Source organism: Leiobunum rupestre, chromosome 4, assembly GCF_980474605.1.
Source record: "Leiobunum rupestre chromosome 4, qqLeiRupe1.1.hap1, whole genome shotgun sequence".
NCBI lineage: Eukaryota > Metazoa > Arthropoda > Arachnida > Opiliones > Sclerosomatidae > Leiobunum > Leiobunum rupestre.
Window position 1 is genome coordinate 10,469,094 of NC_143387.1, and position 64,441 is coordinate 10,533,534.

Below are 64,441 nucleotides of genomic sequence, written 5' to 3' on the forward strand. Positions count from 1 at the left end.
CCTTCGCTGTCTAATTTACCAGATTAGAAACCTCTATAATTTAGTGGTTTAGATATAATCTACAGAAATAATGTATTTGGACACGATTAGTGATTAGTCTGGTCGAATCGTTTTTTGTTTTTGTTTTTCGTGTGCCCAGCTGTATCATCTTAAGTCTTTATCGTTGCCATTAGCTCAGAAAAGCGATCAAAGATATCCCTAAAATGGCTAGTAATAGCAGCATCACTGACTCCGACTATCCAACATGTTCAGTTGGTGAAATCAAGAAAGAATCCTGTCACAAAACTAAGCAATGTGTTTCTAAGGGAATTTACTTAATGAATGACCTTAATGATAATGATAAAAATTTGCTAGCCATTCGCACAAATTCAAGTCGTGAGTTGTTAAAAACGGTTTGTCATCACCATCGCGCTTTACTTTTGGATAAATACGAATGTTTTCAAAAAACCTGTTGCAATCCTTTTAAATCGCCCAAAAAAGTTGTTTACGGTAAGTGCATTGTTTACATATTTGTTAAATAGACATACGAAGGTTTTATATCGGTATCAATCGTCCTGTAAAATTTCATCAAAATCCGTTGACCCATGGTGGAATTAACCGGGACTCACGTGATTAACTCGTGAATAGGTCATTTGAAAAGGTATTCGGTGATTATATTAGTTTCATCACGTGCACAATTTTTCTTTCAAGGAGCTCTTCTTTATGAAGTAGAGTAGCTATTTCACGTGGTTTTTCATTCCCATTTTAACAAAAACACTTTATAGTTTCGCCAATTTGGTTAAAAAAAATTATTACGACGCTTTAAATAATATATCAACGGTTCCCAAAAAGTTACTTTACTTTTCAATTAAATAATGTACATTGAGCTAAAAAATAAAAAAAATCGGTAACTTATCTTCACAAAAGGTCTTGAGTAATTAGCCCACTGGTTTTCAAATTGAAAACTCGGTCTGAAAATTATATTTACGAATTTCTCGGGTAGTTCTCAAAGAACAGGCGATTTCCGATATCACCTGTATCAGATATCAAGGGTATATTAAAACAAATAATAAAAATATAAATATAATAATAATAATAATATAAATTATAATTTTATAATAAAGCTCCCCATCCTCCCCTTAACGCTTTATACCCTTTTCAGACGAGGCCTATATATATAACCAAGGATTTAATAAACCGAAGTTATAATTTTCATATTGAAGGTCGAGATCACTAGCATAAAGGTCAAAATCGCCCTAATTCTAGTAAGATTTTAGTATACTTTCCAGATAAAGGTTTGGGAACCTTTGGCATTAATGGTAACCGTCCCCTTTTATAAAACATAAGCAGTCGGTCATCATCAACTTAACCCCGACTCTCGATTAACTTTCAAATAAAAATATGTATTTTTACCGGATTCCACTTCCAAAGATGAGAAAAATAGCCTCTACTAACTCTAGCATCATTTTTTTAGTCATGCTGTTATTAATATCAAAGTCTACAAATGAAGCCTGAACTTTGCCGAATTCACTACCAACTGCATCTGGTAAAACATTTCTTGATTGAGTTGTACGTGTATAGCTACAGTAACTGACATGTCATGTGTGGATGCAGCTGTAAGGGCTATAAGTCACCAATTGACTTGGCCTTGTACCCTCAATTGTAAAATAAACAGGATGGTCAATAAACTTGAACTTGAACTAACGGCTTCATTACGATTTTATGTTCTTCATCAGCATTTTTTTATTCCTTTCTAGAGACGATGTCATGTCATATTCGAACACGGAGTTCAGAAAGCTCCGAGTATTCAACTTTGAACGGCGTCTATTTGATATGTACTTCAACGATAGACGGCATTGATTAAATTTAAAAAAGTAAATGAGGGGGCGACGACTGAAGAGTAACTAAGACTTGTGATATTAATCAACGTGTTTCATTTCTTAACCGTAGGTTTATGGGTTACCGATAAAATTTGGAGATAATAAGACTTGGTAATTAAGTATTATTTATCTTTAATTTTAATTGGTGGCTATACATTTCCACAATAACAATCAATAAAATTGGGGATAGCGGGCATCATTGGCACCGGACCACCCTACTTGATACTGCCGGGGTTGAGATCCCTTCAAAGTTTTATGCATATTCACTATCATTATACAATTGCACAATATGGTTAATGAACCACTCCGGTACACCCTTTTCGAAGAGTAAAGAGAAAACTGATTTATCTTAAGGGGTTCGAGTGGCAGGCCCAAAAATCGTTGACTTTCTTTATGATCATATTTGATTGAAATCAAAGACTATATAAATTCTTACATATACTCTCTTGATCTATGGAGTATAAATTGATGGCTTTTTTCAAGTATTGAGGCAAATAAATATTCATTTAAAAATGAAATTGGTTGTCAGTCACTCAGCTTTTCATGATTAAAAAATCTCAGTTTTCTCTTGTGAAGCTCCAAGATAAATTGAAGAGTTTTTTGTTAAGTTTGAAATTAAAACTGAAAAATTTCAATGGCTAAGAACTTTTCAGAACCCTATTCGCATCCAAAAGTTTCCAAAGGTGGCGCGCGCTACACGTCGGATTTTGAAAATGTGGGGGAAACAAACTGAGTGCTCTGTAGAAAGATGCATAATTTTTGAAGTCGGAAAAGCGCGTTTTCGGCCTGTTATTCTAGATTTTAAGAGCTAAATCGTATGTTTAACTAATTTTATGATCGAAAGTTGGTTTTATTCAAAAATGGTTAAATATTGTTGGGTACCCGATTGTTAAAACAACGCGATAATGGAAGGCGAAAAATTTCACTTGTTTCCTAAAATTCCAAAACTTGCCAAGGCCTGGGAAATAAAATTGAAACTTAATTTTGTTTTAAGCCATTACAAGTTATTTCTTCTTTTTCAATGTATTCAGTTTGATTAACTTCTAATAAAACTGCGATGCATTGCTTACAAAACCTGCTATTTCCGGCAGGGCTGGTACAATGAACGGCAAACTCTTTTGAATTTATTTCTAACGTAACTTAATGAGGTTCCTTTAATATACCATTTGTTTGAAGAACCAAAGCTTCTATATAGATGACCATTCTCTAAATTCTTGTAATCATCCGTTACACTGCACGATATAATGTGTTTACGTTTAGGTTTCTTCTCACCCTCCTGTAGACAGTTTATTCGGTTGTCAATGTACTGACTTTTTTGTGGTAAAGTTAGAGTAACTGGTACAAAACCCAAATACAAAATTAGGTAAATATTAGTTCTAATTTGCATACTTCGCTGAGGATTCTGTTTCAACACTCTCCCACTTCTCCTTCTGTAACTAATTTTAAAGTTTCAAGTTTTTTTAACACTTTAATAACTACCCAAAACCTAAAAAATTCAAGCTAATAAGTTACATTTTGCTAAGCCTTCTTCGTTCTAACAAAAATTGAAAAATTCCTTCTCAAACGCAAAAAAAAACGGCCTTGAAGTGTCAGCTGTTTCCGTTCTTCTCCCACGGTTTGTTATCCCTCGATTTTAGTTTAGAGAAATTTCGCTTGGTGACGCTGCTAAAACTTTTGAATACGAATAGTAGAAGCACTTTTATAATTTGTACATACGCCAGGAGTAAAAGGGAGTCTTTGTAATTTTTTAAATTTCCTAAAGATGAACAAAGGTAAGCTGTTATTTGTTGAGATGATAAATTGCTCTATTCAACCAAAAACTAATGTAGTTAATTTATAGATCTAAGTCTTGGGTTGCCAACTCTGGTCGTAATGACTTGAAAGATGAAAGTTACGTCTCGTTAAATAAGTCATATACTGTGTGTGCCAAACATTTTGAAACTACCTGAACTACTCTAAACACATTCTGGTTGGAAAGCTGTTCCAACTTTAGAGGGAAAAGCTATTCCTTGTGTGCCCATTTGGCAGGTATTTCTTTTGAAATAATTGAGTATATAGTATATAGAACTAATTTATTATCTTTTTGTAACTTGGCCATGGTAATGAAGGGAGTTTATCATTGTGTGAAAAAGAGCCTAACCGAAGATTCTGTGACCAATTATTCACCAGCCAGTAAGGTAAAACTGGTCAATGGATTGAGTGGAAGAGATCTTTCCCCAGTTGGTAATGACATGAATATCATATTAATGGAGATTTCATTATTCTTATCATTGAGTATCTTCCTTAGATAACAATTTAAGTTAAGTTAGTAGAAACCACCTATGGACTGTGAGAAGGATGATAAAATACGCGAAAAAGTAGATTAGTCCATAATTAAAAGGGATAATATAGCTAAATCCTAAACAAATTTGAAGAAATTAAAAAAACTTACTAATAACTCGTACCAATAGGTCTAATAATAAAAAACGCGAAACTCGGATCAAATAGATCTTCGAGTAATAAACTAAATTAAAAATAAATAAAATAGCCAGAAATTCCAACGGTAGACCGGTTTCGTTCTATTTGGAACTCGTCAGTACCGTGCGGGAAATCGGGCTGGCGACTGTCAAATCTAAAGGAGAAACTAAGCCTAAACATAAAAAATTTCAAAACGCGTGACCCCCCCTTTTCGGCTTTCCGTTGCTATATGCAACGCATTTTGAAATTTTTAATGTTTAGGCTTAGTTTCTCCTTTAGATTTGACAGTCGCCAGCCAGATTTCCCGCACGGTACTGACGAGTTCCAAATAGAACGAAACCGGTCTACCGTTGGAATTTCTGGCTATTTTATTTATTTTTAATTTAGTTTATTACTCGAAGATCTATTTGATCCGAGTTTCGCGTTGCTCGAAGACCTATCGTTACGAGTTATTAGTAAGTTTTTAAATTTCTTCAAATTTGTTTAGGATTTAGCTATATTATCCCTTTTAATTAAGGACTAATCTACTTTTTCGCGTATTTTAACAATTTAAGTTTCATTGTAAACCGCCCACTACACTCTGTGTGACAGTTTCACAGATTTTTTTAAATAATTGAGTTTGTAGTATATAGAACTAATTAAATATACCTTTGTAATTTTTCAATGATATAGATAACATCCAGGAAATTTCTCACGAAGAAATACCTATGTCTACACCTTTAAAATCATCCATTTATTAAACAAGTAACTTTCTTATTTATAAAAAACTAAATTATATTAATAAATGTTTAAAATATTGTATTTTAGGGCTAGTTAATCATTTACTTAGCAATGATAATGAAGGGAGTTTATCATTCTGTGATGGGAAAAGGAGCCTAACCACAGATTCATTGACCAAGTACTCACCGGTCAGTAAGGTAAAACTGGACAATGAATTAAGTGGAAAGGATCTTCTTCCAATGGGTAATAACATAAATATCATATTAATGAAGATATCATTATTATAATAATTAATTATTTTCCATAGATCATTGTTTAAATATGATTGAGCCATTTTCAAAACCACCCATTGATTGTGAAACACTTAAAACCTGTCTAAAAGTTAAGTTCACGAATTCTTATTTAGTAATGGCATGCGTATAACAGCAAACCTGCTAATGGATGAGGATGAAGTAAAAACATGAGTTTTTTAGAAATTATTGCTATATAACTAACTTATATTTATTTTGTATTAGGAATATAAGTCACGGTTAAATCTAAACGACATGGAGCACCGCCCCCTCCACTGGTAGACATTGCGGCCTACTACTTAAAAAGTAACCAGCCCAATAAAGACCAAGAGAACTGTAATGTCATTAATATTAACAATATAATTAGTATAATATTTAATTAAATTTTTGCTTAAAGTCATATCTCAGAGGTCGCAAAATTTTGACTAGAAATGACAATTCAAGTTTTAATTCAACCCAAATAAGTGGTAAGTCAAACACTGATAGCGATAATTTGAGACCTAAGTGTATTTATTTTAAATATTTTAGATGAGGCCATTTCAACTGAAGTTAATGGAACTTCTTTCCAATCTCCATCTACAACCATGATTCCTACTTTTGGGTATTATTATTATACATTTAGATGCATCATTAATTAATTAATTAATTTAAACATTATTTTTAGATAAAATGGGACAGTATTTGAAACTAATATAAGATGATACTCCTCGCAAAGTGAAATTGAAAAACCGCTTAGGGTGAAATCAACTTTAATCAATAAAAGCTGGGTATGGGTAAAAATTCGTGTTCTTTGAGTAACAAGGAGTAAAACCGTCTTATGAGATAAGTGAATAAACATTTCTTCTACCAAAGGTTTTTTAAGTGTTCATAACTAGAAGTATGCTATCATTACGATTTAAAATAATGACAACGTGATTTAAATTACCAAGAGACTCAGTAAAAATTCATTTCTTTGTTTTATGGTTTCTCAGAGGTTACATGTACTGTCACCTAATAACCTAACATTGATCATAGTATGTACAAAAAATGTTCGAAATGGCCCCCATTGGCGTGTAGGCAAGCTTGGACGCGTTTCGGACTGCGTCGCAGGCGTCAATTGCCCAGTAGCACAGGCCTGTCAGCTAAGTGCCGGGCGCGAGCCGCAGAGTTGGAAAATTGCCGCACATTTACTTAATACCGGCACATGAAAAAATATGCTTGCAACAAACCTACACTTCCCCACCGTTAGCTGGCAAACTGCCGCATATCTGCTTCTAGTCGGCAGGTAAAACAATTTTCGGCTTTTAACCTACATTTACCCGCCGCTAAAGGGCCGCAAATCTACTTGAACTCGTCTTCGTAAATGATTAAATATTTTAAATGAAGCTGTTTAAAAGCTAAGCCCACTTTGGTTATATATTGTGTTATAGACTCAATATTATTATTTTTATTTGTACAAGATAAAACATTTCATAACCAAGGCTGTGAAATGTTGCACTATGAAAACATCTTAACAAGTAAATATTATTATAAAACTACCCTTTCTGAAGAGCATACATCTTTCAAAGTCAATTTATTCATAAAACTACTCTTTCTGAAGAGCATACATCTTCCCAAGCTGATATTATCATAAAACTACCATTTCAAAAAAGGATACATTTTTCAAAGCAAATGCATTACAAAAATTACCCATTCTAAAGGTATAATATAGTTAATTTATAGTTTATCCATTGAAAATTTTCTTTTTAAAGTTCCGTTATGTTTGCGCATCATTTTTTTAAACGATTTAATTTTAAATGCTAGAAATCTTCGTAGTGTTAGAGTGCGGTTAGTACTTGGCAATCCAAAACAAACGTTTCTTTCGTTAGAAAGAATCTTTTGACAACTCCTCCAAGGCAAAAATGACAAAAGTGACCACTCCGGAATACACACCGACGATAAAATGCCTCGTAAGCTCGAAACATTTGCAAGTTCGCATCCTAATATGGCTGTTTCCTTTGCAGATTTTGTACGACAGGTAGAATTTTAAAACACTATTCTTTGCACTCGAGCAATCGTCTCTGCATGAACGCACTCGAAACTTGGTTAGTCGCGACAGAACTGCGTGACACAAGGCATCTTGCTGCTCGTTTAAATTTGAGAGTGAAGCTGACACCATCACGGAGAACACGAAATGATAAATGAAGTGAGGTCCCAGATATAATATGTTGTCCTCTGAAAAAATATTGTTTTAACGAATGCTTCCAACCGCAATGGATTGTCAGTTATTTGGTATGACAACACCAAGTTTTTCAAGTGTATCAAATTTGAATTAAACAATTTTTTAAACCATCTGCAAATAGCAGTTAGCTGTTTTACAGTTATCTTATTAAACTGAATTTATTAGCTGCTGCTCATTGGAGATTGCAGATAATATAGTAAACCTTTAAAAACATTTACACGAGGTAATTTCTTTTAAAAAACCCTTTAGACTAAAATAATAAAAACAATTTATCTCAAGGTTTTAAATATTTACTAATAAGATAATATAATACTGCTTTAAATACGGTACTGGTTAGCTGTTTCATTAAGTTACTTGTCACATAACTGAATTTCTTCACTGGTCTTATTTTAAGAGATTTTATATGATCAAATAAAAGAGAGAAATGCGGTTTACAAGCATAAATATTAACCCTAGGTTAGGACTCAGGCAACAGATTTATTTTACTTTATCATTAGTTCTAACAATAATAAATGAACGTTAACTGACAATATAAATGACCACCATGTTCACCTAGTGATTTACGGGGAAAAAACCACGCCTCTTTCGTTTTACCAGCTAAAAAGGAAGAGCACTAAGTTGGGAAAACACCACACTCGCTTCGTAGTCGCACACTCACAATGCATTACGTTCGCTGGTATTAAAGTTGTACCTGCGTATTCACAGCTTACGCAAATTCATTCTTGGTTTTAACTTTTTCATATGCATCAGTTACGATTTTTACGTTGCTTTGTCATCTCAAATATTTCATCTCAACATACTAATTTTTTTTTTAAATTATCACGAGTGCATTAAATCAATTTAATTATCTCGTGTGTCACAAGTCACAAATCAAAATGCTAACACGGTTTATGTTTGGTCCTATTTATGTACCAAATCGATGAAGGTATCAAATACCTCAGGTCACATATGAAATATTAAAAATAAAGATTCGTAACAAATCGTAAAATAATAAATTCTACGCATCGGCTGTTTCTTTTCTTAATTCAATTTACAATAGTACGATGAGTCTGGGCAAGATTGGAGTTTGTGTCACTTAGGAGCAACAAACACAAGGAGAACGCAGCTAGCCTTTAAACACGCTAACGCAGTGTTGTGTACAAATTTCATTGGACGAACCTTTACGCTGAACATTTTACGGGAAGGGGGAACACAATTTCCGAATTTTCCCCTTCCGACGCCAGCAGGCGCTAAAGCGTCTTATCAATGAAAAATGTACATAAGAAAATGCATGACTTTTTGACGGGTTACTTTCTCCTTATGTGGGGTGCTGTGTGTGTTGCTCCTAGGTGCCACCATGAGTGGACGTACGGGCATGATTTTATTGAGGCGCCTATGGCAACTTCTGTTTCAGAAAATTTCGAATAGTATTCAATTCAATTCTGCCTTCCACTGTCACGTTTCTGGTTGGTATTAAAATCTTCACTGGTGCAATACACGCAATAGTTCTTTTTATAAAGTAACGTGGCCTTCTTGTTTAAATGTTGCTCTTACGTCACAGTCTCTTGCTTTGACAAGTCTACGAGCGCGCGCTACAGTCGCGATAAATATAGCTTTTTCTAGCGCGTGAGGAAATCGCTCGTGCGAAGAATATACTAATAAAGCTGGGTCCTGTGACGTAAGAGCAACATTTTAACAAGTTGGGCAAGACCACTTTTTATTTAATAAAATCAACTATTCTACATTGAAAATTGCTTTATTTCATGTCTCAATAAAATATTCAGATAGTTAATTTTAAATTTTTGCGTAAGTTATGTTTGTTAGAAAATTACCAAATTGTTATCATTTTCAGTGAACAAAAATGCAGTAAACCTTTTGGAAAAGTCAACAAATCAAAAACATTTCTTGTTTGAAAAAGGGTTCAGGAGGGTTGTGGGCACTCGCGCCGAGCGGATGTTTTTACAAGTAAGCTGATCATTTTTGGGACCCTTATCTACAAACAAAAAAAAACGCGTTATCATATGGATCAGTTGCGAATTTGGAAGAAAGCACTCACAATTGTCAGTGAGAAGTTACAAGAATGTTTCTTTTAACAGAAAAATATTTTAAAAATTCAAGTTTTCAAAATATTTCATTATTTGAACTTGAAAACTAAATGATATACCTAACAATCAGGCATTTTCGCTTTTAAAATTCCATATTTACGAAACGCATTGGCCCCAATTTTCGAAAATTCTGGGCCCTTTGAAATGAACTCTGTAATGTACTCACAGGCGGTGAAACAGCGATCTGGACGCTGTCTTACCTGTTTCCACGAGAGACTGTTGAGTATAGAGAGGCTAAAGGTTTGGCCTGATTTTTCAAGAACCAGGGAGGCTCATTATTATCTTTTATGGAAAACATGCAACAATGGTTGGCTGATCGATATAAAATATAACTAAATAAATGTAATGTCTAACCCGAATAAGGACGGAACATTAGCTAAATTCTTAAAACCGAAGAATAATTAGTGCTGGCAGTCTTACAGCAAACGTTTTAAAGTCTTTGCCAAGAGCTTGGCCGACTTAGCTCGGATTCCATAGAATGGTCTCTTTGTCTTGGGTCCCGGTTTTGGAGAAGCAAAGCTTTCAGGTTTCTCCCCCAAATTTACTCTTAACACCAGCGATAACCTCTCTCACGGGGCCCGGAATTATTTTTATTTTTTATAAAGGGCAAAATCAACTTACTCAATCTTATACAGTTGAAAATTCTGGGAACCTCTACGAAAAACGCCACCATCCAATCGAAAACCCAAAACAAGAACAATATACTGAACAAGTTTTCGGCTTTTCTGATCAAGATCAAGAAATGGGTATGTTTGCGAGCCATGTTAAATAATTGTTCGTCATTGTCGAGCCGCATGTCCAATAGCATGGTTTTAAACAAGTTCATTTTGTCGTAGAATATGTCGCAGATCATGATGACGAAAATGTAAACCATGACTAGGACATTCGTTAGGAAGGCGAAATAGTTGGTTTCGATCATGGCGATTATATATCCCAGCCACTCGATACGCTGAATAAACTCGGCACCGAAAAAGTAGATCTCGGAGTACTCCTGCATCGTGATCCCTTCTAAAATTCTCTGCGAGTGGTTCACAATGCGAAATATTAAGAATGCGAACATTGTCAACACCAATATCACACATTTGGTGAATGTCCCTGAAAATGATTGAACAATTATGTTATTAATACCGTGTAAAGCTAATACTAATTATTATTATGTAATTAAATTTAAAAAACACGAAACCAAATAGTTCATTAATAAATAAATAAGGTGTTAATTATCAATTAATTAATGATAATGTTTTAGTTAATAGTGTATTTATGAAAAATGCCTTGATTAATGTTTAATTCGTAGCCTCCTCCTACGCCTCAGAGCCATGGCCGTCATCTTCTTGAAATTTTCGTGAATGACTCCATTTAAGTTAATTCCAATTAGAATTGTTCAATATTATAAATGTTCAACGTAACCACTAAAAACATGTTTTCCAAGAGTTCATCAAGATGAGAGTATTCAACTTTGAGCTTCGTCTATGTGTACGTCGTAGCTAAGAATTAAAATTATGTAACTAAGGGGCGATTAAATTAAATATGGTGGGTCATTCCATGACAAAACGACCTAGTTTTTTTTAATTTTAACACCCGACCCCTTTCGATTTCGCCAAAATTTTGTATACAAGGTTTTTTGGGCCTAGGAAAACGATTTTGACAGTTTCATAACGATCGGTTCAGCCGTTTACGAGATACAGCATACGCGTTTTTTCAAAAGTTCGCCTTGACCCCCTAAATGTTTTCTAGTATATCTTATGACATAATTATCGCAAAATCACATGTAATACCTCATTTTAAAGACAATGCGCACCCTAATATGAATATTTAATCAGAGTTGTCATTTGACGTAAATGTCATTAAAATCTGGGCCTTTAAATAATTTGACCTTTGACCTTGCCCAGACACCTCAGTCGTAGGTCAACGATTTTAGCATTTTTAAAATTCCCACTATCGAATACATAATAATCACTCAAAATCTCAAAGTAATATTTGTAGTTTTCGAGATATTAATTTTTGAAATTTACCCCACCACACACAAAATGAAATACCAAAACCATTTATTTTTATAGTTTACACACCAATTAATTTTTTATTTACACAAAACAGCTTAAACTTCTTTATACATGGAAAAGGCTTTGGTAATTTTATTTTTATCGTGTTCTTTGATTTGATAGCCTTTCGAATTTGGTAAACCTACAAGAATTTCAATTGCACATAGAACATTTTCACTTGACACCCAACTGCTATCGATCCTTCTGGGCCATGTGTATTTGTCCGAAATACCAGGGGGACGCAAAAAGTTTACAAAGAAGTCTCCAAACTCTTCTGATACTTCCTCAATTAATCCAACGTAAAGTTGGCCTTTGTAGACGCTGGCTACCAAATTTCCCACTTTAAAGTTTTCAGCCTCTTGATTTCGAGTATCTGACAATTCTAAAGTCGAAACCTTAACTGTGGTTAGCGAATCGTCATTAGATAACGGAGAAACCATGATTTCATTTAACGATTTCGGAACGAATTTATGAAACCCTCGAGTTCCTTTTACTGTTATGGCTTTAGAAAACCTTTCTTTTAAAAGTTCCTTTTGTCGCTCAATTTCTTCGTTTTTAACATAGATGAACTTGATATTTTCGAAGTTTGATAGGCAGAAATTAAACATATCTGTTGGAGTCAAAATCTGTCCAGTCACTGGTCGCTGAAGACTGACTCTTGCTGTTTTACGCTTCACTGTTCCGCCAATTCCGTCACAAGGTCCCTTGCCATGAGATGTGGCAAAAAAATGCCATTCAGCGTCCAAACCAAAATCTTGTTTGTGGCAACAGAGATTAGAAAAGTTGTATTTGTTTTTATACTGTCCAGCACATCCATCCGTAAAATAAATTAGCTTTCTAACATTAGGAACATGTGTTTTTATATTTGGAATTAGATAAGTTAAAAAACTGTGAACAGTATTGGTTGTATGTGTTCTGGTATCACTGATAATACAAAAATTTAAGTGGTTAAGTTCTCCGTTTTCGACTACCCTGAAGTAGATTACGAAGGGATGCACTGTCGCTTGAGAATTGTCCCAATGGAACCCTTGTGCTTCGTCTTGAATTACGAAGGAATAGTTCTCCGCAAAATCACCGAGAACAATTACGTCACCAGGTTTTAGAGTTTTTTTGAGGTTTTTAAGATAATTAGATTGCGACTTAGATGTGTAATGATGACGCGTTAGTTCAAGTAGTTTAATGGCCAAAGAGTCGAAAAAGTTTTCAACACTCTCGCTCAAGGTCATGAGCTTTGTGCTGTCAGTTGTCACCCATTGCATGAACTTTATATTTTCAAAATCTTCTAAAAGGTTCGTTAAATATTCATTTTCAAGTAGACCATTTTTCCCAGGACAGTCCTTGCACACCCTCATCATACAATTCCTGTTTTGAGTGTCACACACGGTGAGCGCCATGAAATCGATATCACATTTTAAAGGACAAGGAGACGGTAGAGCTGATATCATTAGCTTGACATTTTGGTGATAGGTGCAGACACACACTGAATGTGTACCTGACGAACCTGCTAATACACACCAAGGTGGTCGTAGATAACAAAATGACGAAAATCCTAACGTCAAATCATGCTCTTCCTTGAATTTGTTATAGAGCTCTCTCAGGTTCAGCAGTACAAGCCTCTTTTGATGATGTTCTTTTTGACCTGTCTCGTGGTTTCTAACTGACACAAACTCCTTTTGTCCAGGTGTCATACGACTGTTATCGTCATTTTCGTAAAATTCAACGACCTTTGATTTAACGTCTTCGGTCAATATTAATCCCTTCGATTGTTTCTCTGGTAGCGAAAGAATTCCTTGACTAGATTTAAGATTCCTGCTTCGTTTGACCATGTATTCTGGTGCTCCAAATTCCTCCATTGTGCGTTGTATTCCAAATGGTGACAAGGTCAGGATCTGAAGCTTTTCGCCGTATGATGTCTTGGGAGTTATTGAATTTCTCTCTCAGTTCGTTCAAAATATTCTCATATAATCGATGTTCTTCGAGCTTTCTAAAAACATCGTCCGTAACCATATTATCGTCTGTTTCATCAAGAGAAATTTCCATTGACTCTTCTAATTTGCGTTTCAATGAATTGTTCACAGCGTTTAACTTAGTCCTGCTTAGAATTGTTTTTTGGCGAGATGACAAACCTTCTGTACAAAAGTTAAAAAATATATGTATTTATATATGTATACATATATAAATTCTTTCAAATTGAATATATTTCTTACTTCTTTTAACAGGAGATTCTCCCAAGTTTATTAGAGTTTCGTTAACTGCCACTAAAGCTATAGCTTTGTCGTCTTGCGTCGCATCTCCCGATGAACAAGGTTGACTAAATGAAAAAGAATCGCTTTCTTGTGATTCTTGTGCAGTGTGAACTTCTGAAACGTCCAACTGTATTTGGAGTTCATCCTTTACTTTTTTTCCAGCAGACATAAAACACTGGATGCACAACTTATTTCCAGCGATAACTTCAATTCCTCGTAACTTTAATTTTTGGAACAAATCCAATGAAATAGTTTTTAGTCCACTCTTTCTTTGAGCGTCGTGAGTCCCAAAAGGATTCATACACTTCTTTTGACTCGTTGAATACCTTTTCATAAAAAGTTCTTCATGGTGACGACATATGTTTCTTATTTTGGACATAGGTATAGCTGTTCGGCTGCTAAGAACTAATTTGTCATCCTCGGACAGATGGTTGTTGATACAAACTGTTTTCGAAAGTGTTTGCAAATGACATTTACTACTGTCTTTCCAAAACGAACAATTTCGATCCATTTCAGGGCTTTGTTCGAGAATATACAGTTAAATAAATTCTATTTCGCTACTCAATTATCGCTGTTAATATATTTAACTACTCAATTATAACTATTATATATTAAAAAGATATTAAAACATTTTTACCGTATTAAAAACGTAATCGATATGACTAAGAGCAATATTGGGTTTTCTTGAGATATCTAGCACATTTCCATTTTAGGGTGCAGTAAGATACGCTACAATAATATTGAACGCCAGACTATACTAAGGACAAGCAATTTAGTGATGGCTTCTGTCTACAGATAACATGCAAAACTAAAAATAATATGTAAATAACTCAACTTAATTTAAGAATTAGTGTATTTGATATTCTAAACTCAAAATTACCAAAATAATAATATTTTTAATTTATTTAGTAGGTCAACTAGTTTCGTGTATAAAATAGCATTTTCATTAATTTGAGGGGTAAATTTCAAAAATTAATATCTCGAAAACTACAAATATTACTTTGAGATTTTGAGTGATTATTATGTATTCGATAGTGGGAATTTTAAAAATGCTAAAATCGTTGACCTACGACTGAGGTGTCTGGGCAAGGTCAAAGGTCAAATTATTTAAAGGCCCAGATTTTAATGACATTTACGTCAAATGACACCTCTGATTAAATATTCATATTAGGGTGCGCATTGTCTTTAAAATGAGGTATTACATGTGATTTTGCGATAATTATGTCTTAAGATATAGTAGAAAACATTTAGGGGGTCAAGGCGTACTTTTGAAAAAACGCGTATGCTGTATCTCGTAAACGGCTGAACCGATCGTTATGAAAGTGTCAAAATCGTTTTCCTAGGCCCAAAAAACCCTGTATACAAAATTTGGGCAAAATCGAATGGGGTCGGGTGTTCTGTGGCAGGCGTTTTGTCATGGAATGACCCTGGTGAGACTTGTGGTTGTGACCGACTTGTTTCGTTTCTGTCCCGTTGAATTCTGAGTAAAATTTAAATGTCAGTGATAAAATGTTTTGAGCGTCTCTGACTTTATATTTCTTATCTTAATTTTCCACACACAGCCGCCTAGGATTTTCAGTTCGAATTTCTAGAATTTAATTTTTTTATCCTGTTTTAAGAAAACGCAGTTACAACAAGAGGCCAAAAATTCTAAAAACCCTCCCTCTACTCTATACTTTTGAAACTCAAATGTAAAAAATCACAAATGCTTTTTGTTGGTATTATTTATACTTTTCGCATTAAGCGCGTTTTAATGCCATCCCAGTCACCAAATATTTCCGCTGAATTCAAAACTAACTTTCTTTAGAAAACAAATGGTTTTTTTTAATCGTTAATTTTGTAATTTATTCAGTAATTTATCATTATTTTCAATAATTGTTTAAAAAGGGTTTTGGTTCTTATATTACTCGTGGTCAGTTCGATGACATTTTTAGCCAATCAACGACCGATAGAACATTAGGAAGTACTGCGCCTGGTTTATCTTCATTATATTTAAGACAATCAAGTATGTATAATAAATATGTTGAGATGGTAGGGGGTTATCGTGGTCGTTTTTCTACCAGCGCGAGTGACAGGGAAGGAACACCGTCACCGGCGTTGGATCGAGGGGCTACCCACTTCCTGTAATCGGTGTACAAAATTTCTAAAATGATAACGTAATCAATCACTTTGTAAGCGTAATCATTACGTAGTCGCTGTAATCGCTTTGTACTCGCTCTGTAATCATCAAGTTCTCGCTGTAATCGGCCAGAAATTGCTTTATACTAGCTGTCCAGCTCTGTAGTCGCTATGTAATCGCTATAACCGTTGTAATCACTGCAATCGCTTTTACCGTTGTAATCGCTGAAACCATTGAAATCGTTATGTAATCACATAATACCCCCTGTAATCACTGTGTAATCACATTGTGTTCGTTGGAATACTTTCGTATTAGCCGTATCCAGATTTTCAGAATAACTGACCTCTTCCCCGTGAAAGAGATTCCTCTTTCGGGTGAAGATTTTAAACGTCGGCAGGCCTAGTTTGACGGAGAAAAATGCTGTATGGCTAATTACGCGGATATCCGTCCATCGTGCTTGTTTACTCTCAAGCGCTCATACATGCACCAAAATTCCAGGTAAACTCGCAGCGAGACACGTCGCAAAATTATCCACATATAGTCGTTTGTCAATTGTTTTAATTTGCTTAAATGTAAGAGCGAGTCTAAGAACTACCTCCAGTTATACAAAAGATTTTTTTCTGCAACTGGTACATGTAAGTCTTTTATGAACGTTATCGCGTATATTTTGGTACTGACCAAGTCGGATGTGCAAAGGCAGAACGAACCGATAAATTCAAATATGCATCGTAGGTTTCCAGCCCCTTTAATCATTATAGATCTAAGTTTTTTATACTCAAGTTTGTTCAGAAAAATAAAACGAAAGCCGTAACTTTGCAATCATAGCGAAATCGGCGAAATCTTTTTGTGATGACTGTGATATTAATGTAGTCGTTTTATCCGTTCCGTAATCGCTTTAAACGTTGAAATCACTGTACTCACTGTAATATATCTAAAACAGCTGTACTCGCTCTGTATTCGCTTGTACTCGCTGTAATCGCACTGTAATCGCACTGTAATTGCACTGTAATCGCACTGTAATCGCACTGTAATCGCACTGTAATAGCTCTGTACTCGCTGTAATCACCGAAATCGACCCAACTGCTGTAATAACTTTCGTAATTATCGTATGCCCTGTAATTCTTTATGTTATCACTGATTACATAATCGGTGTACAAAAAAAATTAGAAGTGGTTAGCCCTTCGCGTTGGATTCAATCGGGTCGGAAGATTTAAGGCCACCGACGAGATACCGGGACTATTTGATATATTGATTGAAAGTGATCATACTTCTCGCTCATGAGGAATATTTGGGGAAGCGCTCAAAATCTCTGAACGTAGTAATTCTTCTTAAACACGTACCTTTAAAATATGTTAACTTTTTCGATACGAATCTATTCCTTAATTTGTAATTCAAGTTACTGATAATTTTAGCACATTCCACAATGGATGATTCGTTGAAAACCATTAAGTTGATGGTAATCAAAGCCACGGAGACTCTGGTTATTTCGGATATATTTAAAAAGAAATCGGATATCTTGCCCGTCAGAGCGCTGTACCACACAGAGTAGGCCCAAATGTAGATCAGATATAGATAGGACGAGGCCAGAAGCAAAATGGTTCTGTAGGGCTGGCCAGCGAGGTACGTGCAGAGAACCTTCAGTGAAAAAGGCCTTGAGAAAGGATTGCCCTGGACCGAAATGACTGGTTCCGACAGAAGACCAATGATGTCGAAAGAGAATGTTATCGGCGAGAGTATTTTGAATTTTTTGTAATCTTTCATAACCTGCATTAATATAAATTCAGAAGTTAAATTTTCCGATACGTGCACTTTTCCAACTTTAAACGAATCTGGCGTTCAGATATAAGTATACACATTTTGATTAAAATAAAAAAATGTGTTTATTCTTTTAAATAGTACTGCTATCATGGGACATAATTAAAAATTATTACTCGAGACACACTTTACAAAGCAACAATCTCAATTAAACAATAAGATTTTTTGTTTATTTATCTGAGTATTTATGTGAAATTTTGATATATTATACTAGCCAAGAAAATTCCACATAAATGTAAGTAAAATAAAAAGTATTGAAATATTGCAAAATTGATGTCTAAGATTCGCATGATAACTTAGGCCTAAGGTGGTGCCTTGGGTATTATTAGCCTAGCTGATGATAATTTTATTATTATTATTATAAACCCAACAGTCTTTAAAAGCAAGAACTAGAAGTTCCTTTGGTTAAATTATTATTCCTTAAAAATGTACTCTTAAACTATTTTAAAACTAAACGTAGTCAGGAAATAAATACTATTCTTATAACCAGAGCAAATACTGAAAAAAAAATTAAAAGTGTAAAAAAGCTAAATCTCAAATAAATATGGATTTCCTAGGGCCAAATCTGGATGATAATTTAGATAATGAACAGAGAAACTTAAATGCATATGAAAAATATCATACCAGAATCAATTCGATGTTTACATCTCCTAAATAGGCTAATTAATATAATTACAAACTCAACATTGCATATATAATAGATATGTTTAAACTTAAAATTGTTTATCGCGAGCTGCTGCTGTTTTAATTTTAAATTAATTACTAACATTTTAACAAACCCGCTCCTAAATACAGGCATTGTATATAGTTAGTAGGGGTAACACGTCAATAATCAATAACATATTCTATTAATTATAATTAATAGAATATGTGTGGGCGAAAAATAAATTCTGGCATAAAAATAGTCCATCTTGCTTTCTCTCAATTTTATATTTCTCAGTTGGATTTACTAGCGCCTTTCTTGGTTTATACAACGTTATTTATCCTCGAACTATTTCCAATTCCATCACATTTTGGGAAATTTCTAAGGAAAGTAATGTTACAATGTTTCACACTTGAAAGTACGCCTGTGAGTGTACTTTCGTGATTTTTTATTAGTCGCCAAACCAATGACCACGAAATTCTCTACAAAACAAGTTTGGTGTTACTCGTCCTCGGAAAAAAATGCTTACATATTCGACGTGAAAATGTTCTTGACAATTATCGGAACCAAATTCTAAGAGAATGCTTGATTTTTGACTAAACGCGTAGATCTCTTTCCATTTTTGATAAATTCTGCATTCGTTTCTGTTAGTTTTGCCTAAGAAAAAATACAAGGAGTTTTAGTTCCAATATAACAATTAACTAAAATTCTTATACAAAAGATGGGCTTTTTAAGGTCGAAATCGCCATTTAATGGTAGTTTATTTTTTATTATAAGAGTATATTTTCGAGATAAATATTTGAAGTTTAGGATCACAATTTACTAAAGATCGCGCACTTAGGCACCACTTCAATATAAAGCTAGTGCCGACCGGTCATTTTTCAACTTCGAAATGTCCCGATTAACCGCCAAAGCATTTCGCCGCCTGCCTTTATTTTTTATTTCGAAATTCCTTCAGTCACCTGAAAATGGGAAATGCCAATAATGGGGATATGTCTAGCCGAAGACGACAGCCTTCAAATGAAAATAATTACTATCAAATATTAAAGACGAAGTTGCAAAACATTTTGCTTCAATTTTGCCATATACCGTTGTAATTCGAGAAACGAAAATTGGGTTCGTAATTTAGATTCGGTGAAGTGAATGGGACCACTTGGCGTCGAAACGGGACCAAACCCGAGAACGCACACAGATCAGTAAGCTTTTCTCCTTTAATATCTCCATTGATTAAAAAGGCAAATAATGACCTTTTCAGATCCGATTGCGTTGACGAAAGTTGATGCGGCAATTTAACAATCAATAAAACCAATTTTATTAAGCATCAAACTTAGCGCTAATGTTCATTCAGCAACGGTTAAGATCGCTTTCTGATGCATTATCTCGGCTTATAAATATATATTACTTCGCCCTTTCAATTTGAGGAACATAATTTCATGATTACAGTAAACGTTAAGTAAAGTCAATTAAAGATTAGCACCATTTAAATTATTCCGTGTCTCCTATTACCTTTTAATCCACAATTAGGAAATAAGGCCCATTGTTTGCGTGCATTCAGCCAATAAGCAAATAAACAATTATTGTCTATTAAATATTTACTTGGTAATTGTAGCAGCTATACTCAGTGGCGATCTTAGAAGGTATATTTAAGTTGAGGTAACGCATTGTTTTAACCAACCATTCGGTTTGAAAGATGAAGATTGATATGGTAATAAATTAACATTTGGCGCACTACTAAAGTTTTTAATGCTTTTAAATATTAACCACGTCGTTTGATAGTTCAATTTTGATGAAGCCGTCAAAACGTTACTCGTGAACCCTAGTTTCTATAATTAAGGGCTTCAAAAAGTCGCATGATGACTTAAGCCTAAGGTGGTGCCTTGGGTATTAGCCTAGCTGATTATTATTATTATAAGGAGCAACAGAATGTATTTAAAAATTCCATTTGAAAACTTGTAATTCTATGTTTTAAGCGAACCACTTTCCGTCAGCTCCATCGTTGAAATCGTTGTTTCGATACTTTTCTATCAACGTAACTCGGTCTCCCGTGAAACATTGTGCTGCCGCGCTATTAATTAAATGTGAAAGTTCATTATCCCTTTAAAACTCAGTTTTACACAGCTACATGCGGTAGCAGACGGTGATTGCTTTGGCGTCACAGTGGCATCTTGATTGTTTTTCTAAGGCAAATAAAACTTGCCTGTAATCGCAAATTCTCACATCTCCTATAAATCCGTCAAGTGTTCATTCTTGAGGCACTGCAATTGCCCACAAAACTTCACCATTATCTTTGCTAAGCCACGTTGAAGTCTAAAACATTATCATTCGATTAATTAGAAAAGCAAAATGTATCATGCACCATTCTATGATCTTTTGACGCTAATATTTGGGGTTAAGCAAAAATAGTTATGGTTCTCAAGCGATTATTTTTACGTTCTTTCACTATTGCTCTTGTTTCACTTAAAAATGAGATAAGGCTTACTTTTCATGTTTTTCGTCCTCACTTTTTCTTCAATTACTTCAATAGATCGAAAATGATTTGATATCCGAGTGTGATCAGGCACCGAACAAGAGTAAACACGATATAGTTTAATAATTATTTCGTTAAGTCTTTTTGGAGTGGTTTCTGTATTTCCGGCTTTGGTCACGCCCAAATTGTGCTAGGGCATTATTTTCGCTGCATATTAGTTTCGTGAAGGTTGTTTTCCAAAGAGCCCCGAGTCGGTTCTCTAAACAAAATCTAAACAAAATGGCTACCAAGAGGAAACGGCCAGAAACGTCTGACCTCAGCGACATTTATAAAAATATAGATCGGTAATAAACGTTACATTTTAAATCAATTGCTTCCTGGGCAAAGTTTAAACGCAAATTGAAAATCATATCGTTATTATATCTGTATTAGACGTGATACCCTTCTAAGATTGTTACCGAGTATACATAACACAAGCTCACCCATGCTCCCCCGAGAGTAACTAATATTAATGAACATTTTACACTTAACGTTTATTGGGCACGCGCTTGCATAAATAGGACACACGGAATTTGAAAATAACGGTTTCATTCCTTTTAACGAAATGAGTAATTAAGCTGATTTACTATTCATACAAAAATACGACACACACGACATTTCACTTTTAGTTGCAATGATAATATTCATGAATAATTAATTTGTTTCATTACTAACTCTTACACGTACGTATTCTGAAAAGGTGGCCCTTTTTGGAGAAAGGAAAATATGTAATTAAGAGGTTTGAATTACCTATTTCCTTACATTTCGGTTAAATTAGGAGTGAACATTTTTTAAATTTTATTTATGCAGCGTGTTTTTGGGTTCGGAAAAGTGATTTTAGGTAGAAATTGGAAATTTATGTGGTTAAGTAAATATGCCTAAGGACATTGATTGGTAAAATTTAAATTTTGTTTGTTGAGAATTTGTAGAGCAACATTTGAAACCTGCGAATACCTTTGGTTCGTTGGAAAAAAACCTATTATTCACTGAAAAACGAGTTTGGAAAATTTGACAACCTAGGGTCGCGAAACTTTATTACGGAAGCATAGCTTATTCATCTTCAATCATTATTTTGGTTGCGAACGTTTTTAACCCTTTAAAAATTTGGAAAAATCTAATTAGACATAAATGGTTTGAAGTTCTCGTACATTTTGGGTATTTAGATGGAAGTAACTTTTTAGTTAACATCATCGAGATCGTCAATATTTCTAATTAAGGTTCGTTATTCCACAGTTCGAGGATGTAGAACATTGGTTTCGTGGATTGGGTCAGCCTAATTTTACCGCTCAAAGTACCACCTTGGTAAACCGAGACAAAATAAAAACACTCGATAAAATTACTGAAACTGTCCGTACTATTGGTACTCGAAAATTTCTGTACATTATCGATAGGTGGCGGTGCGACTATTGAAACTGACAAATTACTTAAATTTGATAACAGCAGTGACGTAATTACTGCAGTCAACAACTTGTCTGCTTTACGTAATTATGCTTTTAAGGTAAAAGAGTAAATTTAAACCGAGTAAACAATATATTTGATACAATGCGATTCTAATATTAGCCATTCTCTTTGAAATGTTTCATGGTTGTACAAAGGATTTAAACTCAGTAAAACAAATAGGACACACAAGGTCTAGCATATTACTTCAGAGCACATCACTTGTCGACAAATAAGTCCATTTTATGACGTTTATGGGAATATAATAACAGATCTGGCCCGTTATTTGATTTCACGACTTTTATGGCCTAGAGTAATAAAGGACGTGACGTTTTTGTTTAAAGGACTTGGCCATTTTTAACCGAATGGTTTTTGGGTGGATTTTACGCCTTTTTGTTTATAACAATAGAAGTGAAGCACACTGCCCACCCTGACACTGGCGAGACACGTCGAGCTTACTGCACCTGTTTCACTTACAAACAACCTATAAATCAGTAGCATTCAAATGTTTAATCTATTTTCCTAGCATCGGCCATTTTGACCTTGACCGCCCTCTGGCGGACAGCCCCCACCCTGAGACTCGCAAGAATATTGTTTTCGAACTCAGCGCCCTTTTTTACCTACAATCGACCTATAAATATGTTGCATACATAGTGTCCAAGTATATCCGTCATAGCGGGCATTTTGACCTTTAACGCCCTCTCGCAGCTATCTGTCCAATCAGCGACTTGCAAGACTATTTTTTTCGAATAACGCGCCACGATTTCACCTAGAATCAACCCTCAAACCTTTTGCATTATTTTTTTTACTTCATGGTTTCGTTACCTTCTCGCTGAACAGTAAATTTGTCGCTGTAGCACAAGAACTATACCAGATAGAATTTTCTCCTTTGGGAGGACACAAAGGCAGCTTAATTTGAAACTGTAAATTTTCGGAACGGCGGTCTTAGTCGATCAATCATTTAATATATAGGGTATATAGGGGGCGTAGCTCAGATGGTAGAGCGCTCGCTTAGTATACGAGAGGTACCGGGATCGATACCCGGCGCCTCCAACCAAATTGAAATTTTCGGAACGGCGGTCTTAGTCGACTAATCATTTAATATATAGGGTATATAGGGGGCGTAGCTCAGATGGTAGAGCGCTCGCTTAGCATACGAGAGGTACCGGGATCGATACCCGTCGCCTCCAACCAAATTGAAATTTTCGGAACGGCGGTCTTAGTCGACTAATCATTTAATATATAGGGTATATAGGGGGCGTAGCTCAGATGGTAGAGCGCTCGCTTAGCATACGAGAGGTACCGGGATCGATACCCGTCGCCTCCAACCAAATTGAAATTTTCGGAACGGCGGTCTTAGTCGACTAATCATTTAATATATAGGGTATATAGGGGGCGTAGCTCAGATGGTAGAGCGCTCGCTTAGCATACGAGAGGTACCGGGATCGATACCCGTCGCCTCCAACCAAATTGAAATTTTCGGAACGGCGGTCTTAGTCGACTAATCATTTAATATATAGGGTATATAGGGGGCGTAGCTCAGATGGTAGAGCGCTCGCTTAGCATACGAGAGGTACCGGGATCGATACCCGGCGCCTCCAACCAAATTGAAATTTTCGGAACGGCGGTCTTAGTCGACTAATCATTTAATATATAAGATATACAGGGGGCGTAGCTCAGATGGTAGAGCGCTCGCTTAGCATGCGAGAGGTACCGGGATCGATACCTAGCGCCTCCAACCAAATTGAAATTTTCGGAATGGCGGTCTTAGTTGACTAATCATTTAATATATAGGGTATACAGGGGGCGTAGCTCAGATGGTAGAGCGCTCGCTTAGCATGCGAGAGGTACCGGGATCGATACCCGGCGCCTCCAACAGAATTGAAATTTTCGGAATGGCGGTCTTAGTTGACTAATCATTTAATATATAGGGTATACAGGGGGCGTAGCTCAGATGGTAGAGCGCTCGCTTAGCATGCGAGAGGTACCGGGATCGATACCCGGCGCCTCCAACAGAATTGAAATTTTCGGAATGGCGGTCTTAGTTGACTAATCATTTAATATATAGGGTATACAGGGGGCGTAGCTCAGATGGTAGAGCGCTCGCTTAGCATGCGAGAAGTACCGGGATCGATACCCGGCGCCTCCAACCAAATTGAAATTTTCGGAACGGCGGTCTTAGTTGACTAATCATTTAATATATAGGGTATACAGGGGGCGTAGCTCAGATGGTAGAGCGCTCGCTTAGCATGCGAGAAGTACCGGGATCGATACCCGGCGCCTCCAACCAAATTGAAATTTTCGGAACGGCGGTCTTAGTTGACTAATCATTTAATATATAGGGTATACAGGGGGCGTAGCTCAGATGGTAGAGCGCTCGCTTAGCATGCGAGAAGTACCGGGATCGATACCCGGCGCCTCCAACCAAATTGAAATTTTCGGAACGGCGGTCTTAGTTGACTAATCATTTAATATATAGGGTATACAGGGGGCGTAGCTCAGATGGTAGAGCGCTCGCTTAGCATGCGAGAAGAACCGGGATCGATACCCGGCGCCTCCAACCAAATTGAAATTTTCGGAACGGCGGTCTTAGTCGATCAATCATTTAATATATATGGTATACAGGGGGCGTAGCTCGTATGGTAGAGCGCTCGCTTAGCATGCGAGAGGTACCGGGATCGATACCCGGCGCCTCCAACCAAATTGAAATTTTCGGAATGGCGGTCTTAGTTGACTAATCATTTAATATATAGGGTATACAGGGTGCGTAGCTCAGATGGTAGAGCGCTCGCTTAGCATGCGAGAGGTACCGGGATCGATACCCGGCGCCTCCAACAAAATTGAAATTTTCGGAATGGCGGTCTTAGTTGACTAATCATTTAATATACAGGGTATACAGGGAGCGTAGCTCAAATGGTAGAGCGCTCGCTTAGCATGCGAGAAGTACCTTGATCGATACCCGGCGCCTCCAACCAAATTGAAATTTTCGGAACGGCAGTCTTAGTCGATCAATCATTTAATATATATGGTATACAAGGGGCGTAGCTCATATGGTAGAGCGCTCGCTTAGCATGCGAGAGGTACCGGGATCGACACCCGGCGCCTCCAACCAAATTGAAATTTTCGGTATGGCGGTCTTAGTTGACTAATCATTTAATATATAGGGTATACAGGGGGCGTAGCTCAGATGGTAGAGCGCTCGCTTAGCATGCGAGAGGTACCGGGATCGATACCCGGCGCCTCCAACCAAATTGAAATTTTCGGAATGGCGGTCTTAGTCGACTAATCATTTAATATATAGGGTATACAGGGGGCGTAGCTCAGATGGTAGAGCGCTCGCTTAGCATGCGAGAGGTACCGGGATCGATACCCGGCGCCTCCAACCAAATTGAAATTTTCGGAATGGCGGTCTTAGTCGATCAATCATTTAATATATAGGGTATACAGGGTGCGTAGCTCAGATGGTAGAGCGCTCGCTTAGCATGCGAGAGGTACCGGGATCGATACCCGGCGCCTCCAACCAAATTGAAATTTTCGGAATGGCGGTCTTAGTTGACTAATCATTAAATAAATAGGGTATACAGGGGGCGTAGCTCAGATGGTAGAGCGCTCGCTTAGCATGCGAGAAGTACCTTGATCGATACCCGGCGCCTCCAACCAAATTGAAATTTTCGGAACGGCAGTCTTAGTCGATCAATCATTTAATATATATGGTATCCAAGAAGCGTAGCTCAGATGGTAGAGCGCTCGCTTAGCATGCGAGAGGTACCGGGATCGATACCCGGCGCCTCCAACAAAATTGAAATTTTCGGAATGGCGGTCTTAGTTGACTAATCATTTAATATCTGGGTATACAGGGGGCGTAGCTCAGATGGTAGAGCGCTCGCTTAGCATGCGAGAGGTACCGGGATCGATACCCGGCGCCTCCAACCAAATTGAAATTTTCGGAATGGCGGTCTTAGTCGACTAATCATTTAATATATAGGGTATACAGGGGGCGTAGGTCAAATGGTAGAGCGCTCGCTTAGCATGCGAGAGGTACCGGGATCGATACCCGGCGCCTCCAACCAAATTGAAATTTTCGGAATGGCGGACTTAGTTGACTAATCATTTAATATATAGGGTATACATGGGGCGTAGCTCAGATGGTAGAGCGCTCGCTTAGCATGCGAGAGGTACCGGGATCGATACCCGCCGCCTCCAACCAAATTGAAATTTTCGGAATGGCGGACTTAGTTGACTAATCATTTAATATATAGGGTACACAGGGGGCGTAGCTCAGATGGTAGAGCGCTCGCTTAGCATGCGAGAGGTACCGGGGTCGATACCCGGCGCCTCCAACCAAATTGAAATTTTCGGTACGGCGGTCTTAGTCGATCAATCATTTAATATATCGGGTATACAGGGGGCGTAGCTCAGGTGGTAGAGCGCTCGCTTAGCATGCGAGAGGTACCTTGATCGATACCCGGCGCCTCCAACCGAATTGAAATTTTCGGAATGGCGGACTTAGTTGACTAATCATTTAATATATAGGGTATACAGGGGGCGTAGCTCCGATGGTAGAGCGCTCGCTTAGCATGCGAGAGGTACCGGGATCGATACCCGGCACCTCCAACCAAATTGAAATTTTCGGAATGGCGGTCTTAGTTGACTAATCATTTAATATATAGGGTATACAGGGGGCGTAGCTCATATGGTAGAGCGCTCGCTTAGCATGCGAGAGGTACCGGGATCGATACCCGGCGCCTCCAACCAAATTGAAATTTTCGGAATGGCGGACTTAGTTGACTAATCATTTAATATATAGGGTATACAGGGGGCGTAGCTCCGATGGTAGAGCGCTCGCTTAGCATGCGAGAGGTACCGGGATCGATACCCGGCACCTCCAACCAAATTGAAATTTTCGGAATGGCGGTCTTAGTTGACTAATCATTTAATATATAGGGTATACAGGGGGCGTAGCTCATATGGTAGAGCGCTCGCTTAGCATGCGAGAGGTACCGGGATCGATACCCGGCGCCTCCACCCAAATTGAAATTTTCGGAACGGCGGTCTTAGTCGATCAATCATTTAATATATCGGGTATACAGGGGGCGTAGCTCAGGTGGTAGAGCGCTCGCTTAGCATGCGAGAGGTACCTTGATCGATACCCGGCGCCTCCAACCAAACTGAAATTTTCGGAACGGCGGTCTTAGTCGATCAATCATTTAATATATAGGGTATACAGGGGGTGTAGCTCAGATGGTAGAGCGCTCGCTTAGCATGCGAGAGGTACCTTGATCGATACCCGGCGCCTCCAACCAAATTGAAATTTTCGGAACGGCAGTCTTAGTCGATCAATCATTTAATATATATGGTATACAGGGGGCGTAGCTCATATGGTAGAGCGCTCGCTTAGCATGCGAGAGGTACCTTGATCGATACCCGGCGCCTCCAACCAAATTGAAATTTTCGGAACGGCAGTCTTAGTCGATCAATCATTTAATATATATGGTATACAGGGGGCGTAGCTCATATGGTAGAGGGCTCGCTTAGCATGCGAGAGGTACCGGCGCCTCCAACCAAATTGAAATTTTCGGAACGGCGGTCTTAGTCGATCAATCATTTAATATATAGGGTATGCAGTCAGCGTAGCTCAGATGGTAGAGCGCTCGCTTAGCATGCGAGAGGTACCGGGATCGATACCCGGCACCTCCAACCAAATTGAAATTTTCGGAATGGCGGTCTTAGTTGACTAATCATTTAATATATAGGGTATACAGGGGGCGTAGCTCATATGGTAGAGCGCTCGCTTAGCATGCGAGAGGTACCGGGATCGATACCCGGCGCCTCCACCCAAATTGAAATTTTCGGAACGGCGGTCTTAGTCGATCAATCATTTAATATATAGGGTATACAGGGGGCGTAGCTCAGATGGTAGAGCGCTCGCTTAGCATGCGAGAGGTACCGGGATCGATACCCGGCGCCTCCAAAGAAATTGAAATTTTCGGAATGGCGGACTTAGTTGACTAATCATTTAATATATAGGGTATACAGGGGGCGTAGCTCAGATGGTAGAGCGCTCGCTTAGCATGCGAGAGGTACCGGGATCGATACCCGGCGCCTCCAACCAAATTGAAATTTTCGGAATGGCGGTCTTAGTTGACTAATCATTTAATATATAGGGTATACAGGGGGCGTAGCTCAGATGGTAGAGCGCTCGCTTAGCATGCGAGAGGTACCGGGATCGATACCCGGCGCCTCCAAAGAAATTGAAATTTTCGGAATGGCGGACTTAGTTGACTAATCATTTAATATATAGGGTATACAGGGTGCGTAGCTCAGATGGTAGAGCGCTCGCTTAGCATGCGAGAGGTACCGGGATCGATACCCGGCGGCTCCAACAAAATTGAAATTTTCGGAATGGCGGTCTTAGTTGACTAATCATTTAATATATAGGGTATACAGGGGGCGTAGCTCAGATGGTAGAGCGCTCGCTTAGCATGCGAGAGGTACCGGGATCGATACCCGGCGCCTCCAACCAAATTGAAATTTTCCGAATGGCGGACTTAGTCGACTAATCATTTAATATATAGGGTATACAGGGGGCGTAGCTCAGATGGTAGAGCGCTCGCTTAGCATGCGAGAGGTACCGGGATCGATACCCGGCGCCTCCAACCAAATTGAAATTTTCGGAATGGCGGTCTTAGTCGATCAATCATTTAAAATATATAGGGTATACAGGGGGCGTAGCTCAGATGGTAGAGCGCTCGCTTAGCATGCGAGAGGTACCGGGATCGATACCCGGCGCCTCCAACCAAATTGAAATTTTCGGAATGGCGGACTTAGTTGACTAATCATTTAATATATAGGGTATACAGGGGGCGTAGCTCAGATGGTAGAGCGCTCGCTTAGCATGCGAGAGGTACCGGGATCGATACCCGGCGCCTCCAACCAAATTGAAATTTTCGGAATGGCGGACTTAGTTGACTAATCATTTAATATATAGGGTATACAGGGGGCGTAGCTCAGATGGTAGAGCGCTCGCTTAGCATGCGAGAGGTACCGGGATCGATACCCGGCGCCTCCAACCAAATTGAAATTTTCGGAATGGCGGACTTAGTTGACTAATCATTTAATATATAGGGTATACAGGGGGCGTAGCTCAGATGGTAGAGCGCTCACTTAGCATGCGAGAGGTACCGGGATCGATACCCGGCGCCTCCAACCAAATTGAAATTTTCGGAATGGCGGTCTTAGTTGACTAATCATTTAATATATAGGGTATACAGGGGGCGTAGCTCAGATGGTAGAGCGCTCGCTTAGCATGCGAGAGGTACCGGGATCGATACCCGGCGCCTCCAAAGAAATTGAAATTTTCGGAATGGCGGACTTAGTTGACTAATCATTTAATATATAGGGTATACAGGGTGCGTAGCTCAGATGGTAGAGCGCTCGCTTAGCATGCGAGAGGTACCGGGATCGATACCCGGCGGCTCCAACAAAATTGAAATTTTCGGAATGGCGGTCTTAGTTGACTAATCATTTAATATATAGGGTATACAGGGGGCGTAGCTCAGATGGTAGAGCGCTCGCTTAGCATGCGAGAGGTACCGGGATCGATACCCGGCGCCTCCAACCAAATTGAAATTTTCGGAATGGCGGTCTTAGTCGACTAATCATTTAATATGTAGGGTATACAGGGGGCGTAGCTCAGATGGTAGAGCGCTCGCTTAGCATGCGAGAGGTACCGGGATCGATACCCGGCGCCTCCAACCAAATTGAAATTTTCGGAATGGCGGTCTTAGTCGATCAATCATTTAATATATAGGGTATACAGGGGGCGTAGCTCAGATGGTAGAGCGCTCGCTTAGCATGCGAGAGGTACCGGGATCGATACCCGGCGCCTCCAACCAAATTGAAATTTTCGGAATGGCGGACTTAGTTGACTAATCATTTAATATATAGGGTATACAGGGGGCGTAGCTCAGATGGTAGAGCGCTCGCTTAGCATCAGTGCCGTCTTTCCCATTGGGCAAATAGGGCACTGCCCTAGGGCCCCAAGATTCTGGAGGGCCCCATTTTCAACTTTTGTAAGGCAAATTATTAAAATTATTTAACTATCTAAAACATGTCTTTTCGTGATATTTTTTATTTGAACCAATATTTGTAAATTAGGGCAACGATGAGCTTCGCATTGGAGGTTAAGAAATTGTCTGGAATTATTAGGGGCCCCGCTTATCACTTTGCCCTGGGGCCCCCAATCATCTAAAGACGGCCCTGCTTAGCATGCGAGAGGTACCGGGATCGATACCCGGCGCCTCCAACCAAATTGAAATTTTCGGAATGGCGGACTTAGTTGACTAATCATTTAATATATAGGGTATACAGGGGGCGTAGCTCAGATGGTAGAGCGCTCGCTTAGCATGCGAGAGGTACCGGGATCGATACCCGGCGCCTCCAACCAAATTGAAATTTTCGGAATGGCGGACTTAGTTGACTAATCATTTAATATATAGGGTATACAGGGGGCGTAGCTCAGATGGTAGAGCGCTCGCTTAGCATGCGAGAGGTACCGGGGTCGATACCCGGCGCCTCCAACCAAATTGAAATTTTCGGTACGGCGGTCTTAGTCGATCAATCATTTAATATATCGGGTATACAGGGGGCGTAGCTCAGGTGGTAGAGCGCTCGCTTAGCATGCAAGAGGTACCTTGATCGATACCCGGCGCCTCCAACCGAATTGAAATTTTCGGAACGGCGGTCTTAGTCGATCAATCATTTAATATATCGGGTATACAGGGGGCGTAGCTCAGGTGGTGGAGCGCTCGCTTAGCATGCGAGAGGTACCTTGATCGATACCCGGCGCCTCCAACCAAATTGAAATTTTCGGAACGGCAGTCTTAGTCGATCAATCATTTAATATATATGGTATACAGGGGGCGTAACTCATATGGTAGAGCGCTCGCTTAGCATGCGAGAGGTACCGGGATCGATACCCGGCGCCTCCAACCAAATTGAAATTTTCGGAATGGCGGTCTTAGTTGACTAATCATTTAATATATAGGGTATACAGGGGGCGTAGCTCAGATGGTAGAGCGCTCGCTTAGCATGCGAGAGGTACCGGGATCGATACCCGGCGCCTCCAACCAAATTGAAATTTTCGGAATGGCGGTCTTAGTCGACTAATCATTTAATATATAGGGTATACAGGGGGCGTAGCTCAGATGGTAGAGCGCTCGCTTAGCATGCGAGAGGTACCGGGATCGATACCCGGCGCCTCCAACCAAATTGAAATTTTCGGAATGGCGGCCTTAGTCGATCAATCATTTAATATATAGGGTATACAGGGGGCGTAGCTCAGACGGTAGAGCGCTCGCTTAGCATGCGAGAGGTACCGGGATCGATACCCAGCGCCTCCAACCAAATTGAAATTTTCGGAATGGCGGTCTTAGTCGACTAATCATTTAATATATAGGGCATACAGGGGGCGTAGCTCCGATGGTAGAGCGCTCGCTTAGCATGCGAGAGGTACCGGGATCGATACCCGGCGCCTCCAACCAAATTGAAATTTTCGGAATGGCGGACTTAGTTGACTAATCATTTAATATATAGGGTATACAGGGGGCGTAGCTCAGATGGTAGAGCGCTCGCTTAGCATGCGAGAGGTACCGGGATCGATACCCGGCGCCTCCAACCAAATTGAAATTTTCGGAATGGCGGACTTAGTTGACTAATCATTTAATATATAGGGTATACAGGGGGCGTAGCTCCGATGGTAGAGCGCTCGCTTAGCATGCGAGAGGTACCGGGATCGATACCCGGCACCTCCAACCGAATTGAAATTTTCGGAATGGCGGTCTTAGTTGACTAATCATTTAATATATAGGGTATACAGGGGGCGTAGCTCAGATGGTAGAGCGCTCGCTTAGCATGCGAGAGGTACCGGGGTCGATACCCGGCGCCTCCAACCAAATTGAAATTTTCGGTACGGCGGTCTTAGTCGATCAATCATTTAATATATCGGGTATACAGGGGGCGTAGCTCAGGTGGTAGAGCGCTCGCTTAGCATGCGAGAGGTACCTTGATCGATACCCGGCGCCTCCAACCGAATTGAAATTTTCGGAACGGCGGTCTTAGTCGATCAATCATTTAATATATCGGGTATACAGGGGGCGTAGCTCAGGTGGTAGAGCGCTCGCTTAGCATGCGAGAGGTACCTTGATCGATACCCGGCGCCTCCAACCAAATTGAAATTTTCGGAACGGCAGTCTTAGTCGATCAATCATTTAATATGTATGGTATACAGGGGGCGTAGCTCATATGGTAGAGCGCTCGCTTAGCATGCGAGAGGTACCGGGATCGATACCCGGCGCCTCCAACCAAATTGAAATTTTCGGAATGGCGGTCTTAGTTGACTAATCATTTAATATATAGGGTATACAGGGTGCGTAGCTCAGATGGTAGAGCGCTCGCTTAGCATGCGAGAGGTACCGGGATCGATACCCGGCGCCTCCAACAAAATTGAAATTTTCGGAATGGCGGTCTTAGTTGACTAATCATTTAATATATAGGGTATACAGGGGGCGTAGCTCAGATGGTAGAGCGCTCGCTTAGCATGCGAGAGGTACCGGGATCGATACCCGGCGCCTCCAACCAAATTGAAATTTTCGGAATGGCGGTCTTAGTCGACTAATCATTTAATATATAGGGTATACAGGGGGCGTAGCTCAGATGGTAGAGCGCTCGCTTAGCATGCGAGAGGTACCGGGATCGATACCCGGCGCCTCCAACCAAATTGAAATTTTCGGAATGGCGGTCTTAGTCGATCAATCATTTAATATATAGGGTATACAGGGGGCGTAGCTCAGATGGTAGAGCGCTCGCTTAGCATGCGAGAGGTACCGGGATCGATACCCAGCGCCTCCAACCAAATTGAAATTTTCGGAATGGCGGTCTTAGTCGACTAATCATTTAATATATAGGGCATACAGGGGGCGTAGCTCCGATGGTAGAGCGCTCGCTTAGCATGCGAGAGGTACCGGGATCGATACCCGGCGCCTCCAACCAAATTGAAATTTTCGGAATGGCGGACTTAGTTGACTAATCATTTAATATATAGGGTATACAGGGGGCGTAGCTCAGATGGTAGAGCGCTCGCTTAGCATGCGAGAGGTACCGGGATCGATACCCGGCGCCTCCAACCAAATTGAAATTTTCGGAATGGCGGACTTAGTTGACTAATCATTTAATATATAGGGTATACAGGGGGCGTAGCTCCGATGGTAGAGCGCTCGCTTAGCATGCGAGAGGTACCGGGATCGATACCCGGCACCTCCAACCAAATTGAAATTTTCGGAATGGCGGTCTTAGTTGACTAATCATTTAATATATAGGGTATACAGGGGGCGTAGCTCATATGGTAGAGCGCTCGCTTAGCATGCGAGAGGTACCGGGATCGATACCCGGCGCCTCCACCCAAATTGAAATTTTCGGAACGGCGGTCTTAGTCGATCAATCATTTAATATATCGGGTATACAGGGGGCGTAGCTCAGGTGGTAGAGCGCTCGCTTAGCATGCGAGAGGTACCTTGATCGATACCCGGCGCCTCCAACCAAATTGAAATTTTCGGAACGGCGGTCTTAGTCGATCAATCATTTAATATACAGGGTATACAGGGGGTGTAGCTCAGATGGTAGAGCGCTCGCTTAGCATGCGAGAGGTACCTTGATCGATACCCGGCGCCTCCAACCAAATTGAAATTTTCGGAACGGCAGTCTTAGTCGATCAATCATTTAATATATATGGTATACAGGGGGCGTAGCTCATATGGTAGAGCGCTCGCTTAGCATGCGAGAGGTACCGGCGCCTCCAACCAAATTGAAATTTTCGGAACGGCGGTCTTAGTCGATCAATCATTTAATATATAGGGTATGCAGGCAGCGTAGCTCAGATGGTAGAGCGCTCGCTTAGCATGCGAGAGGTACCGGGATCGATACCCGGCGCCTCCAACCAAATTGAAATTTTCGGAATGGCGGTCTTAGTTGACTAATCATTTAATATATAGGGTATACAGGGGGCGTAGCTCAGATGGTAGAGCGCTCGCTTAGCATGCGAGAGGTACCTTGATCGATACCCGGCGCCTCCAACCAAATTGAAATTTTCGGAACGGCGATCTTAGTCGATCAATCATTTAATATATAGGGTATACAGGGGGCGTAGCTCAGATGGTAGAGCGCTCGCTTAGCATGCGAGAGGTACCGGGATCGATACCCGGCGCCTCCAGCCAAATTGAAATTTTCGGAATGTGGGTCTTAGTCGACTAATAATTTAAAATATAGGGTATACAGGGGGCGTAGCTCAGATGGTAGAGCGCTCGCTAAGCATGCGAGAGGTACCGGGATCGATACCCAGCGCCTCCAACCAAATTGAAATTTTCGGAATGGCGGTCTTAGTCGACTAATCATTTAATATATAGGGTATACAGGCGGCGTAGCTCAAATTGTAGAGCGCTCGGGGTTGCGTTCGAGCTTTTGGAGAGTGCAGGTCGTTCGATTTTGCACTCCGTGTTTTCGTCGCGCTAAGCCTAAGCGGGGTTTTTTTGCCAATTTATTTTTATTTCGGTTATTATTCGTGCATTTAATTCAATAGTTGTTAATTTATTAATTTGGTAATCCCTCCTGGGTGTTTCTACCCAGGATAAACGCATTCAAGAGATCGGTTTTTATTGATTTTAAACGAAATCTACCAAGTTTTGAAGTTGTGTCTACGGCGGTGATTGCGAACTTTGGTCTCGATTGTGCTTCTGCTTTAGTTGTCTGTGATGAGGGAGGTTACATTCTCACCTTGAAGACTTTGGCCGATGTCGAGGGCGTTATAGATTCGGGCTTGGATATTGACGGTGAGATATATGAAATTTCAAGCGTTTCTGCGAAGACTGTGACTGTCGCCTTTTCGGACTTACCGGAGTTTGTGACTGATGAAGCCGTTTTATCCAAATTAACGTCGCTGATTTCAAGTGCTTTAAGTGCCAGAAGCAGGGACATGTTGTTCGGGAGTGTCCTTTATGGCCCCGGATGGCATCCCGTGATTTAGAAGCGGCGTCTGGCGGTGGTGGTGACGGTGAAGCGATGGTCGTCGATCCTGCCTCAGTCGCTATTCCTCAAGGTTCTCCGGTCCGGGCCGGTAGCGGTGAATCTTCCATCGTCGATGCCGGTGTCAAGTCTGATCCGCGTCGGAGTGCTAAGCATTCGCTGTCGTCAAGCGATGGCGATGTCGGTCAGAAGCTGTCTTCTTCTTCTGGCTCTGCTACGAAGGTTCAAAGGGTTCCCGTTGCTATGCGTCTGTACCCTTTCAAGGGTCATCGCCGGCCTGAGTGGTGGCCTAAGGAGGTTGCTTGGCCGCCATCTTCAGAGAACGAATTTTTTGCTCGGGCGTGTTAGTATCAGGGTCAGCCTGTTACCAGTCCTCTGTATAAGGACTTTGTGATCCCGGATGATTACGGTTTCAAAGTATAAGTTACAAATTAATGGTGTTGGATTTTCTTAATGTTTTGCGGCCTTTTCTGTGTTCTGTCGGTTCTAAGCCTTTGCTTCTCATTTTCAATAAGGAGTTTTTTTTTTCGTTAATTTATTTCTTCTTAATCGTCTTTACTGCTGTTTAATATCTAATTTAGCCTATTTTTTCATGAATTCTTTCTACAACATGTACTGCCTAATAGTGTTTGATACGTTGCTTAATTTTTTTATTTCTCACTATTGTTTAATCAATATTATCTACTCGTTGTTCTTTCTTTATCGATGTTCTTTTTCGCGACCGATTTTTCAAATGTTACTTCGTATTTTTTTCTTGTTCTATTATCTTGTTGCATTTCGCTTTTTGTACCATACACGCGTCGTGTATTTTTTTAATGATATAATTAAAAAAAAAAAAGCGCTCGCTTAGCATGCGAGAGGTACCGGGATCGATACCCGGCGCCTCCAACCAAATTGAAATTTTCGGAATGGCGGTCTTAGTTGACTAATTATTTAAAATATAGGGTATACAGGGGGCGTAGCTCAGATGGTAGAGCGCTCGCTTAGCATGCGAGAGGTACCGGGATCGATACCCAGCGCCTCCAACCAAATTGAAATTTTCGGAATGGCGGTCTTAGTCGATCAATCATTTAATATATAGTGTTACGGGGGGCGTAGCTCAGATGGTAGAGCGCTCGCTTAGCATGCGAGAGGTACCGGGATCGATACCCGGCACCTCCAACCGAATTGAAATTTTCGGAATGGCGGTCTTAGTTGACTAATCATTTAATATATAGGGTATGCAGGCAGCGTAGCTCAGATGGTAGAGCGCTCGCTTAGCATGCGAGAGGTACCGGGATCGATACCCGGCGCCTCCAACCAAATTGAAATTTTCGGAATGGCGGTCTTAGTTGACTAATCATTTAATATATAGGGTATACAGGGGGCGTAGCTCAGATGGTAGAGCGCTCGCTTAGCATGCGAGAGGTACCTTGATCGATACCCGGCGCCTCCAACCAAATTGAAATTTTCGGAACGGCGATCTTAGTCGATCAATCATTTAATATATAGGGTATACAGGGGGCGTAGCTCAGATGGTAGAGCGCTCGCTTAGCATGCGAGAGGTACCGGGATCGATACCCGGCGCCTCCAGCCAAATTGAAATTTTCGGAATGTGGGTCTTAGTCGACTAATAATTTAAAATATAGGGTATACAGGGGGCGTAGCTCAGATGGTAGAGCGCTCGCTAAGCATGCGAGAGGTACCGGGATCGATACCCAGCGCCTCCAACCAAATTGAAATTTTCGGAATGGCGGTCTTAGTCGACTAATCATTTAATATATAGGGTATACAGGCGGCGTAGCTCAAATTGTAGAGCGCTCGGGGTTGCGTTCGAGCTTTTGGAGAGTGCAGGTCGTTCGATTTTGCACTCCGTGTTTTCGTCGCGCTAAGCCTAAGCGGGGTTTTTTTGCCAATTTATTTTTATTTCGGTTATTATTCGTGCATTTAATTCAATAGTTGTTAATTTATTAATTTGGTAATCCCTCCTGGGTGTTTCTACCCAGGATAAACGCATTCAAGAGATCGGTTTTTATTGATTTTAAACGAAATCTACCAAGTTTTGAAGTTGTGTCTACGGCGGTGATTGCGAACTTTGGTCTCGATTGTGCTTCTGCTTTAGTTGTCTGTGATGAGGGAGGTTACATTCTCACCTTGAAGACTTTGGCCGATGTCGAGGGCGTTATAGATTCGGGCTTGGATATTGACGGTGAGATATATGAAATTTCAAGCGTTTCTGCGAAGACTGTGACTGTCGCCTTTTCGGACTTACCGGAGTTTGTGACTGATGAAGCCGTTTTATCCAAATTAACGTCGCTGATTTCAAGTGCTTTAAGTGCCAGAAGCAGGGACATGTTGTTCGGGAGTGTCCTTTATGGCCCCGGATGGCATCCCGTGATTTAGAAGCGGCGTCTGGCGGTGGTGGTGACGGTGAAGCGATGGTCGTCGATCCTGCCTCAGTCGCTATTCCTCAAGGTTCTCCGGTCCGGGCCGGTAGCGGTGAATCTTCCATCGTCGATGCCGGTGTCAAGTCTGATCCGCGTCGGAGTGCTAAGCATTCGCTGTCGTCAAGCGATGGCGATGTCGGTCAGAAGCTGTCTTCTTCTTCTGGCTCTGCTACGAAGGTTCAAAGGGTTCCCGTTGCTATGCGTCTGTACCCTTTCAAGGGTCATCGCCGGCCTGAGTGGTGGCCTAAGGAGGTTGCTTGGCCGCCATCTTCAGAGAACGAATTTTTTGCTCGGGCGTGTTAGTATCAGGGTCAGCCTGTTACCAGTCCTCTGTATAAGGACTTTGTGATCCCGGATGATTACGGTTTCAAAGTATAAGTTACAAATTAATGGTGTTGGATTTTCTTAATGTTTTGCGGCCTTTTCTGTGTTCTGTCGGTTCTAAGCCTTTGCTTCTCATTTTCAATAAGGAGTTTTTTTTTTCGTTAATTTATTTCTTCTTAATCGTCTTTACTGCTGTTTAATATCTAATTTAGCCTATTTTTTCATGAATTCTTTCTACAACATGTACTGCCTAATAGTGTTTGATACGTTGCTTAATTTTTTTATTTCTCACTATTGTTTAATCAATATTATCTACTCGTTGTTCTTTCTTTATCGATGTTCTTTTTCGCGACCGATTTTTCAAATGTTACTTCGTATTTTTTTCTTGTTCTATTATCTTGTTGCATTTCGCTTTTTGTACCATACACGCGTCGTGTATTTTTTTAATGATATAATTAAAAAAAAAAAAGCGCTCGCTTAGCATGCGAGAGGTACCGGGATCGATACCCGGCGCCTCCAACCAAATTGAAATTTTCGGAATGGCGGTCTTAGTTGACTAATTATTTAAAATATAGGGTATACAGGGGGCGTAGCTCAGATGGTAGAGCGCTCGCTTAGCATGCGAGAGGTACCGGGATCGATACCCAGCGCCTCCAACCAAATTGAAATTTTCGGAATGGCGGTCTTAGTCGATCAATCATTTAATATATAGTGTTACGGGGGGCGTAGCTCAGATGGTAGAGCGCTCGCTTAGCATGCGAGAGGAACCGGGATCGATACCCGGCGCCTCCAACCATATTGAAATTTTCGGAATGGCGGTCTTAGTCGACTAATCATTTAATATATAGGGTATACAGGGGGCGTAGCTCAGATGGTAGAGCGCTCGTTTAGCATGCGAGAGGTACCTTGATCGATACCCGGCGCCTCCAACCAAATTGAAATTTTCGGAACGGCAGTCTTAGTCGATCAATCATTTAATATATATGGTATACAGGGGGCGTAGCTCATATGGTAGAGCGCTCGCTTAGCATGCGAGAGGTACCGGCATCGATACCCGGCGCCTCCAACCAAATTGAAATTTTCGGAACGGCGGGCTTAGTCGATCAATCATTTAATATATAGGGTATACAGGCAGCGTAGCTCAGAAGGTAGAGCGCTCGCTTAGCATGCGAGAGGTACCGGGATCGATACCCGGCGCCTCCAACCAAATTGAAATTTTCGGAATGGCGGTCTTAGTTGACTAATCATTTAATATATAGGGTATACAGGGGGCGTAGCTCAGATGGTAGAGCGCTCGCTTAGCATGCGAGAGGTACCGGGATCGATACCCGGCGCCTTCAACCAAATTGAAATTTTCGGAATGGCGGTCTTAGTCGATCAATCATTTAATATATAGGGTATACAGGGGGCGTAGCTCAGATGGTAGAGCGCTCGCTTAGCATGCGAGAGGTACCGGGATCGTTACCCGGGGCTCGAACCGAATTGAAATTTTTTGAACGCCGGTCTTAGTCGATCAATCATTTAATATATAGTGTTACGGGGGGCGTAGCTCAGATGGTAGAGCGCTCGCTTAGCATGCGAGAGGTACCGGGATCAATACCAGGCGCCTCCAACCGAATTGAAATTTTCGGAACGGCGGTCTTAGTCGATCAATCATTTAATATATAGTGTTACGGGGGGCGTAGCTCAGATGGTAGAGCGCTCGCTTAGCATGCGAGAGGTACCGGGATCGATACCCGGCGCCTCCAACTAAATTGAAATTTTCGGAACGGCGGTCTTAGTCGATCAATCATTTAATATATAGTGTTACGGGGGGCGTAGCTCAGATGGTAGAGCGCTCGCTTAGCATGCGAGAGGTACCGGGATCGATACCCGGCGCCTCCAACTAAATTGAAATTTTCGGAACGGCGGTCTTAGTCGATCAATCATTTAATATATAGGGTATACAGGCGGCGTAGCTCAAATTGTAGAGCGCTCGCTTAGCATGCGAGAGGTACCGGGATCGATACCCGGCGCCTCCAACCAAATTGAAATTTTCGGAATGGCGGTCTTAGTTGACTAATCATTTAAAATATAGGGTATACAGGGGGCGTAGCTCAGATGGTAGAGCGCTCGCTTAGCATGCGAGAGGTACCGGGATCGATACCCGGCGCCTCCAACTAAATTGAAATTTTCGGAACGGCAGTCTTAGTCGATCAATCATTTAATACATAGGGTATACAGGGAGCGTAGCTCAGATGGTAGAGCGTTCGCTTAGCGTGCGAGAAGTACCGGGATCGATACCCGGCGCATCTAACCGAATTGAAATTTTCGGAACGGCGGTTTTAGTCGATCAATCATTTATTATATAGGGTTTACAGGGGCGTAGCTCAGATGGTAGAGCGCTCGCTTAGCATGCGAGAGGTACCGGGATCAATACCAGGCGCCTCCAACCGAATTGAAATTTTCGGAACGGCGGTCTTAGTCGATCAATCATTTAATATATAGTGTTACGGGGGGCGTAGCTCAGATGGTAGAGCGCTCGCTTAGCATGCGAGAGGTACCGGGATCGATACCCGGCGCCTCCAACTAAATTGAAATTTTCGGAACGGCGGTCTAAGTCGATCAATCATTTAATATATAGTGTTTACAGGGGCGTAGCTCAGATGGTAGAGCGCTCGCTTAGCATGCGAGAGGTACCGGGATCAATACCAGGCGCCTCCAACCGAATTGAAATTTTCGGAACGGCGGTCTTAGTCGATCAATCATTTAATATATAGTGTTACGGGGGGCGTAGCTCAGATGGTAGAGCGCTCGCTTAGCATGCTAGAGGTACCGGGATCGATACCCGGCGCCTCCAACTAAATTGAAATTTTCGGAACGGCGGTCTTAGTCGATCAATCATTTAATATATAGGGTATACAGGCGGCGTAGCTCAAATTGTAGAGCGCTCGCTTAGCATGCGAGAGGTACCGGGATCGATACCCGGCGCCTCCAACCAAATTGAAATTTTCGGAATGGCGGTCTTAGTTGACTAATCATTTAAAATATAGGGTATACAGGGGGCGTAGCTCAGATGGTAGAGCGCTCGCTTAGCGTGCGAGAAGTACCGGGATCGATACCCGGCGCATCTAACCGAATTGAAATTTTCGGAACGGCGGTTTTAGTCGATCAATCATTTATTATATAGGGTTTACAGGGGCGTAGCTCAGATGGTAGAGCGCTCGCTTAGCATGCGAGAGGTACCGGGATCAATACCAGGCGCCTCCAACCGAATTGAAATTTTCGGAACGGCGGTCTTAGTCGATCAATCATTTAATATATAGTGTTACGGGGGGCGTAGCTCAGATGGTAGAGCGCTCGCTTAGCATGCGAGAGGTACCGGCATCGATACCCGGCGCCTCCAACCAAATTGAAATTTTCGGAACGGCGGGCTTAGTCGATCAATCATTTAATATATAGGGTATACAGGCAGCGTAGCTCAGAAGGTAGAGCGCTCGCTTAGCATGCGAGAGGTACCGGGATCGATACCCGGCGCCTCCAACCAAATTGAAATTTTCGGAATGGCGGTCTTAGTTGACTAATCATTTAATATATAGGGTATACAGGGGGCGTAGCTCAGATGGTAGAGCGCTCGCTTAGCATGCGAGAGGTACCGGGATCGATACCCGGCGCCTTCAACCAAATTGAAATTTTCGGAATGGCGGTCTTAGTCGATCAATCATTTAATATATAGGGTATACAGGGGGCGTAGCTCAGATGGTAGAGCGCTCGCTTAGCATGCGAGAGGTACCGGGATCGTTACCCGGGGCTCGAACCGAATTGAAATTTTTTGAACGCCGGTCTTAGTCGATCAATCATTTAATATATAGTGTTACGGGGGGCGTAGCTCAGATGGTAGAGCGCTCGCTTAGCATGCGAGAGGTACCGGGATCAATACCAGGCGCCTCCAACCGAATTGAAATTTTCGGAACGGCGGTCTTAGTCGATCAATCATTTAATATATAGTGTTACGGGGGGCGTAGCTCAGATGGTAGAGCGCTCGCTTAGCATGCGAGAGGTACCGGCATCGATACCCGGCGCCTCCAACCAAATTGAAATTTTCGGAACGGCGGGCTTAGTCGATCAATCATTTAATATATAGGGTATACAGGCAGCGTAGCTCAGAAGGTAGAGCGCTCGCTTAGCATGCGAGAGGTACCGGGATCGATACCCGGCGCCTCCAACCAAATTGAAATTTTCGGAATGGCGGTCTTAGTTGACTAATCATTTAATATATAGGGTATACAGGGGGCGTAGCTCAGATGGTAGAGCGCTCGCTTAGCATGCGAGAGGTACCGGGATCGATACCCGGCGCCTTCAACCAAATTGAAATTTTCGGAATGGCGGTCTTAGTCGATCAATCATTTAATATATAGGGTATACAGGGGGCGTAGCTCAGATGGTAGAGCGCTCGCTTAGCATGCGAGAGGTACCGGGATCAATACCAGGCGCCTCCAACCGAATTGAAATTTTCGGAACGGCGGTCTTAGTCGATCAATCATTTAATATATAGTGTTACGGGGGGCGTAGCTCAGATGGTAGAGCGCTCGCTTAGCATGCGAGAGGTACCGGGATCAATACCAGGCGCCTCCAACCGAATTGAAATTTTCGGAACGGCGGTCTTAGTCGATCAATCATTTAATATATAGTGTTACGGGGGGCGTAGCTCAGATGGTAGAGCGCTCGCTTAGCATGCGAGAGGTACCGGGATCGATACCCGGCGCCTCCAACTAAATTGAAATTTTCGGAACGGCGGTCTTAGTCGATCAATCATTTAATATATAGGGTATACAGGCGGCGTAGCTCAAATTGTAGAGCGCTCGCTTAGCATGCGAGAGGTACCGGGATCGATACCCGGCGCCTCCAACCAAATTGAAATTTTCGGAATGGCGGTCTTAGTTGACTAATCATTTAAAATATAGGGTATACAGGGGGCGTAGCTCAGATGGTAGAGCGCTCGCTTAGCATGCGAGAGGTACCGGGATCGATACCCGGCGCCTCCAACTAAATTGAAATTTTCGGAACGGCGGTCTTAGTCGATCAATCATTTAATATATAGGGTATACAGGCGGCGTAGCTCAAATTGTAGAGCGCTCGCTTAGCATGCGAGAGGTACCGGGATCGATACCCGGCGCCTCCAACCAAATTGAAATTTTCGGAATGGCGGTCTTAGTTGACTAATCATTTAAAATATAGGGTATACAGGGGGCGTAGCTCAGATGGTAGAGCGCTCGCTTAGCGTGCGAGAAGTACCGGGATCGATACCCGGCGCATCTAACCGAATTGAAATTTTCGGAACGGCGGTTTTAGTCGATCAATCATTTATTATATAGGGTTTACAGGGGCGTAGCTCAGATGGTAGAGCGCTCGCTTAGCATGCGAGAGGTACCGGGATCAATACCAGGCGCCTCCAACCGAATTGAAATTTTCGGAACGGCGGTCTTAGTCGATCAATCATTTAATATATAGTGTTACGGGGGGCGTAGCTCAGATGGTAGAGCGCTCGCTTAGCATGCGAGAGGTACCGGGATCGATACCCGGCGCCTCCAACTAAATTGAAATTTTCGGAACGGCGGTCTAAGTCGATCAATCATTTAATATATAGTGTTTACAGGGGCGTAGCTCAGATGGTAGAGCGCTCGCTTAGCATGCGAGAGGTACCGGGATCAATACCAGGCGCCTCCAACCGAATTGAAATTTTCGGAACGGCGGTCTTAGTCGATCAATCATTTAATATATAGTGTTACGGGGGGCGTAGCTCAGATGGTAGAGCGCTCGCTTAGCATGCTAGAGGTACCGGGATCGATACCCGGCGCCTCCAACTAAATTGAAATTTTCGGAACGGCGGTCTAAGTCGATCAATCATTTAATATATAGTGTTACGGGGGGCGTAGCTCAGATGGTAGAGCGCTCGCTTAGCATGCGAGAGGAACCGGGATCGACACCCGGCGCCTCCAACCAAATTGAAATTTTCGGAATGGCGGTCTTAGTCGACTAATCATTTAATATATAGGGTATACAGGGGGCGTAGCTCAGATGGTAGAGCGCTCGCTTAGCATGCGAGAGGTACCGGGATCGATACCCGGCGCCTCCAACTAAATTGAAATTTTCGGAACGGCAGTCTTAGTCGATCAATCATTTAATATATAGGGTATACAGGGAGCGTAGCTCAGATGGTAGAGCGCTCGCTTAGCTTGCGAGAGGTACCGGGATCGATACCCGGCGCCTCTAACCGAATTGAAATTTTCGGAACGGCGGTCTTAGTCGATCAATCATTTAATATATAGTGTTGCGGGGGGCGTAGCTCAGATGGTAGAGCGCTCGCTTAGCTTGCGAGAGGAACCGGGATCGACACCCGGCGCCTCCAGCCAAATTGAAATTTTCGGAATGGCGGTCTTAGTCGATCAATCATTTAATATATAGTGTTACGGGGGGCGTAGCTCAGTTGGTAGAGCGCTCGCTTAGCTTGCGAGAGGAACCGGGATCGACACCCGGCGCCTCCAGCCAAATTGAAATTTTCGGAATGGCGGTCTTAGTCGACTAATCATTTAATATATAGGGTATACAGGGGGCGTAGCTCAGATGGTAGAGCGCTCGCTTAGCGTGCGAGAGGTACCTGGATCGATACCCGGCGCCTCCAACTAAATTGTAATTTTCGGAACGGCGGTCTTAGTCGATCAATCATTTAATATATAGGGTATACAGGGGGCGTAGCTCAGATTGTCACAAGGCGAGGCTGGTTCATGACCGTGGTTTAAATAAAACGGAGAAAATCCCGTCGAGGTATGGACAGCATTATTGATGGCCAACTGATTGAAAGGCAGATTCTCATCCCATTTAGTATGGCAATTCCCCACATAAATACGGAACATCTCCCCCAGAACCCTGTTGACCCGCTCCTTGAGATTAGACTGAGGATGATACGTCGTAGTTAACTTAGGCCTAATCCTCAGGAGTCGGCAAACATTCTTCCATAGCCCCGAAATAAACTGAGGACCATTATCCAACAGTAACGTCCTCATCGTACCATGTCGAGGCACATGTTGGGCTAAAGCCTTACCCACCGATATAGCCGTAATATTTCGCATAGGAAAAATCTCGACATATTTAGTGAAATAGTCGACGATCGATCACCACCAAAAATCTATTCTGATTCTTGGTCACGGGAAGAGGACCCATCATGTCGATACCCACCAAATCCCCTGGAAAAAGCTTAGTAGAGGGCACCATTAAGCCCGACTTATTCGCATTCAGGGGTTTACACTGCTGACAAATCTCGCAAGAACGCACATATTCCTGTACCACAGTATATAGCTTAAGGTGAAAATATCTAGCAGCCAACTTCTCGTAGGTAGCCGTACGCCCCCGATGACCAGATAATGGATGATCGTGAACAGCACGCAACAAGGATACAAGAACTGCCGAAGGAATCCCTATCTTTGCTGGTTTAAAACCCTCAGTCCGCCGAAATAAAGAATCCTCCCTCACCTCTTAGGCCCTTTTATCAGGTTCCAACCCACGTTCCAGCCGACCGCGAACTTCTACCCAAAAAGGGTCCCGCTTCTGAGCCTCCCTTATCTCATCCAAGGAAACCGGCCACATGACCCCTCCGGTATTAGCCTCATTACAAACCATGGAATTAATACACCCCACCTCAGGACAATATTGACCCCTTCACCGGAACCCAGAGGACAACGAGACAAGGCATCCACGACCACTTTCTCCTTCCCCTTTCGATTTCATATTGCGAACGGTAAAAACTCTTATCGCCGAAGGGCCCATCTCATCAACCGACTCTTCTTGTCTTTCAACTGAAGGAGCCAACACAGTCCCTGATCAGTGGTGTAGTCCTAAAAAAAAGAACCGGGGCGCAACTTGGGTACGGCCAACATCGATTTCGCGCGTAATCGAAGTTGGCTGTACCGGCCGCTATTAATGTACGTCCAACTTCGATTTTTAGCGTGATAGAAGCTGGCCGTATCTAGGTAACTATTTGAAACTATTATGCTATTTTCCTGCGGTCAAAATTTATAATAAACTACCTTTAATAACCAGCTTCGCCCGGGGTATTTTTGATTTGTACGTAATAAAGTACGGCACCATAACAAAACCTTCTTCAGAAAACTTCGTATATTTATTTCGTTCTGACGATTTTTCCCTAATAACTTTTGGGAGAGCTAACTTTGAGTTTGTTCTTGAGGGAGGGCGAAAACGCAGGGGGGGGGGGCAACCGGACGGGTTCAAGAGAGAGCGAGAGACCGAGAGCGAGGGGGGAGTAAAATTGGGGGACGGTCGTCGATCGGTCCACGGAAGCCACAAACACACAAATACACACCCACACAAACATTGAAGATTATATATAAGATTCTCACAGCCTTTATTTGAGAAAAATGATTTACGAAATAGAAGCAAGTTGTAAAAAGAGGCAGGGCGCGTCTTTGCAAAATGGAAAAACCAAGGTGGGGCGGCGCCCGGCCTTTGAAAAAAGCAGCGGGGCGACGCCCTGCCCCGCCCTGGCCCGACTACACCACTTGGACCCTGATGATCAGAGATCACCGTAAATTACCGCCGCTCCAGATAATGCCGAAACTTTTCCACCGTATAGACCACAGCCCAAACTCTCCTGCTCAGGCGTACCATAATTTAACTCAGCCCCCCGTCTAAAAAAATTTCCCCTCAGGATCGGGGGTTCGCAACATGGCGCCCATTTCTTGCAACCAGCTCGGTCGCTGTCCTAAGTGATCCCTCCTTCCCTTACTTAATAGCTGTCACGGGGCTCCCAAGCTTTCTTTTAAACCCTTTCATCAAAAATATACCTAGCCGATGGTCAAATCGTCAGAAGTCCGAGTTTTTCGGGAAAAAGGTTTAAACTTTCGTGTTGACGAATTGATGACTTTGTTTTGAAAGTGTATGCTTTGAGGGAATATTTTTACTTTTTTGTATAATTTATTAGTGTATTTTGGTGGGTCAGTGATTGAGGTAATTGTAAGCCAACTGCCAAGACATGATGAATAAGCCATATAAAGACATCTTCCGGGGAGCTCTAATCGGCTGCTATACGTTGTCGCCGCTGAAAACACCACTGCCCTAAAATATTACTAGTTAATGTTCATTATTACTGAAATCTGCTACATGACAAACTCCTGTCTTAACAGGAGGCTTTTAATATCGACGCCTTTTGGATGGCGGTTGGTACGAAAATTTTTAACTAGATGAAATATACTTGTTAGTAGGATATGATTTTAATGATTGATTCTTCAGAAATTTAATAAGCCCTGTGGCTTGGACTCCAATTGCAATAGTAGTACACCTTTTTTTGTCGGTACTGTTTCTCAAATGTCAAATACTGCGTCCTCCTCTAAAATCCGAAATTACAAAGTGTTTGGTTATAATGACGCTATAGCCTCAATTCTTTTAATCCAGGGACTTTCTCTTATGGCTGAGCGATTATATCACGGTATCGTGTCGGTACGCCGTTGGTTTTTACGACGACGTGTTTTGCACCGACTCGTTTACACCAATTCGTCGAAGCCGTCCTTTTGTACGTCGTTGGAAGGAAATACGACGTACACATCCGTCGGCGTAGGAACATACGGCGTACACCTTCGTCGGCGTAAGGACCTAGGTGCAGTGCCGTAAATGGTGTCGGCGTTGCGGCGACGGCGTCATTGTCCGTCGATGTAAAAACGTGGAACCGGCTCAACGATTATATCATTTATTGATGCCATATTAAGCACCGGTCATTTTTCTGTTTTGTAAATATTTTATTATACAATGTGCGCAAAAGTAGGAGGCAGGAGAAATTTACCAATAATGTTTTGGGAGATATTGTAGTGTTACTTTTTGTTCGCTAGTTGGAGAAACGTTAATCGTAATTACAGCTGAATGGTTATTCATTGTCACAAATAGTTGACGTCATTCGAACATCGTTCTGTTTTCTTAGTTTTGTACCCAACGTTGAAAATTGATTTAATACAAGCCAACTACGACAAAAGTCACGTTAAATCCGTTAAATCTCAGGTTCTAAATGTATTCAACACATTTTACAAACATAGTCCAGTTCCTTCTACTTCAACCGCCGCCCATGAGGATAACGGAAGCATATACGCCTTTTACCCCAAGCGACTGGCAAAATTACCACATGGTTTGGAACTGCTGAAATATTTGAAAGACGACCTTCAGCCACCAAAAACAAATATAGTCAACTGGTGGAGGGTCAGGACGTATTTAAAGTAAAATTATGAAGCAATGTGTGGTCTGGACTATATTTAATAACTTTAAATAAAGTTTTAACTTTGCTCATTGTATATTAACAATAACACCAGAAATATATAAATGGAACAAGAAGTGTACTACTTAGCTTAATTATGAGCCTTCCCGTGCATTCCATGAAATTTTGGAAGCAGACGTTAGGCAGACGACGGTAAAAATAGAGGTCACTAATCAGAATAGAGGTTAGAAAAAGTATTTTTCCGAGGTCAGTAAACACGTATAATGGCGTCACCCGGTTTTTAAATTTTTTTAAATAATTTTCAAAGTCGTGTTACTTAATTTTAATCACGATTTATATTTTAAAGGTTTTTATTGTCACGGTGTTTTATTTTGAATAGAATTTAACCCACTATTTCATTCGAACTAATCTCTAAGCCTTGGTGGTACCGTGGTAGTTTATAACTGGTTGAAACTAGTTGTTAGTTATCATGAAAATTACGTCATAGTTAATTCTGCCATTAGGCCTCGACGATTTAAAATGCCACGTAAAAACAATCGAGCACAACTTCTGTTACTTCCAAAAAACCAATCTAACTTCATCGACATCAGTTGTAAAAAATGCATCATCATAATTTACTAACGTAAGTCTACAGGAAATGTTGGGCCTAATTTGGGTTGGTCAACCATATTTCCCTAATAATATACATAAAAATATTACTATTATTTTAATATCTTGACAAATAAATATAAATAAGAAAAAAAAAACCCTTTACATACCTTTTTTCCAAGTTCTAACTTATCTCCAAGGCCTACTACGACTTTTCTAAATTCCGGGGTCTGTTAAAAAAACCATCCATCGACCGAGGAATTTTTTTTGGCTCATCGCCACTACTTTTCTTATGTACTTAGTACATCCCGACTGGATCTAAGGATATTTGGATCCGATCGGGACTCGCTCTTGATCCAATTAGATTTGGATTAGCTCTTAATATAATGAGAATTGGATCCAGTTTGGATCCAATAAGATTTGGATCCGTACTTGATCCTATGAGATTTGGATCCAATTGGCATTCAAAGAGATTTGGATCCAATTAGGTTTGGACCAGCTTTTGATCCAATGAGACTTGGATCCGGTCGGGATCCAATGAGATTCGGATATAGACTGGGACCAGCATTTTAAGTGCGGAATCTGGGTGGTAATCAATACTTTGAAAAATAGGTAATTTTAGTGGCATGAATATCTTTAAATAACATTTACAGCAGATACTACACTTTTCACTTAGCTGTGAGAGTAGCCCACAGTGAAGCACATACGATAATTAAACATGGCCAAAGGGACGAGAACGAAAAAGTTCTTACATACATAACAAATCATTCCAAGAAATGATAAGGTACTATAATGAAAAGCTAATTTTTAGGCCAAAAACTTAGGAAACCTACGATATCTGCCAAACGTCGTCTACTTTGGCCTAAAATAAAGAAACTGATCAAAATACGGCACGTGCATCACGTGCTCAAACCCCGGTAAACGAAAATATTTGAGGTAAATATAGCATAAAAATTAACAAAAACAAGGAATTATATCCCCACCCAAATCCCTGGTTTTTACCCCTGGTTCCGCTTAGATGGTAGATTAAATAAAACAAACAAATGTAATTGGCCAGAACCGAGTGAGGTCACTGCAACTTTAAGAAGGCTAACTATTAGAGAACCGACTAGAGTGTTGAAGGCAGGGAACAGAGTTAAAATAAGACGACGCGTAAACGAAAACCACTCAAACGAGGCTACCTTTTATATACTAGCCTTGGGCGTTACTGACTAATCCGTCAGTTTCAAATCGGCACGTGGTCCATTGCAAAAATCGTTCTTGTTACATTCGGATTTCTATGCTGTAGAGTTTTATCAAAATGTTGCCAGCTGTTCGATAAATTTAACCATTGAAATAAAAATATATTTACTGAGATCGATATGCTTCTGGCGGTCTCGTCAGACATAAAAAGTAGTCATATAATATCCTATTGCCTTCTATAATTATATTTATACCATTGAGTTAGGAATATATACTCTAGATTCTTGAACACTCAATTGATATCCGCTATGGTGTCACGGTTGGGACCACTTTCTAGAAACACTTCGGGCGGCTGTCATTTATCATTATACGGTGCCGTCATCTATTTTAGAAATAATATATTTAAGCCACCGGCTTTAGTTATTCTCAGTGTGTCTAACCGCTGGTGGTAGATGACAACACCGTACAAGATTCCATACACGATTTCAAGAAAGTGTCCCGGTTAAATATCAATTGGATTAAAATTTGTTTCGAATTTTATTTGATCAAATTAATTTGGATGAAACTTGGATCCAAATTTGTTTCGAAGTTTATTTGATCAAATTAATTTGGATGAAACTTGGATCCAATTCTTAGTTAATGATTTTTTGGATCTCAATTTTATACAATTTTATTTGACCAAACCTATTTGGATAAAACTTGGATCCAATTCTTAGTTAAAAGATTTTTTTGGATCAAAATTTGATACAATTTTATTTGACCAAATTAATTTGGATCAAACTTGGATTCAATTCTTAGTTAAAAGATTTTTGGATCCGAATTTGATACAATTTTATTTGAAAAAAATTAATTTTATCCAATGCTATTTGATCAAAACCATTTAGATTAAACTTGGATCCAATTCTTAAGTAAAAGAATTTTTGGATCCAAATTTGATGCAGTTTTATTTGATAAAATTAATTTGGATAAAACTTGGATTCAATTTTTATTTAAAAGATTTTTTGGATCTAAATTTCATACAATTTTATTTGATCAAATTAATTTGGATCTAAATTTGGATACAATTCTTAGTTAAGATTTTTTGGATCTAAATTTGATATAATTTTATTTGATCAAATTAATTTTGATCCAAATTTGGAGCTAATGCTATTGGATCAAACCAATTTTGAACAAACTTGGATCCAGTTCTTAGTTAACAGATTTTTTTGGATCCAAATCTGATAAAGATTATTTTATCAAGAAATAGTTGATCCTTATTTGATCCCTTTAGGATACAGCTTGATACAAATTGGATCCAATTTCCAAAATTGGATCAAGTCATTTTCGTAAGGGTAGGCAGTGGTGTAGCGACGGTCCAGCTGGCCCTTGAAGTTAGGGGGCCCAAAAACGATAGGTACGCAACTATGCCTGGAATCCGATTTCCGATAATAAAATTATCTTTGATCTAGTGAAATAATTGAACTAAGTCTATGAAATTCAATTTCTACGCGGCTGTTGGTCATCTTAGATTTTTCCTATACTAAAAATGTCACTGAATTTTAACGGAACTGACGGCGGCTATTTAAGTGGAAAGTTGTCGTTTGAATTTTAGAGGTTTTCCGAGATGCAGGTCACTCTGTTGCCGGGTGTCGTAATAATTATAATTTAAAATTTAATAATGTATTAATAATTTTTAACTTTTGTACAGCTAAAGCTAAAGATTTGATTTTAGCTATATTTAATCATGATTTAGTCATGTGAGGGTGATCTGCTCCTCGGGTTTCTCTTTCGAAATATTTAGAAAAAGTGCGAAAATACTCAAGAGAAGTTATTGAATTTTTACCCAGATACTTTTAAACGTCGGTGTGGCCCTTGAAAATCAATTTTGAATATTATTTAAGCCGAACACCTCGCTCGCCTGACCAATAAACTTACTTTAAATATTTACTAAATTCAGAAAATATCCAAAAGGGCAATTAAATTAGTAAATGGAAATATTACTCTCTATAATTTTAAGTTATAGACGCCAAATAAGTTGGAGCTCTGTTAAAAATGACTTTACAATTTAAAATGTGTATGCATAGAACCACCATTATTATCACCCTACTACTGATGGTCGCACCTTCGACGCAAGCCGCTCAACCCAGCAGAAGGTGCAGCAATGGGCCGACCAACTCGCCACTTCACACACAGCAGTGGGAATAAGAGCGGATGCTCTGGAAACGCCAGCCAACACCCTACCTAGAAAGGTAGAGAGCCAAGCCCATTGGAAAGAGCGCCTAAAGGGGAACGGCGGGCACACAGCAGACCGCATAACCCGGCACAGCTGGCACCGGATATCCCGGTGGAACTCCAAAAGGCAACGCAATCCGCCGAGACGGAAAGTTTGCCCGGCCCCTCTCCGTTAGCCTGGGCCGAAGCCCAGTTACCAGCCCACACCGGACCGAAGTCGGAGGTGGAGATAGGACCATTTGGACGGAGCTAACATCTCCCAGTGCGCCACCGCCCGTGCTGGGTTACAAGAGCCGGACCCCGACTCCCCGGTAAAGCCACCAGTTATTGCACACTCCGACCATTCGGTGACACCCGACCGTGAAAAAATAGAAACTTACACAAACTAGAGACTAGTAAGTGACCCACCATGATATCCGCCCCGGGTGTCACCCATGCTAGCTACGCCACTGCCGTGGCCTTCCGCACTTGATTCATACCCTAGTAAAATAGCCTTCGTTATAACAGACAAGCCTTTTTACCAGCTTTCGCCCATCAAGAGTTTCGCGTAATGAAAAAATGTCGGTACTGCCTCCTTTTGGGGCTCTTGGCTAGAGAATGAAGAAGGGGCCCCTTAAGGGTCGTCCGGGCTGTGCGGAGAGTATGGAATAATAACTAAAATTGTTATTTATAGGGCAAAAAAAAAACCTATTTAACATCTAAAAAAACATCATTATCACATCACCTCACATCCAATCACCTCACATCTCAAACCTATCACCTATCACTTATTACCTCACCTCATTTCACCTCACTAACTCTCACGTATTACCTATAACCTGATACTTATCACCTTAGCTCACCTATCGCATCACACTTCACCTATCACCTATTACCTCAAACCTATCACCTATTACCTCAAACCTATCACCTATCACCTTACCTATAACCTCACACCTATTAGATATCACTTCAACTATCACCTCACACCTATCACCCATCACTTCACCAGACGTAAATAGGATAAGTGGACTTTTCTATCTTTGTCTTCTGCAAGACGTCCATTGACACCAGTAAAACCGGTTTCAAAATGAAAATTTAAGATAAGAAAGTAGTTCTATTTAGTTTGACTCTATCTATCTTGCTATAAACATCCAATGAAACGTTATTTGCTATTGATAATCCCTGAATGATCAATTTGAAAATTAGATGCCTCTCCAAAATCTAGAAGATGGCCGCTTCTCATACTTACTTTTGATATCACCTGTACCTCATCTATTACCTTTTACCAATCACCGTACCTTTCATCTATCAACTATCACCTCACCTAACCTAAACGATACTTAAGTCGCAAGGAAGTCACTTGGGGGCACAGAAGGTGACAGCAAGGTCATCAGAGTGGCGTTGAGTTAGAAAAAGAAAGTCGGGAACGTGGTGAAAATTTCAGCATGCTACCTAGCAGCGTTTAAAAGTTATTAAAGGGACAGACATACATACATCCTTCCATACAAACATACAACATACAGGACAAACATATTATAGATATTGTTACTGGATTATCTAAAATGACCAACTGGCAGACAATTAAAGAAAGTAATGTTAAAATAGGTCAATTTTCGGTTTGTATGGAAAACCCCTGTGTGTATCGTGAAATATAAGACGGCAATCCGAATAAAGCCAAATAAACGCTTACGTAAGCTCGGAAATATAATATTTCGAATAGAAGTACAAAGTAAGAAATCTTTATAGACGACCCCTAATGATCATTTAGTTAAGCGCCCCAATCTTATAGTTCAAGAAACATTTGAATGTTAATTTATCGATAATTGATTAAAAATAATACATATCGTAACATTTCGTTCTATATGAACAACCCCTACATTTCTAGATAAATACTCATACGTCAAATATGTGTGTTTTTTTAAATCGACGAACCAAGCCGTTCATCGAATTTTAATCAAGATTTGATCGGTTAAATTTTTGATTATCAATTTTCAGATTTTGATCAAACCCTTTCTTATGGGTAACAGATAATACCAACAGCAACAACTAAGTCTTTAAAAACCACCCCAACTTGACTACTTAAGATAATGAAGAATTCCCACCCTCAAAACATTTATTTCAAAATAAAATCAGCTGATAAATGATAATTTTATCAAAAATATATGGTAGCTTTTGGGTCTATATGAACAGCCCCAGAAAAACGAACACTTTCTAATGATAAACCTTTAAAAATCTCACGTATTTTAGAAACAAGGTCCCTGTTTTTTATATTTAAAAATATCATGAAGCATGTTTTTCTTTACAGACGACCCCTACTTTAATTTCCTTATAAACCGATGCTTCTAGTAGCCAGAAATAAAAAACCATACATTTATAATAAACTGAAATTAATAATAATCGTATTATTAAAGCGGATTTCTGTATTTAGTATTAAAATGGAAGCCCGACTTTCGGTGGCAAATAGCACGGAACGCGCGGCGAAGACATTTTACCACCGAAACGAAAAAACTTCAGATTTAGGGTGGAAAATAGCCTCCATCATTGGCGAGACTATTTGCCACCGAAAGTGGGGGCACGGTTCGTGTCCGTGGGAAATAGCTTTGGCCGCGCGGCTACGCTATTTGCCACCAAAAATCAAACACCCCCGATTGCTATATGCATGGACAGTGGATTTTTAAGAGGACCGGAATTCGCTAGCCTTCAACTATACTAATTTTATCTCCCCGCGCTTCAATCAGCTTGAGACGTTCCTTAGGAGGCGCTCAAGGTCGTTTGTTCCACGTGATCGTCAAATTCTAAAATGGCTTCCAATTTTCCTGCTGCTCAGTTCGTTCGCTAGTTTTTAGTAGTTATTTCTTTTTTAAATAATTTTAAAATTAAATTTCCTTAGGAAAACTTTCAAATTATTTTGGAGCATTAAATATTTTACGTTAAAATGCCGAAAACGAAGCGGTGTATGTTTTCGTTATGTCTTAATAACTCTGATCGCGTTAAGCCTTGTCCTAATTTTATACCATTTCCTCGACCGAAAAAAGAATTAGACAAATGCAAAAAGTGGATCGTGGCCTGTGGTCGTTTTGACAATCAGTTAGACATTAGTAAAGTCGCGAAAAAATCTTATTATTTATGCAGCGAGCATTTTGTGGGAGGCAATGGACCTACTACTGAATATCCAAATCCTATACCATTTGAAGAAACTCCAGACACTTTAAATCTTATGGTAAGTTGGAATAGCTATTATCAGATTTAAAAATAATACAAAGCTATATTCATGAGTGTTGTATTTTTCAATTATAGAGTCGGTCATGGCCATCGCTATTAGACAAAACATCGCAGTCAATTAGTAGTACAGAAACTAATGGTGGAGATCTAGACTTATCAAGTATTTTAGCAGAAAGCATTGAGCTAGTTGAAGATGGAGCCGAAGAAGTTGTTCTTAATTCAACCATGATTGTAGAAAGCACTAACCATATATTCGGTGTTTTAAATGAGAAGTCTGCATTTAGTAAACTAGTCACGTCTCAATCCCTTGCTGGAAAATGTATTCCTAAAAAATTGCTATTAACGATTATCGATAATGGTATTGCTTTAACGAATCAAAACATAGAAAAAGGATTAATCACAAAATCATTCTGTCTGTAAGATCATGAGGTTCGTGGGAAGGTTATCACCGAGAATCATACATTAATAAAATCACTGCCGGACATCACTTGTGTAGATAAATTGATTAACATTCTTAACACCGTAAATTTATTTCCACTCTGCACTGGATTTTTCCAAGAGGAACTTATAAATCATTTTGTAAAAATGGAGAAAACATCTGGCTATAAAAGCATATTCGACGACGCAGTTCATTCGAATTCCTGTGAAGTAGTTCTGAGTCAACGTAAGCAACAGAAGAAAATTTATTTGCAGACTAAAAATTGGTGCAATTCTTGTACAAAATATCGCAGACTTTTGGTAAATAGCATTATTCGCCGGAGGAAACCAAAATGCGAGTTACTAAGGAAGTTAAAAACTCAAACCCAAAGAGGGATAGACCAAAGGAAAAAATTACGAAAATCAAGAATCAATTAAAGAAGGACTCTAAGCAGTGTGGTCAGTATTTCCATGATGCTTATAGTAAACTTATTGCAGATCAATTAGAGTTGCAAAAAAAAACATTGGCCAAAAATTCTTTTAAAAGACTTTTCATTGAACAGCAATTGGCAATAATGCAAACAAAAAACAAGAGACAGCGTCGTTGGCATCCTAAAATCATTAATTGGGCTATGCATCTTTACAAAAAGTCTTCTTCAGCTTATAATGCTATGCAGGACAGTGGTTTGTTTGAGTTGCCATCCAAAAGAACTTTGCACAATCATAGTTCTCATGTTGGTCTTAACTCTGGATTCACTCCAGAAAGTTTACTGCAGGCAAGGGAAATGCTTTATAAAGCGTGTCCCCAAGATCATCAGCGATACGTTTCTATTATTTTGGACGAAATGAGTATCAAAGAGGACATTATTTATCGTGCAAGTACAGGAGAGCTAGTGGGCTTTAGCAATTTGGATGCAACTGGAAATGAAATTTTAAAAATTAAACTGCTGAATGATAATAATGATTTACCAGAAGTAGCAACGCACGTCCTATAACTATAAGTATAACTGGTGATTTCAAGTTCCCACTCGCTTATTTCCCTTGCAAGGATATGAATACAGATAGTCTTCATCGTATCATTTCCGAAGCACTATCAAAACTAGAATTTTTGGGAATTAAAGTACTAAGTGTTGTTGCAGATGGTGCAAGTACAAACCGAAAAATGTTTCACAATTTTGTGCAAGATAGTTTTTTCTGGAAAAATATATATGCCTGCGATGAAGAACGCCATGTCTATTTCATTTGTGATCCTCCTCATCTTTTGAAAACAGCTAGGAATGGCTTTAGTAATAGCAACTTTCACACGAAAACCAAAAACTTAATCAAGAATGGACAACAAATTCAGTGGAAACACATTGTTGATCTGTACGATTTAGACTATCAGCGAACCCTGAAACTAGTATCAAAACTTACCAGAGACCACGTATACTTAAACTCACACTCTAGAATGAGGGTAGGCCTAGCGGCTCAAGTGTTTAGTGGGGCAGTGGCAAATGCTCTAGAGTTAGAGTTTGGTGACTCATGTCGTGAAACTATAAAACTAATCAGAATGATGAACAAATTTTTCGACTGCATGAACACAAGAAACTTAAAAGAGGGAATTTTAAGCGAAATCCTAACTTGCTTCCATATTTTAGTGAAAATGATGCAAGATTGGAGGTACTATAATTTTTTTAAATTAATTTGATTAATACTAATAAAATTTATACATTTAGTGGATTGAAGGACCCGTTGTAGATTATTTGTTGGAATGGCAAACAGAAGTGGACAAATTGCCAAAATCAGTTACAGCTCCTGAAAGAAAAAAAAGGACACTTAGTCGAGAGACAGTTGAGGATATTCAGATGACAGCTAACTCAATTCCTGCTATTATTCGTTTCCTGCTGAAAAAAATTCCAAGTTTGTCTTAACAAGCCATCTAAATCAGGATTGCTTGGAGCAAGAATTTGGAAAACAAAGAGGTTCATGTGGTGGGAACACCAATCCTGATGTCCTGCACTTCGCCCAAAATGTTGACAAATTTAAAGATTTAGATGAGATTGTGAAAGCTCCGCAAACTGGTGACACATTGGTTGAAAATTAACTACATTTTTTGTTAACTATTGAAATTTTAATCCATGTGAAAAATCATTAACATTTCTTAATAAAATATCACAAAATGCTTATTGATTAGATACTTTAAATTGAATGGTTTTAAAAGTTTAGGAACAAAGACATAATTTTAAAAAATTTAGTTTATCTAAACTAAATATATTTCATGTCCATTATGGACTATACCCTTTACTTTAAGTGGGAGTTGAAAATGTTTCTTCACAGTAGCTACCAAATCATTGTTTTTATTTTCAACTTGCACTGGTTTTTACACACAATCCTAAGGATTTGTGTGTATTAGTCTCACGTACAGTGTAGCCGTTGCCGATGCCGCCGATGCCGCCGTGTCACGCATACCTCTTCAACGGTTAGGGCTAGAAGAGTCAATGATATCTCGTTCGAATGTACAAACATCGGCATTGATAGCCTTTCATAAAGTTTTCAAATCGGAGCCCAAGAAGTTGGGCATTTGCCCAATTTACTATTTTCGGTGATTTCCTTTATGTGGTAGATATTTTCTTTAAAATTAAGTCCGATAACGTTAAAAAAATATTATTGGATAGGTTAGGATTCACTTGAAATACAACTTCGGTTATATCAGTAAATATTAAATTTAAGTATAGTTTTCGGGGTTATTTACCGGACCCCAATGTTCGTTGTTTTATATTTCCGCCTGAAAGTCGACATAACGTTGCTTAATTTAAGTCCGATTTTCATGAAAGTTATATTTTTGAATAGCTGTGGTTTACACTTAACCTAGTATTGCAATTACGTTCCTTAAATTTAATTCTAAGTAAGGTTTTTTGGGCAGCGTATACGGACCCCCGCAATTTCCAACATTGTAAATCCGCGTGTTTATAGAGGTCTACGCGCCCGTTTCCCTCTGGCGTTTTTCAAGGTGCTTTCAACATATGAGCAGAAGTAACAATTAAGTATGACACTGATCGGCCTAGTCTTCGGCGTATGACCAGAAGTAACAAATAATGTGCTCAGAAGTAACAAATAAGTGTGATCAGAAGTAACAAATAAGTGTGATCAGAAGTAACTAATAAGTCACTAGAAGAAATAAGTGTGACACTCAACGGCTGACTAGTAGTAACAAATAAGTGTGATCAGAAGTAAAAAATAAAAGTGACACTGATCGAAGGAATCTTCGATGCTTTCAAGGTATGACTAGAAGTAACAAATAAGTGTAAATATTATACTCCGCAAATACGTTCCTTAAATTTAATTCTAACTAAGGTTTTTTGGGCAACGTATACGGACCCCCGCAATTTCCAACATTGTAAATACGCGTGTTTATAGAGGTCTACGCGCCCGTTTCCCTCTGGCGTTTTTCAAGGCCGTTCAGAGTGGGCCGCGCTTTCAACGTATGAGCAGAAGTAACAATTAAGTATGACACTGATCGGCCTAGTCTTCGGCGTATGACCAGAAGTAACAAATAAGTGTGATCAAAAGTAACTAATAAATGTGATCAGAAGTAACTAATAAGTTACTAGAAAAAATAAGTGTGATCAGAAGTAACTAATAAGTTACTAGAAGAAATAAGTGTGACACTCAACGGCTGACTAGTAGTAACAAATAAGTGTGATCAGAAGTAAAAAATAAAAGTGACACTGATCGAAGAAATTTTCGATGCTTTCAAAGTATGACTAGTAGTAACAAATAAGTGTAAATATGTTTATATGTGTGACCGTGGATATATTTTGGTTGCGATACCGGCGTTGCAGGTTCCTGTGAATAACTCAAACTAACTTAACACATTAGAAGGATTGTGTGTATTCCGACCGTCGTACGTCTTGTTTACCCTTATTTTCTTTTAACCCGTTTCTTAAACTGGCTTGGGATTTAATTTTTGCATTTTTGGCGCCTTAATATTTTGCACGTAAATACAATTGCAAGCCATTTCCCCTAAGTTTAAGGTAGCTTTCTATAATCTTTTTAATGACAAACTCTTCTTTTTCATTCGGAACTTTGGAAAGCTGTATCAAAGTTTTCCACATTTGTTTTAAATTTTCATTTTTTAGAATGTTTTCTTTCGCATGCTCCCTTCTCTTAGAGTTATTTTCAATTAAAGCAGTGCCATTATAATATGGGGTAACAATTTTGTCCATCATTTAAAAAAATGTAAAAGTGTTCTTTCTTAAATAAAGAAGGCCGCCTCTAGTATTTAAACTTGCCCAACCAGTAATTTCTAAGGTTGGTAACTCTTTGTTTATATACGCTTTAATATCATCTTCTGAACCCTTTATTGATAGACTGTCTCTGAGATTAAAATCCGCAGCAATTTGTTTACTTTTGCATACTGAATTAATAGTTGACCCAGCAACGAAATATAGTATTTGAAGTTTTCTTAAAGCTTCTTTAGTATCAATTTTGATAGGAACATCTTGAACTTTCTCAGGCTCTTTCTTAGCTTCTGCTTCTATTTTCTCTACTTATATTTGCAATAAATTTAGGAGGCACCGTAACAGTTCAGCAGCGCAAAATTTTTGTAGGTGAAAATCCCTACAGAGGAATATCTACGAATAATAAAAAAATAAAATTTTGAAATTCAAAAACATTAACCTAAAATGCCTTACTGGAGGAGCAAATGATGATAAAAATGATATTGTATCTTGAAGAATATTCTCATTAGATTGTAGACGTTGAGCATCAGTCCAAAATCCTTTTGACATCCGTGTGGTTATGTCGCTTAATGCTTTATATCCATTATCCCAAGTTGGTAGAGTATCTTCCCTAACAATATGACTAAGCTCATCAATGACTAGACTTAGTTCGGAATTTAGTGAAAATTTGCCCAATAGACCCAATTTCCTTACGCTTTCCACCACATGGTCTTGGAACTCGAGTTCAGAAATTTCTGGAATAGATTACAATTTAAGCTTAACTGTTCCTCTACAAGAACATAAGGTGTGTAGACTTTCGAATTAAGACAGTTATTTAGCTTCGACAGGTTCATCAAAAGCTATATTTAATACCGAATCAATATTTTGATCGATTTCTAGAGGTTTTTTCTTATTTTCAGCCCTAAAAACACAGTTATCATTTAAAAAAATCATAGATTAAGAAAACTAAAACACACACTAAAGTAAAATGACTATTGCTTAACTGACATTCATTGAATTTGAATAAACTTATGTTTTAAAATATGTTTAAAATAAAGATATTTTAATTACCACAATATAAATACTAAAGAAATGTATAAAACATACCTTATTGCATATAAATGTTCTTCGTGAATAACGTTTTTTGGCTTTTTATTGCCATCTAAAACTCTAGCCGACCGAAATATACACGCCATATTTCTTTTATATGATTTTTTATTTTGACCTTGAGCGACTCCTGTTAGCGTGATCGGTATAGGAGGCTAAAAACCAGGGGGCTTTTCCGGTCCTCTTAAAAATCCACTGTCCATGCTATATGCCACCGAAATTCCCTTTCGGTGGCAAATAGTCGTAGCCGCGTGATCGAGACTATTTACCCCCGATTTTCGGTGGTAAATAGATACAGGCTATTTACCACCGAAAATCGGGGGTAAATAGACAGGGCGTTTATTTTATGTTGTAGATAAGGGCAAGAGAAATCTAATTGTTGTTTTACTGTCTTATACGTTTCTTGAATTTTTAGTATATCATATGTTTTACCCCAAAAATTCATGTAACTATAAATTTTCAATTTATCATTACTTTTAAGTATATATTGTGCAATATAACTTTTGTAAAAAATATATCAATCACCATCAAAACTTTTAATTGCACTCTTAAAACAGTTGGGTTAAAATCGACCCAAAATGGGTTATTTTTGTAACCCAACGCTGGGTCAGTATTTACCCTACCCTTTTTTGGGTTATTTAAATTTCAACCCAGAAATGGTTAGAACTTGCAACACAAAGTTGGGTTGTTACGTTTTAACCCACAGTTGGGTTACAAGAATAACATAAACTAGGTTATTTTTCGTAACCCAAAACTGTGTTAATATCTAAATCAACCCATTTTGGGTTGCAATAATAACCCAATGTGGGCTCTTTTTTAAAATGAAACACCACATTTTTGGTTGCAATAATAACCCAATTTGGGCTCTTTTTTAAACTGAAACACCCCATTTTTAGTTGCAATAGTAACCCATTTTCGGCTTTTATTTACCCAAACCACCCATTATTGGTTACAATAGTCCTATTTGAGGTCTTTTTTTAATTTTAATCCATAACTGGGTTAATATCCCATCAATAACAGCCCAATTTTGGTTGCCTTAAAAAACAAAACTCTGAAGGAATCCATATTTGGGTTACAAAGGGACACAAATATAGTTGGTTTCCAGACTATATATAAAATAGTCATAATACTGGACCTGTATTTACTTACATTTAGCTTAAAAATACACTCATTTAGTTTATATATACCGAAACTTCGTAACATTCTTAGTAAAAGAATCAAAACTATCTCTGATTCACCTAAAAGAATCCTTTGTGAATACAATCAATTAATACCAAACTCAATCACTTAGGAAGTTTTTTTATTTTCAAAATGTTGTTGTAAATAGTTAAATTATGACATTATTGTATTTTAAAAATTATATTGTTCTTTGGTTTTTTTAAGTTAAAACAGAACTATTATGTTACAAATTTTTAAGATACCTGTATTTTACCACAATTGTCAGAAAAATACTAATATTAAACTGTGGTAAAACAAATTAAAAATTGTTTATTACAAAACTTAAAAAACATATAAACCATATGAAAAGGAATTTGACTTAAAACTGCTTTATGCTTCACAAATTATAAAAAGTTCAGCCTCGCTATATAAAAGTATATTATCTTAAAAAATAACAATGAAAGACTAGATTTAAAAGTTCAGTGAAATTAGGATTAAAAAAATGAAACTATAATTACGAAAAATTTTAACAAGTTGTTCAACTTATGTGAAAAATATAATTATTACACATTTTGGCTGAATACATCTTATTTTATAAATAGCAACAATGAGTCAGAAATAGAGCTATGGTACTGAGTTGATTTAAAAAAACAATTATAAAAGTGTTAGTATGGGCAATAACCATAAAAGTACCAAAACCTCAGTTACTTTTACAATAGAAAGTAACCAAAAATCCTAATTTTTAAGAGCAGGATTTAACTAATAATTTTACAAATAGTAAAAATAAATTTGAAATAGGTCAGAAATATAGGTATGATAAAAAAATGATTTTTCAAAAACATTTATAGAAGTGCTAGTCTGTGAAAGTTTCATAAATGTTTCGTATCACCCGTTGTATAACAAGGGATGAAGACCAAAAATTCTCATATTTAAGAGCAGGATTTAACTAATTATTTTATAAATAGCAACAATGAGACTGAAACTATACCTTTATTTCTGACCTATCTCAGACTCATTGTGGCTATTAAATAAATTATTAGTTAAATCCTGCTCTTAAAAATGACAATTTTTGATTTCTTACCCTTGTGAAAGTAACAGAGGTTTTGGTACTTTTATGGATATTGTCCACACTAACACTTTTATATTTTTTTTAAAAATAAATTCAGTGCCATGCCTCTATTTCTGACCTATTTCAGACTCATTGTGGGTATTTATAAAATAATTAGTCAAATCCTGCTTATAAAAAAAGGAGGTTTTTGGTCTTCATCCCTTGTTAAATCAACGGGTTTTACGAAACATTTATGAAACTTTCACAGACTAGCACTTCTATAAAGGTTTTTGATAAATAATTTCTATATCATACCTATATTTCTGACCAATTTCAAACTGATTTTACTATTAGTAAAATTACTAGTTAAATCCTGCTCTTAAAAATGATGATTTTTAGTTACTTTCTCTTGTAAAAGTAACTGAGGTTTTGGTACTTTTATGGATATTTCCCACAATAACACTTTTATAAATGTTTTTGAAAAATAATTTCTATATCATACCTCTATTTCTGACCTATTTCAGACTCATTGTGGCTATTTATAAAATAATTAGTCAAATCTTGCTCTTAAAAAGGAGGTTTTTGATCTTCATCCCTTGTTAAATCAACAGGATTTACGAAACATTTATGAAACTTTCACAGACTAGCACTTTTATGGATATTTCTGACAATAAAACTTTTATAAATTTATTAAAAATCAATTCAGTACCATACTATGGTACTGATTTGATTTTTAAAAAATTATAAAAGTGTTAGCGTGGGAATTTCCCATAAACTGTGTTTCATGATTTGGGCAGTTTCATCGCAAAGAGGCCATTAACCAACTGAAATATTAC

The 64,441-nt window shown here is 39.5% G+C and overlaps 73 non-coding genes across 73 annotated transcripts; all 73 read left to right on the forward strand.

The window, feature by feature from the left end:
• Window positions 1-23,943: 23,943 nt before the first annotated feature.
• Window positions 23,944-24,016, forward strand: TRNAA-AGC (transfer RNA alanine (anticodon AGC)). The gene has a single exon. It is a non-coding gene; the product is annotated as a tRNA-Ala (tRNA).
• Window positions 24,017-24,217: 201 nt separating this feature from the next.
• On the forward strand, window positions 24,218-24,290 carry TRNAA-AGC (transfer RNA alanine (anticodon AGC)). Its single transcript has one exon. It is a non-coding gene; the product is annotated as a tRNA-Ala (tRNA).
• Window positions 24,291-24,354: 64 nt separating this feature from the next.
• On the forward strand, window positions 24,355-24,427 carry TRNAA-AGC (transfer RNA alanine (anticodon AGC)). The gene has a single exon. It is a non-coding gene; the product is annotated as a tRNA-Ala (tRNA).
• Window positions 24,428-24,491: 64 nt separating this feature from the next.
• Window positions 24,492-24,564, forward strand: TRNAA-AGC (transfer RNA alanine (anticodon AGC)). Its single transcript has one exon. It is a non-coding gene; the product is annotated as a tRNA-Ala (tRNA).
• A 64-nt stretch (window positions 24,565-24,628) lies between these two features.
• TRNAA-AGC (transfer RNA alanine (anticodon AGC)) lies at window positions 24,629-24,701 on the forward strand. Its single transcript has one exon. It is a non-coding gene; the product is annotated as a tRNA-Ala (tRNA).
• Window positions 24,702-24,765: 64 nt separating this feature from the next.
• On the forward strand, window positions 24,766-24,838 carry TRNAA-AGC (transfer RNA alanine (anticodon AGC)). The gene has a single exon. It is a non-coding gene; the product is annotated as a tRNA-Ala (tRNA).
• A 64-nt stretch (window positions 24,839-24,902) lies between these two features.
• Window positions 24,903-24,975, forward strand: TRNAA-AGC (transfer RNA alanine (anticodon AGC)). Its single transcript has one exon. It is a non-coding gene; the product is annotated as a tRNA-Ala (tRNA).
• A 64-nt stretch (window positions 24,976-25,039) lies between these two features.
• Window positions 25,040-25,112, forward strand: TRNAA-AGC (transfer RNA alanine (anticodon AGC)). The gene has a single exon. It is a non-coding gene; the product is annotated as a tRNA-Ala (tRNA).
• Window positions 25,113-25,176: 64 nt separating this feature from the next.
• Window positions 25,177-25,249, forward strand: TRNAA-AGC (transfer RNA alanine (anticodon AGC)). The gene has a single exon. It is a non-coding gene; the product is annotated as a tRNA-Ala (tRNA).
• Window positions 25,250-25,587: 338 nt separating this feature from the next.
• TRNAA-AGC (transfer RNA alanine (anticodon AGC)) lies at window positions 25,588-25,660 on the forward strand. Its single transcript has one exon. It is a non-coding gene; the product is annotated as a tRNA-Ala (tRNA).
• A 64-nt stretch (window positions 25,661-25,724) lies between these two features.
• On the forward strand, window positions 25,725-25,797 carry TRNAA-AGC (transfer RNA alanine (anticodon AGC)). Its single transcript has one exon. It is a non-coding gene; the product is annotated as a tRNA-Ala (tRNA).
• Window positions 25,798-25,861: 64 nt separating this feature from the next.
• Window positions 25,862-25,934, forward strand: TRNAA-AGC (transfer RNA alanine (anticodon AGC)). The gene has a single exon. It is a non-coding gene; the product is annotated as a tRNA-Ala (tRNA).
• Window positions 25,935-26,135: 201 nt separating this feature from the next.
• Window positions 26,136-26,208, forward strand: TRNAA-AGC (transfer RNA alanine (anticodon AGC)). The gene has a single exon. It is a non-coding gene; the product is annotated as a tRNA-Ala (tRNA).
• A 63-nt stretch (window positions 26,209-26,271) lies between these two features.
• Window positions 26,272-26,344, forward strand: TRNAA-AGC (transfer RNA alanine (anticodon AGC)). Its single transcript has one exon. It is a non-coding gene; the product is annotated as a tRNA-Ala (tRNA).
• Window positions 26,345-26,682: 338 nt separating this feature from the next.
• TRNAA-AGC (transfer RNA alanine (anticodon AGC)) lies at window positions 26,683-26,755 on the forward strand. Its single transcript has one exon. It is a non-coding gene; the product is annotated as a tRNA-Ala (tRNA).
• A 338-nt stretch (window positions 26,756-27,093) lies between these two features.
• Window positions 27,094-27,166, forward strand: TRNAA-AGC (transfer RNA alanine (anticodon AGC)). Its single transcript has one exon. It is a non-coding gene; the product is annotated as a tRNA-Ala (tRNA).
• A 201-nt stretch (window positions 27,167-27,367) lies between these two features.
• Window positions 27,368-27,440, forward strand: TRNAA-AGC (transfer RNA alanine (anticodon AGC)). The gene has a single exon. It is a non-coding gene; the product is annotated as a tRNA-Ala (tRNA).
• A 736-nt stretch (window positions 27,441-28,176) lies between these two features.
• Window positions 28,177-28,249, forward strand: TRNAA-AGC (transfer RNA alanine (anticodon AGC)). The gene has a single exon. It is a non-coding gene; the product is annotated as a tRNA-Ala (tRNA).
• Window positions 28,250-28,313: 64 nt separating this feature from the next.
• Window positions 28,314-28,386, forward strand: TRNAA-AGC (transfer RNA alanine (anticodon AGC)). The gene has a single exon. It is a non-coding gene; the product is annotated as a tRNA-Ala (tRNA).
• Window positions 28,387-28,450: 64 nt separating this feature from the next.
• Window positions 28,451-28,523, forward strand: TRNAA-AGC (transfer RNA alanine (anticodon AGC)). Its single transcript has one exon. It is a non-coding gene; the product is annotated as a tRNA-Ala (tRNA).
• A 64-nt stretch (window positions 28,524-28,587) lies between these two features.
• TRNAA-AGC (transfer RNA alanine (anticodon AGC)) lies at window positions 28,588-28,660 on the forward strand. Its single transcript has one exon. It is a non-coding gene; the product is annotated as a tRNA-Ala (tRNA).
• A 201-nt stretch (window positions 28,661-28,861) lies between these two features.
• TRNAA-AGC (transfer RNA alanine (anticodon AGC)) lies at window positions 28,862-28,934 on the forward strand. Its single transcript has one exon. It is a non-coding gene; the product is annotated as a tRNA-Ala (tRNA).
• Window positions 28,935-28,998: 64 nt separating this feature from the next.
• Window positions 28,999-29,071, forward strand: TRNAA-AGC (transfer RNA alanine (anticodon AGC)). Its single transcript has one exon. It is a non-coding gene; the product is annotated as a tRNA-Ala (tRNA).
• Window positions 29,072-29,137: 66 nt separating this feature from the next.
• On the forward strand, window positions 29,138-29,210 carry TRNAA-AGC (transfer RNA alanine (anticodon AGC)). Its single transcript has one exon. It is a non-coding gene; the product is annotated as a tRNA-Ala (tRNA).
• A 64-nt stretch (window positions 29,211-29,274) lies between these two features.
• Window positions 29,275-29,347, forward strand: TRNAA-AGC (transfer RNA alanine (anticodon AGC)). The gene has a single exon. It is a non-coding gene; the product is annotated as a tRNA-Ala (tRNA).
• Window positions 29,348-29,411: 64 nt separating this feature from the next.
• TRNAA-AGC (transfer RNA alanine (anticodon AGC)) lies at window positions 29,412-29,484 on the forward strand. The gene has a single exon. It is a non-coding gene; the product is annotated as a tRNA-Ala (tRNA).
• A 64-nt stretch (window positions 29,485-29,548) lies between these two features.
• Window positions 29,549-29,621, forward strand: TRNAA-AGC (transfer RNA alanine (anticodon AGC)). The gene has a single exon. It is a non-coding gene; the product is annotated as a tRNA-Ala (tRNA).
• A 64-nt stretch (window positions 29,622-29,685) lies between these two features.
• On the forward strand, window positions 29,686-29,758 carry TRNAA-AGC (transfer RNA alanine (anticodon AGC)). The gene has a single exon. It is a non-coding gene; the product is annotated as a tRNA-Ala (tRNA).
• A 201-nt stretch (window positions 29,759-29,959) lies between these two features.
• On the forward strand, window positions 29,960-30,032 carry TRNAA-AGC (transfer RNA alanine (anticodon AGC)). The gene has a single exon. It is a non-coding gene; the product is annotated as a tRNA-Ala (tRNA).
• Window positions 30,033-30,096: 64 nt separating this feature from the next.
• On the forward strand, window positions 30,097-30,169 carry TRNAA-AGC (transfer RNA alanine (anticodon AGC)). Its single transcript has one exon. It is a non-coding gene; the product is annotated as a tRNA-Ala (tRNA).
• A 64-nt stretch (window positions 30,170-30,233) lies between these two features.
• On the forward strand, window positions 30,234-30,306 carry TRNAA-AGC (transfer RNA alanine (anticodon AGC)). The gene has a single exon. It is a non-coding gene; the product is annotated as a tRNA-Ala (tRNA).
• A 478-nt stretch (window positions 30,307-30,784) lies between these two features.
• Window positions 30,785-30,857, forward strand: TRNAA-AGC (transfer RNA alanine (anticodon AGC)). The gene has a single exon. It is a non-coding gene; the product is annotated as a tRNA-Ala (tRNA).
• A 64-nt stretch (window positions 30,858-30,921) lies between these two features.
• On the forward strand, window positions 30,922-30,994 carry TRNAA-AGC (transfer RNA alanine (anticodon AGC)). Its single transcript has one exon. It is a non-coding gene; the product is annotated as a tRNA-Ala (tRNA).
• A 475-nt stretch (window positions 30,995-31,469) lies between these two features.
• Window positions 31,470-31,542, forward strand: TRNAA-AGC (transfer RNA alanine (anticodon AGC)). The gene has a single exon. It is a non-coding gene; the product is annotated as a tRNA-Ala (tRNA).
• A 64-nt stretch (window positions 31,543-31,606) lies between these two features.
• Window positions 31,607-31,679, forward strand: TRNAA-AGC (transfer RNA alanine (anticodon AGC)). Its single transcript has one exon. It is a non-coding gene; the product is annotated as a tRNA-Ala (tRNA).
• Window positions 31,680-31,743: 64 nt separating this feature from the next.
• On the forward strand, window positions 31,744-31,816 carry TRNAA-AGC (transfer RNA alanine (anticodon AGC)). Its single transcript has one exon. It is a non-coding gene; the product is annotated as a tRNA-Ala (tRNA).
• A 64-nt stretch (window positions 31,817-31,880) lies between these two features.
• Window positions 31,881-31,953, forward strand: TRNAA-AGC (transfer RNA alanine (anticodon AGC)). Its single transcript has one exon. It is a non-coding gene; the product is annotated as a tRNA-Ala (tRNA).
• A 64-nt stretch (window positions 31,954-32,017) lies between these two features.
• TRNAA-AGC (transfer RNA alanine (anticodon AGC)) lies at window positions 32,018-32,090 on the forward strand. Its single transcript has one exon. It is a non-coding gene; the product is annotated as a tRNA-Ala (tRNA).
• Window positions 32,091-32,291: 201 nt separating this feature from the next.
• On the forward strand, window positions 32,292-32,364 carry TRNAA-AGC (transfer RNA alanine (anticodon AGC)). Its single transcript has one exon. It is a non-coding gene; the product is annotated as a tRNA-Ala (tRNA).
• A 338-nt stretch (window positions 32,365-32,702) lies between these two features.
• On the forward strand, window positions 32,703-32,775 carry TRNAA-AGC (transfer RNA alanine (anticodon AGC)). Its single transcript has one exon. It is a non-coding gene; the product is annotated as a tRNA-Ala (tRNA).
• A 64-nt stretch (window positions 32,776-32,839) lies between these two features.
• Window positions 32,840-32,912, forward strand: TRNAA-AGC (transfer RNA alanine (anticodon AGC)). Its single transcript has one exon. It is a non-coding gene; the product is annotated as a tRNA-Ala (tRNA).
• A 64-nt stretch (window positions 32,913-32,976) lies between these two features.
• On the forward strand, window positions 32,977-33,049 carry TRNAA-AGC (transfer RNA alanine (anticodon AGC)). The gene has a single exon. It is a non-coding gene; the product is annotated as a tRNA-Ala (tRNA).
• Window positions 33,050-33,113: 64 nt separating this feature from the next.
• On the forward strand, window positions 33,114-33,186 carry TRNAA-AGC (transfer RNA alanine (anticodon AGC)). Its single transcript has one exon. It is a non-coding gene; the product is annotated as a tRNA-Ala (tRNA).
• Window positions 33,187-33,250: 64 nt separating this feature from the next.
• TRNAA-AGC (transfer RNA alanine (anticodon AGC)) lies at window positions 33,251-33,323 on the forward strand. Its single transcript has one exon. It is a non-coding gene; the product is annotated as a tRNA-Ala (tRNA).
• Window positions 33,324-33,387: 64 nt separating this feature from the next.
• Window positions 33,388-33,460, forward strand: TRNAA-AGC (transfer RNA alanine (anticodon AGC)). The gene has a single exon. It is a non-coding gene; the product is annotated as a tRNA-Ala (tRNA).
• A 64-nt stretch (window positions 33,461-33,524) lies between these two features.
• TRNAA-AGC (transfer RNA alanine (anticodon AGC)) lies at window positions 33,525-33,597 on the forward strand. Its single transcript has one exon. It is a non-coding gene; the product is annotated as a tRNA-Ala (tRNA).
• A 201-nt stretch (window positions 33,598-33,798) lies between these two features.
• On the forward strand, window positions 33,799-33,871 carry TRNAA-AGC (transfer RNA alanine (anticodon AGC)). Its single transcript has one exon. It is a non-coding gene; the product is annotated as a tRNA-Ala (tRNA).
• A 462-nt stretch (window positions 33,872-34,333) lies between these two features.
• Window positions 34,334-34,406, forward strand: TRNAA-AGC (transfer RNA alanine (anticodon AGC)). The gene has a single exon. It is a non-coding gene; the product is annotated as a tRNA-Ala (tRNA).
• A 201-nt stretch (window positions 34,407-34,607) lies between these two features.
• TRNAA-AGC (transfer RNA alanine (anticodon AGC)) lies at window positions 34,608-34,680 on the forward strand. Its single transcript has one exon. It is a non-coding gene; the product is annotated as a tRNA-Ala (tRNA).
• A 1,761-nt stretch (window positions 34,681-36,441) lies between these two features.
• On the forward strand, window positions 36,442-36,514 carry TRNAA-AGC (transfer RNA alanine (anticodon AGC)). Its single transcript has one exon. It is a non-coding gene; the product is annotated as a tRNA-Ala (tRNA).
• Window positions 36,515-36,577: 63 nt separating this feature from the next.
• TRNAA-AGC (transfer RNA alanine (anticodon AGC)) lies at window positions 36,578-36,650 on the forward strand. The gene has a single exon. It is a non-coding gene; the product is annotated as a tRNA-Ala (tRNA).
• Window positions 36,651-36,714: 64 nt separating this feature from the next.
• TRNAA-AGC (transfer RNA alanine (anticodon AGC)) lies at window positions 36,715-36,787 on the forward strand. The gene has a single exon. It is a non-coding gene; the product is annotated as a tRNA-Ala (tRNA).
• Window positions 36,788-36,988: 201 nt separating this feature from the next.
• TRNAA-AGC (transfer RNA alanine (anticodon AGC)) lies at window positions 36,989-37,061 on the forward strand. Its single transcript has one exon. It is a non-coding gene; the product is annotated as a tRNA-Ala (tRNA).
• A 1,761-nt stretch (window positions 37,062-38,822) lies between these two features.
• TRNAA-AGC (transfer RNA alanine (anticodon AGC)) lies at window positions 38,823-38,895 on the forward strand. The gene has a single exon. It is a non-coding gene; the product is annotated as a tRNA-Ala (tRNA).
• Window positions 38,896-38,958: 63 nt separating this feature from the next.
• On the forward strand, window positions 38,959-39,031 carry TRNAA-AGC (transfer RNA alanine (anticodon AGC)). Its single transcript has one exon. It is a non-coding gene; the product is annotated as a tRNA-Ala (tRNA).
• Window positions 39,032-39,506: 475 nt separating this feature from the next.
• Window positions 39,507-39,579, forward strand: TRNAA-AGC (transfer RNA alanine (anticodon AGC)). Its single transcript has one exon. It is a non-coding gene; the product is annotated as a tRNA-Ala (tRNA).
• A 335-nt stretch (window positions 39,580-39,914) lies between these two features.
• Window positions 39,915-39,987, forward strand: TRNAA-AGC (transfer RNA alanine (anticodon AGC)). The gene has a single exon. It is a non-coding gene; the product is annotated as a tRNA-Ala (tRNA).
• Window positions 39,988-40,050: 63 nt separating this feature from the next.
• Window positions 40,051-40,123, forward strand: TRNAA-AGC (transfer RNA alanine (anticodon AGC)). Its single transcript has one exon. It is a non-coding gene; the product is annotated as a tRNA-Ala (tRNA).
• Window positions 40,124-40,324: 201 nt separating this feature from the next.
• On the forward strand, window positions 40,325-40,397 carry TRNAA-AGC (transfer RNA alanine (anticodon AGC)). The gene has a single exon. It is a non-coding gene; the product is annotated as a tRNA-Ala (tRNA).
• A 336-nt stretch (window positions 40,398-40,733) lies between these two features.
• On the forward strand, window positions 40,734-40,806 carry TRNAA-AGC (transfer RNA alanine (anticodon AGC)). The gene has a single exon. It is a non-coding gene; the product is annotated as a tRNA-Ala (tRNA).
• Window positions 40,807-41,005: 199 nt separating this feature from the next.
• On the forward strand, window positions 41,006-41,078 carry TRNAA-AGC (transfer RNA alanine (anticodon AGC)). Its single transcript has one exon. It is a non-coding gene; the product is annotated as a tRNA-Ala (tRNA).
• A 473-nt stretch (window positions 41,079-41,551) lies between these two features.
• TRNAA-AGC (transfer RNA alanine (anticodon AGC)) lies at window positions 41,552-41,624 on the forward strand. The gene has a single exon. It is a non-coding gene; the product is annotated as a tRNA-Ala (tRNA).
• A 201-nt stretch (window positions 41,625-41,825) lies between these two features.
• Window positions 41,826-41,898, forward strand: TRNAA-AGC (transfer RNA alanine (anticodon AGC)). Its single transcript has one exon. It is a non-coding gene; the product is annotated as a tRNA-Ala (tRNA).
• Window positions 41,899-42,233: 335 nt separating this feature from the next.
• Window positions 42,234-42,306, forward strand: TRNAA-AGC (transfer RNA alanine (anticodon AGC)). The gene has a single exon. It is a non-coding gene; the product is annotated as a tRNA-Ala (tRNA).
• A 201-nt stretch (window positions 42,307-42,507) lies between these two features.
• TRNAA-AGC (transfer RNA alanine (anticodon AGC)) lies at window positions 42,508-42,580 on the forward strand. The gene has a single exon. It is a non-coding gene; the product is annotated as a tRNA-Ala (tRNA).
• Window positions 42,581-42,916: 336 nt separating this feature from the next.
• On the forward strand, window positions 42,917-42,989 carry TRNAA-AGC (transfer RNA alanine (anticodon AGC)). The gene has a single exon. It is a non-coding gene; the product is annotated as a tRNA-Ala (tRNA).
• A 201-nt stretch (window positions 42,990-43,190) lies between these two features.
• TRNAA-AGC (transfer RNA alanine (anticodon AGC)) lies at window positions 43,191-43,263 on the forward strand. Its single transcript has one exon. It is a non-coding gene; the product is annotated as a tRNA-Ala (tRNA).
• A 473-nt stretch (window positions 43,264-43,736) lies between these two features.
• TRNAA-AGC (transfer RNA alanine (anticodon AGC)) lies at window positions 43,737-43,809 on the forward strand. The gene has a single exon. It is a non-coding gene; the product is annotated as a tRNA-Ala (tRNA).
• A 199-nt stretch (window positions 43,810-44,008) lies between these two features.
• TRNAA-AGC (transfer RNA alanine (anticodon AGC)) lies at window positions 44,009-44,081 on the forward strand. The gene has a single exon. It is a non-coding gene; the product is annotated as a tRNA-Ala (tRNA).
• Window positions 44,082-44,144: 63 nt separating this feature from the next.
• TRNAA-AGC (transfer RNA alanine (anticodon AGC)) lies at window positions 44,145-44,217 on the forward strand. Its single transcript has one exon. It is a non-coding gene; the product is annotated as a tRNA-Ala (tRNA).
• A 64-nt stretch (window positions 44,218-44,281) lies between these two features.
• On the forward strand, window positions 44,282-44,354 carry TRNAA-AGC (transfer RNA alanine (anticodon AGC)). The gene has a single exon. It is a non-coding gene; the product is annotated as a tRNA-Ala (tRNA).
• A 200-nt stretch (window positions 44,355-44,554) lies between these two features.
• On the forward strand, window positions 44,555-44,627 carry TRNAA-AGC (transfer RNA alanine (anticodon AGC)). The gene has a single exon. It is a non-coding gene; the product is annotated as a tRNA-Ala (tRNA).
• Window positions 44,628-44,690: 63 nt separating this feature from the next.
• On the forward strand, window positions 44,691-44,763 carry TRNAA-AGC (transfer RNA alanine (anticodon AGC)). The gene has a single exon. It is a non-coding gene; the product is annotated as a tRNA-Ala (tRNA).
• The last annotated feature ends 19,678 nt before the right edge of the window (window positions 44,764-64,441 follow it).